General features: G+C 35.7%; 1 protein-coding gene across 5 annotated transcripts; it reads right to left on the bottom strand.

Annotated features, from left to right (window-relative positions):
* Nucleotides 1-13,238: 13,238 nt before the first annotated feature.
* LOC108364232 (carcinine transporter) lies at nt 13,239-60,620 on the bottom strand. 5 transcript variants are annotated; one of them, XM_017617844.1, is made up of 12 exons: nt 60,399-60,617; nt 60,150-60,340; nt 31,698-32,085; nt 31,191-31,303; nt 27,597-27,759; nt 27,155-27,331; nt 16,444-16,593; nt 15,490-15,717; nt 15,249-15,376; nt 15,094-15,180; nt 14,689-15,023; nt 13,240-13,671 (listed from the first exon to the last, which is right to left on the bottom strand). In XM_017617844.1, exons 3-12 carry the CDS (start codon nt 31,994-31,996, stop codon nt 13,579-13,581), a joined length of 1,773 nt encoding a protein of 590 aa, XP_017473333.1. In that variant the 5' UTR covers nt 31,997-32,085; nt 60,150-60,340; nt 60,399-60,617; the 3' UTR covers nt 13,240-13,578. The 5 variants fall into 5 exon arrangements, with proteins under 5 accessions (XP_017473336.1, XP_017473333.1, XP_017473323.1 ...); XM_017617847.1 differs by lacking the exons at nt 60,150-60,340; nt 60,399-60,617 and adding an exon at nt 35,172-35,246 and having other exon boundaries at nt 13,239-13,671; XM_017617834.1 differs by having other exon boundaries at nt 60,150-60,620.
* Between the last annotated feature and the right edge of the window lie 6,840 nt (nt 60,621-67,460).

Genomic DNA, 67,460 nt, shown 5'->3' with positions numbered 1-67,460 from the left:
GTAAATTTAAGAAATGCTTGAAACTTCAATATTTCGAAATTGAAGGACGCTAATTTACTCAAAATTGATACACCTCGGCTTACCATCTAGCGGAAGGTTTCGGAAGGGTGAAAAAACATATATTTAATACTTGCGCCGGGTATTTAATGTTCGGCTCCGCCAGAACTTAGAGAGAAAAATTAAATGTCATTACTTGGCACACTGTATACACTGTGCTCTAATGTAGACAAATATTGTGGTGCCGACACAGCTACGCTGCGACTGTGGTCTATTCCTATTTTTTGAGTGATATATAGGGTACTCCTCTTCTATTAAGTCGAAACTCAAACAAATTCAAGATATCGCTGTCGCGTTCAAATTCATGTCGCCATGGACCAAGCGTTTGGATAACGAAGATAAAAATTTACAGTTGAGGCTCGTGGTCCATCTTTTTCAACGTGTTTGAAGCAATGCTATTTGGTTAGTGCACGTTTTTTTAGATCTCTAAAAACCGAAATTTGGCTACATCTCAATAATCTTACATACGGAATGATGATTAAATGCCACGGGTCGGTGTAAGTCTGATACTCAGAGTTTTGGAGAGATTTTCTCCTGAATCGATTTTCAATGGTACGAACGCTGTTTCGAAGAGTGAATGTCAACGTTTGCTTTTATTTTTTAGACGCCAATATTCTGCGATGTTATAATAAACTTAAGAATATTTACTTACCACATCAAATTGGCAATAAATATAGAGAGAATATCGTATCATAATAACGAAAACGTAAAGTTTCCTTAACTCTTACCTGTGTTTATACAAATGACTATCAGAGCACGCAAGAGAATCCTTCAAAATGAGTTCATCAACGCACACGTCAAAAAGTAACAAATTGATTTTGTTAGGCCGGCATAACACCTTTTGTAGCACAAGTTTCTCAAACAATAAAAAAAACTTGAACCGAAAATGTGAGTCACGAGCATAAACATCACAAGCCACATTCCTGCCAGTTTACCAGCATGTAGGTGCACATAAGCATTTTTGGGGTTAATTTTACGACGCGAAATTTAATAAATTACCTTAGCAGAACCACACTTACAGACATACAGATACCCACATTTGGTTCTCCGCGACTTTAGCTACTCAAATACATATAAACGAGACTTATTATAAATACGCGTGGCGCGTAAGATATATTTGGGTATTGAAGCGGGGATACTGTAGGTAGTGGCGGAAGTAATCATACGTGCCGGGAAGAGAATTTGCTTCCCACATGTGAACGCGAGCAGTTCTTTGGCTTGGTTATGGGTTACATATTGTATGTATACATATGTGCTTGTACATATATGTATGTGTTGACAGAAGTATAGTTGTGTTCAAAGTAATAGCAATGCTCCTAATGATGTGCTATTATCAGGGCTAACAAAAATATGTCATAAAAGACTGAAAATAAGCGCTAAGAAAAGCTCGAAAAATTACCTCTTAAATTATTAAATAATGCTCTTAAATATGCTAAATCAATGAAATTTTGTATTCAATAATCTCGAAATTGCAGTATAAAATAATATACTTTTTTAAATAATAAATCGAAAAATGATCGTCCCTGGCGTTTAAAATGTTTGAATAATTCGAAAAACTCCTTTCCACATCCGAAGGTGTAGTTGGAGAAAATTTAAATAAACCAAATGCTGCATGGTGTATGACTTCGATATATCTTCACTCTTAGTCTTGGACATAATATATAATAGGCGTGTTTTATTTTTACACGCATACGTATCTGCACATAAAATTTACTCATTTAGCTGTAAGCGACAAATTTTATGTGCGCTTATGAATTAGTTGCCCATAAAATCAAAATTACTTGGTTTTGAATAGAAATTGGCGAAGCTTGTTTTTTTTACATGTTCAGCATAGATGTATGTATGTATATGTGTACATTATTGTGTTCAACATCTGGTATTGCACTTTCACAGTTTTCATAATCTCCAAACATTCTTTCAGCGCCAAACCTTTTGTTTGGAGCTTTGTTATACCAACTATCGCACAATCGAAATTTGTGTTAATAAACGCCAAATCTGTTCGGATTTCTTCAAGCTCTAGCCGTATGCACGTATGACTGCATTTTATCAAGGCGAATTCATAAAAGGTGGTAATAGGAGTATAAAAACATACAAATATATGTATGTATGAATTCGCCTGGTTTCAGGTATTTCAATCGTATCTTTTTCTCCGAAAATTGAAATGTTGTCAAATATACAAATATGAAATAGGAGGTTTTTGAATCGGCAACTGAGTGGGGCGTTCTTCAACCAAATTCTGAAATACGGTGTTTTTAATAAAATTCTGAAATAGGGCGCTTTTCAATCAAATTCTGAGATAGGGCGTTTTCGTACTGACTGCCGAGATAAGTCGATCTTCCACTCAGGTGTTGGTATGCAATACATATAATTGCATAATATGTATATCTATATATAATGTTTATTCTATGATTTTATTTTTTTTCGATCAAATATATCTATATATGTAGTCGTAATTATTGATTTTTATTTTGACGATTAAATAATGATTTTTATTTCCAAAATTATATCCGTTTCGGTCCACTCCGTAAAGAATTTTGCTATTTAAATGTGAAGAATAACTAGCCGTTTTTGAGCTAAGTAAAGGCGAATATTACTCGCATTCGGTAAAAAGCTCCGACTGCTTTTAATTGCACCGCAACTGTGTTTACAGTAATGCATTTATGTACAATGTGTATATGTATATTTATTTATGTAAATATGTATTGGTGTGGAAGTGCAAGTGTAAGGATGTATATGATGATGATAAATCCTAACAAAAGTTTTTACTTTCTCATGATTTATTTAAGTTATGAATCAATTTTATCGCAGCGACAACACAAATAAGAAATATAGTAAACGCAGTCAGCAAAAGGCATTGGGAGGTGGTGCCCGTACCTGCGCAGGAAATAGTTACAAAAAATGTTCGTTTTGGCGGGGTAAAAAGACGTGAGAGTGGTATACAAGGATAATTTTGTAAACCTAATGGGTAATACCTATCTACACTGACGTAGATATAAAAACAGAACTTGAAGAAGAAGCACACTGAGAAAAACTGTCTACTTTCTTCTCTTAAAATTAAGTACGTACAAATATATGACATTAGTAGCGTATTTTTTTAAGCCACTAGAAGGGTGAAAAATAATGTTTGAAAAAAAATATACATATCTGTATCACAATAACATCGTTGATGCTTGTTTAGCAGAAAGAAATGTTTATCCGCATACTGATAATCAAGTCTTTACAAAAAGTTGAAAAATGCACTCAAATGCATTCGTGCATATTAAATTTCACATCTGAATTGGTTTGAAAATATACGTATTCTTCGGTTTCAGATGTTTTTTTTTCGTAATAAATCTGAAAAATGGTACTTATCAATACAAAAAGTACTCAAGCCCACATAGGAATACACATTGTCGATGTTTTTGCAAAACTGCCCATCGCTGAATTGCAAAACCGCCTATCTTACGGCACTCAAACTTTGCAGGAGAGCGAAGAAACGGTTTATTCTGTAAAGGCATTGTGTTGTCTTTTTTACATACTTCTTTTTTTTTATAAGTAAGAAAACTGACATACGTAAAAAAGTGAAACATCGTAATTCATTTCATAGAGGAAATCGCTAATAAAAATAATAAAATGTTACGGATCTTGTTGGTAAGATATATAGGCTGGCTTCCATAACGTCAATTGCTTTGCATTCGTACTAAGTATAATGTTCCATAACGCCGAACTATAAATTGTTGAAACGTTGGCAACGTTTTTTTTTTTTCCAATACGCACACGAAAAGTTATCGAAACGCATCGCTTGAGTAATCAGCGCATCAACAAAAACTTGATGCTTCGCTTTTCTCTTTGGTACGTTTTGGAAGTCCGCCTTATACTTGATGCTTATAAAAAAGCCTGTCTCTACTTTTTAGTTTTTTTTTTTGTTGTTTTACATTGCCTTCGAAAGAGTCCCTTGAGTATAACACACATACACTCATCATCTTATAGATCCCCTTAGCCATAACCTTCCCATCAAATCAACTTTCTACCTTCTTTGACGCCAAATACCAAATACACTTAGGTATTTTTTTTTATTCGGTACATGCGTTCCTCAGCAAGCCGCATAAAAAAAAATCCGCATAAAACGTTCTTTACTCTCATACAAAAACCGGTAATGCATTCCAGCATTTTCAAAAACAGAATAAATTCTGATACTCCATGTAAAAATTCTAAAAAAACCGCATAAAAACAGCCAGAGAGGCAATATTAAGCAAAAAAAAAATTTTTTTCTTCTCTTCATCATTTGTCCTTCAATTTGAAACTGAGCATTAATGAAATAAATAAAATTGTATCTGTATTTTAAACACAAAACAAAAAAATACCATAGAAAATAAGGAATTATGTAAGAATACAAAGACAAATTGTTTATCAGAAGCAAACACATTGAAAAAAAGTAATAAAAACTCTCAAAAAAGCAAAATCGCTACAGCGAAAAAAGGGTTTGAAAAACCGCATAAATTCAAATCTTCATAAAAAAGATCTGCATAAAAATAGACCTAAGTGTAGTTAAATATTATTTGTAAAATCGTCTAACTGAGGGCAATTAACTATTTCTGCATGAAAAGTCATCTGTCAAAGAAACATACTGACTTTGCATTCAAATGCAGAGGCGAATAATTGACTGATACCTAGGACTTCGCCATGTTAAAGTCAACAGGTCGTTCCAAGGAAGAAAGGTAGATCTTCAACAGCTGTGATGGGTAAAAAACTAGTTGAACATCGATATTTAAACTAGTTTCTTTCCGTACCGAGGCCTTTTTTCGAAATAAAAAAATTATGCCATACAATTTCTCAAAAAGTAATTATTGGACGATTTAGTAAGGTCTTTCGACTACTACAGTATAGAAAAAAGTACACCGCTTTTTTAATTTTAAGTTTTTTTGTAAACCCGAAGTATATATATTCGTCTAGTTTGCGTGAGACGAAAACACGTTTTAAACTTATCACCTGATCTTTATTACACCAAGTTTTATTTTTATTTCTTATATCCAATCAAAAAACCTAAAAATAAGCAAAAATGTTATTCAATTCGGGCCACTCCTCTATTTTTGTCCATCATTTCTATGGAAACGGAACACTATGCACCTGTATAACCTACAATTTGTTTTTCAGTCACTAAGTTACACGATTGAGTAGCCCAACTATGTAAATGATAATGCGCGGGCAAGTTTTGGTCCGGCGGTGTCATTGGTCCGTATTTCTTTGAATACGACGATGGTGAGGTCGTCAGTAGGATGGCGCTACGTGCACGTTCTGCATGAACCATTTGAGGGTGGATTTTACTTTCTCAGAGTTGGCGTGAATTGGCCGCAAAGATAGTGCTTTGACCCCGCGGCAATTTTTCTTGCAGGGTCAGTGTTACCGTTGTGCGACTAAAGCGTCAAATTGACACTTTTTGGAGATCGATGCCCCTTGACACCGACCTATTAAAAATAGGCTTATTTTGACACTTTTCCAAAAAATCATGCGCCTTTGACCTTTTCTTTGATTTTAAATTCTATCTGCACATTTTGACAATTCCTACGTAAATTATATTTTTCTTACGTTTTTAAAATGCTTTTAGTATTTACTTTTCAAAGGCATTTAAAAATTACACCTCTGGCCAGATTTCGACTGATTTCAATCTCTTTGTTATGTCAAATGTTTTTCGAATGTATGTCAATAAATAGCATGAATTAATGCACCGTTTTTGTAGCTTAGCATTTCCCTTAATTTATTTGCGTTAAATTTATTATTTATTTAATGATGTAAGTATTTTTTTAACTGCAATTTTGTTTTTTAAATGCCAAATATGCATATTGCGTCTTTTTAATATATCCTTCATCAATAGGTTATTATTTTAAGAGAAACAACTATTTTTGACAATTTATTAAAAATTTTGGGGAATAGTCATAGATGAAATAAAGTTTAATCTAAGCAGTTTTTTGGCAGATTTTCCGTTGAAAAAAGCTAAAACTAATGTTAGAGTCGATTTTATTTCGACCTACTGAGTTTCGAAAAAATAACACTGTGGAACAAATTCAGGTTAACAAAAGTTAGGTCGATTCTGAGAGCGATGGGTGAAAATAGAGGCTAAATTAGAAGGCCCGTATCGCGGGGTTTGTTTATGTTAGTTCGAATTTTTTTTTAATCTACCGTCGAACTTTGTAGTAAAATGCCGATTTTCCGCATATTGTTTATATGGTTTTTTGGCTATAACTCGTCGACTAATTGATATTTTTTCTATCTGTTAAAGCCAAATAATTGCTAGAGACCTGTGCAACAATTAAAATTAAAAAAAAAATTGATTTAGAAAATTTTTGTAGTGCTTATGAAGCAAAATGTTGGAATTTTTTTTCATGCTTTTTGAACATATTTTCCACAAAACTAAGTCTTTTTTGCTTTCTGTTTGATCTATAATATGCTTCTCAGTTTCTTCAATAAATTTCATTTGAAAAGAAACCAATCATAATACCAAACTTGCGTTTTCCAGCTTAATATTAATTTGCTTCTCATTTCTTATGTACATTGAAAACGAAACTATAAAAATATGGAAAAAAATATAATTTTGAAATGTTAGTTATGAAAATTTTTAAGTAAAAAAATTAAATAAATTAAATTAATGATTTGGCCAGTTGCCGTTTAGCAGGCGGCTGTGGATCAACATCACTGCTCTCTCTAATATCTTGGTCATCGTTAACATCATCAGAAAAGTCGATAATTTCGTCCAACAGATATTCTGGAATTTCATCTTTGTCTTCCCCTTCTTCCTCTTTTTCCTCTTTTGACCAAGTTCTGACAGACCGAGAATTAAATGCATGGCTCGCATTGAAAGCAGTCATTAAAGGACTTTTGGGTAAAGAACGCAAAGACAACTACAGGCAATCTGTTGCAAACATGTTGGCAGCTCTCGATGAAATTGGGGTTAATATGTCGTACAAAATTCATCTCTGGCATCAGCATCTTGATCAACTCGCTCAACAGTTGCCAACTGAATCTGATGAGCAAGGCGAACGCTATCACCAAACTGCGCTTCCATTTGAAATAAGGTAAGTAGAGTGTGCATATTTTGAATTCCTAGATTTTTCTAATATCTTTGTCAGAGTGCACAATTTAAACATGTTAACGATTGAAAACTATTTTCGTTTCAGGTACAGAGGAAAGAAATCTCCAGATGCAATACTCACTGAAATTTGTTAATGGTATAAAAACACCTTTGAAGAAGAGGAAGACGAGGAAAAAGAGGAAGAAGGGGAAGACAAAGATGAAATTCCAGAATATCTGTTTAACGAAATTATCGACCTTTCTGATGACGATGACGATGACCAAGATATTAGAGAGAACAGTGATGTTGATCCACAGCCGCCTGCTAAACGGCAACTGACCAAATCATTAATTTAATTAATTTAATTTTTTTGCTTAAAACTTTTCATAACTAACATTTCAAGATTATATTTCTTTCCATATTTTTATAATTTCTTTTTTNTCTTCAAAACCAACACTGAAAAAATTGGTACATAAGAAATGAGAAGTAAATTAATATTAAGCTGGAAAACGCAAGTTTTGTATTATGATTGTTTTCTTTTCAAATGAAATTTATTGAAGAAACTGAGAAGCATATTATAGATCAAACAGAAAGCAAAAAAGGCTTAGTTTTGTGGAAAATATGTTCAAAAAGCATGAACAAAAAAAATCCAACATTTTGCTTTATAAGCACTACAAAAATTTTCTAAATCAATTTTATTTTAAATTTTAATTGTTGCACAGATCTCAAGCAATAATTTGGCTTTAACAGTTAGAAAAAATATCAATTAGTCGACGAGTTATAGCCAAAAAACCATATAAACAATATGCTGAAAATCGGCATTTGACTGCAAAGTTCGAAGGTCGATTAAAAAAAAAAACGAACTAACATAAACAAACGCCGCGATAAGGGTCTTCTAATTTAGCCTCTATTTTCACCCCTCACTCTCAGAATCGACCTAACTTTTGCTAACCTGAATTTGTTCCACAGTGTAATGATAGTCTTTACATACATGGTATAAACGATTTGAATGACTTGAAGACACTTTTTTCAGCTGTGACACTTTTTTTGCGACTTTCAAAAAATTTTCCGCGGTAACACTGTGCAGTGTTTCCTAAATTACCAATAAGCCGCTATCGACGAGTACCCTTAAAGCCAGTAAACAGTTTTCAAAATTGTATACTTACATACATATACAGATATTAATTTCTTTTTGCATATCCATCCGTTTAACTTGTTGGTGTACTAATTTTTTGTTGCAACTTTGAATTTGGTACCTTTAAATATTCAATCGTTAGCTAGTCCAATTTTATCATTATTATTTTTTCAAAATGGAAATAAGGCAAAAAATGCCGTAGTTGGCCATAAAGGCAAATTCAAAATGTTCATAAAGTCAGTTGACATTGTGACTATTGCAAACGGACATAAGGCCCCTTGATGTGGTCATAATGTAAATTTCAAATATGACCGTGGGCCTTATATCACCCGACCAAAATTTTATCAAATATGTATGGGTGACCATGTGTACTTTTGTCCTTTTTTACCTACTTAATTGTAAAATTTAAAATTGTACCTTATCGCTCAAACAGAAATGAAATCTATCTATAATTGTCTCATGGTATATAGTTTTATTTAAAATTAAGTACATTTTTTTTTTGGAGTGCAGCTTGATAGTTTTATGATTTCTTCTTTTACCCCCTAAATCATCTCTTTCACTAACTAAGCGCAGCAAAATTCGTCGATGGTGGAGAAACTGCAAAGCTTGAAATGCAACACAGGCGGCAGTAGCAACATAAGCATCAACAACAGCGACAGCGATAAAAATTACTTTCAAACTTGTTGCCAACACCGGCGTAAACGTGCAACTTTCATGTTGAGGTGTTTCTAAGTTATTTATTATGATTTATATTTGCAATGCTATGCTATGCATGCATGCGAAAAGCGACGACGTCTATGGCTGTATATTAGAATTCCCAGCCTGCCTTTTAAATCATAAGTAACACGAATTCAAGTATCCTTAACGCCCAACCAATCGCGATTTTTTTTCGCGTGTCTTATGTGACGCACCCGGGAAAGACCCAGGGATCACACGGCGAGCACATCCTTACGACTGGAAATCGAACAACAGTAGTGATCAGAAACGAATTTATCGTAAATATATTGAAAACGAGACAAATTCAATACCACGTATGTATAACATTTAGTAAAAAATCTCATTCACAAAAAAACGTATTTTATTAAAAATTTTGGCATACAATTATTATTCGCTATTAATTCTACAGATTAGGCTACCCTTAAGTTACGGTAACTTAATTACATTTTTTTCTGTGTCACCTCATACATTGTACACTTTTTTGCATAGTGCATTTACGTCTCTGCAATCGCGTGAAAGAGTGAGAAAAGGTTCGCGTTTTCATCGTGGACAACAATTTTCCTCAAACATTCTTCCATGTGATTTTTTTCATTCGAATGCTGGCTGGGTTGAAACGCATACACACATACATATGTACATAAATATATATATAGGTGTAATGGCACCTACATATGTGCAAAAGTTGGTGCGCGGTTCAAATGCGTATACAGTTGCTTTGTGTGGTTGGGGCGGCTCCTTTTGTGGCGTTGTATATTATTTAAGGAAATTACCCTCTCAGGCGGCTTTTCTCATCCTGTTAATAATTTAACTTTATTTTTTGCACCTTAAAGCGATAAGAAAATCGCTGGTTGTTCTATATGTATGCATGTCCATATAAATTGTATAAATAATACATATCGTCACTACACAGGAATAAAGGCACGCTAGAGTTTTGACGGCGAAAAAAAAACGCATAAAAAATCGTACGTATATGCATGGACGTACTTGAAAATTTGATTAAATATTAACGATTTCGTAAATAACTCACTCAGTTTTGAAGTTATTTTTTTACTAAAATTTTGCACATAACTGTTTTTAATATCTATATATAAATACGCCACAAGAAAATTTTGCAATCCCTTTTTTGAATTCCAATGAAACATACACCGATTTAAAGGATATATATAAATAACTCACTCAGTTTTGAAGTTATTTTTTTACTAAAATTTTGCACATAACTGTTTTTAATATCTATATATAAATACGCCACAAGAAAATTTTGCAATCCCTTTTTTGAATTCCAATGAAACATACACCGATTTAAAGGATATAACTTCCTATAATTCAGAAATGATAATCCCGATACATAGGGGGTGTGGCATCTGACATATAGACTAAAATGTGAAAACCACTATATCTCCAGAACCAATTATGCTGGGGACCTGAAACTTCGCACAGATGCATAGATTGTAAATACCCTACATACGGTGAAATATGGTAGGTTCTGGAAAAGTGGGCGTGGCACTTATGGAAAAGGGAGAATGGCACCGCCCCATAAAAACTGAAATTCTAATATCGCTTATCTATGGAACCGCTTATGCTAACGTCCTAAAATTTGACACAGCTGCATATGGTATCGAACCCGGAAAGTGTTCTCTGCAAAATATGTTTGGCAACACAGAAAGGAGATTTCGAATTAGTTAGGGTTATAATCCCTAAGCGGGGCCGAACTTATAGCGAAAAGTCATGTGTATTCGAAAGGGGGATGAGGAACCTCGCACACAAACTGCAATTCCCATATCGCTTATATCTGGAACCACTTATGATAAGATAAGATACGCCTACATCTATATACATATAAAAATGGCAAGAATCATTTAATTGGTAATCATTTTCTACCAGAATTCTAAATCGCATTGATTGATTGTTATTTTATGTAATGATTTTTTAAGGACCCAGTGTGTTTTCTTCCGTTATTTGGCGCAGGGATTGAGAGTAGTGATGGGCATGGGACTAAATATTAAGTTCCAATCCCGCCCATCCCGCAGTTTTTCGGTATAGATCTGCGGGCCCGGGGTCCCAAAATCAATCTCTAAAAAATTCGCATGTCTTTCCAATTAATTTTGAATAAAAAATTTTATGAAAGATCTGGCATCCCCCGATTATTTTGTTTTGCTTTGCTGTTCGTTTTCGTCTCAAGAAAACATAAAAAGTGCATGTTTCATACACAATTTTTAAGGAAGGTTTTCTGAATTTCCGGAGGATGTGGTTTTACTGGGAGTGTCGGGAAAGAGTTTGGTTCCGTCCCGCCCGCAAGGTTTTCACAGAACTTACCGATACCGCCCATCCCGGCCATTTCGAAATCAGTACCGCCGACCCCGATAACCCGCGCCCATCTCTAACCCATTCCCTGCATTTGTACAATATAATGTACATTTATTTTTTTGTAACTTGGAAGCGTGCTACTACAAACCTTATTAATATTTTTGAAAACAAATGAAACTTTATGAAGTTTTGGAATGTCCCGAATAGTTTACGTATATTTCAAAATCGAGAATGTTTCAAAAATATTTTTAGAATTTAATTTAAAAATATACCATTTTATTAAATTCCAGTGACACGCAAGTTGTGGTCATTTACTGTACAAAAAAAAAAGTGAAAGTCAAGTAAAATCGCTAATAAAAGCACATAGTATGAAAATATATAAAGCATTTCATCATATAAAAATGCTAGAATTAAACTATCATGATTTATGATTTATTTATGCACAATATATTGTACATTTACACTGAGAGGTTGTAAGTGTCTGTACAATATATTGTACAAACGTCCGCAAAGTTTGCAGTTGAACAGGCGATTAGGGTGGGGTTTGCCGTGGTTTTTAAAGAGCTCGTGCGCTATTGTTGCAGTAAAGGGTAGGTTTTTGATTTCTTGATCTACTGAAGGCAGAAAACCGGGAAGGTAATTGTATCCGAAATTTTTCAAAATGTCTTTGTATAATTCTCTTCTCATGTAGAAAATTTAAAGATTTTTAATGCAAATCTTAACTAAATATACTTAACAAGATATAAAATATTCATCCCAACATATCTGCAGTAAAATTAATTATTTTGTGCATACATAAGTTAATTTTCAATGAAATAAAAGTTTTGTTCCGTCAAACTTAGTGAAATATTTATTAAGTTTTCTTGAGTGCTTTTAATCCTTTGCCGGCTTTTGTACAATATATTGCACAAATTTGAGGTAGCCCTAATAGCTACCCAAAACAACTTTTGATTTTTTTTTTACTTTTGATATTATGAGGCTCTATAAACCTTGTAATTAAGAGGAAAAAATTTTATATGTATCAGGGACGGATTTGACGGGAAAAGGGCTAATTGAGAGCTATCCGTAAAAGCTCACATTTGCTTCATCTTTCGCAACACAAAATTCCATGCAACTTGGTAGCCCAATCGTGTGATGCAAACATATAATTAATATATAATTTTGAAAAAAAGCCGTGTAAAAATGCGGTTAGGAAAATAAATATTAAATTTTGTTTTACACCTTCGAGGTACTTAAACTTCACCGACTCTGATGAAAAGAAAGGGGTCATAAATGTTGGCAATTTAGTTTTAGTCCGAAGAGCTCTCAGACCAATATAATCGCAAAACGTATTTACAGCCTGAATGGGTATTTTATAACATAATAGTCAGTAAGGAGCTGTTAGGAATCTGATCTATACATAAAAACACATACGCATATTTGTCATAAAAAAATCTGAGGTTCCTTGCTCGGTCTAATTTCGACAGCTACGGAAGAAATTTGGTTTTAAATTAGGTACAAATTTTGGTGGTGGACTTCAAAATCGTCATTCGCATAAAGGAGTCTATACTGGTGATAAGCAAAATTTAAAAGTGTATGAAAAGAAGTCGAATTTCGACAACTGGGCGATACTAGTTACCTTAATTATTCCTTAAAATTATCGAAATAGGTTCACTTTATCATATAGCTCCAATACAACTGATTACTCAGATATGTGTTTCTGCGCTATAACTCTAAATTCATATCTGAATAATAAATTGTTTGCATGCTATATGTTAAAGGGAACCCATACTAAATTTACCTGCTTAATTGGAGGAGTTATAACGCAAAAACCGTCTCTGAACAATCAGTTGTATGGGTGCTAGATGTTGCAGTGAACCGATTTCGATGATTTTAAGAGATAGTGAAACGTGTGCACAATTTTAGTAAAATACCTTCAATACTGAGGGAGTTTTTTTTTAATTTTTCAAATTTAAGCAAAGTTTCAAGTACTGCTATCTCGAAAAGTGAAGCCAATCGGGCTAAACTGGGGACGCCATTGAATTTATAAGGTTCCAATTAAGTAGGAGCAACTATGAGAACCCTTGTCACTTTTTCTAACAATTTATTTACCTAAACATAAATAAGTAAGCACTTCTTTATTAAGCGTTTTTAAAAAATGAAGTCCCGGGAGCTTTTTTACTTAAGTACTTAGTATTTACTAAATGCAATTAAATTTTTTCATCCGCTAGTATATTTATAATATAGTTAAATAATAATTTGTTTGCAAAAAACCAACAATAACACAGATAATTAGTGTGAAATACTAATATTTAACAGTCTAATAACCGCTTAATGAGATTTAAGGAGCAAACTTTGTTTGATTGAGATGCACATCTTCGCCAGGCTGGGGCTTTTCTACTTTTGGAGGCGCCTTAGGTAAGCTAAAGAATTTCTGCGAATAAAATAAAAAATTTACGAAAAAGTATTAGTGGAATATATATTTTTTTTCGTAATTTTCAAGCTCAATAAAATTAAAAAGTATGATACTGAAAATATGTTTCTATTCTATTTCTAAAAACCTAAACTTCATTAGGTCAACAAATTCTCTTTTTGATGCTAACCTTTCTACTTTCCGTGAATTTGTGGATCTTGGAGTGATGTTTGACTCGGGGTTTGCCTATGTCAATAACATTAACTAAATATATTATCATTAAAACCTACTCTAATCTAGCCTTCCTTTGCCGCAATGGAAGGAACTCTATTGATCCGTATACCCGAATAATTTTATTTAATTCTTTAGTACGATCTAAATTGGAATATGCTCCTTTAAGCTGGAATCTGATCTATTCAACTTATTCCTATAGAATTGAAAAAGAGCAGCAGATTTTTATTCGTTTTGCTCTCAAACCACTTAATTTTCCTGTTCCTTTGTCACCCTATAGTGCCCGCTGTACATATGTTAATAGGGATGATGTCACTTCAATCGAGAAGAACCATTCATTTGCTGATGTTTATTTATGACACTGATGGGCACTGCCTTGCCTGCGGGCAAAGCTCTTTTAAGCTTTCTATACATTTTGTATAGGCGTGAGCAGAGTAAAAGCTCTCTCTGCCCAACGCCGATTTATGATATTATTGCTGGTCTCTTCGATTACCCGGAGCTACTTGAGCTGATAAGCTTAAACGTTCCGCGATGAACTATACGCTTTCAGTATCCATTTTATATCAAGCTAATTAAAGCTAGTTACCATTATTTTGACCCCATTTGATTCAATTCAACCGAATATTTAGTAGCCTTGTTCCAGATATTGCACTCCTGAGATCTTGTTTTGGCTCATTGGTTGAATCGTTATATTCTTAGTCATACGTTTTTAGTTAGTTCAAACCCTGTTAATCTAGTCTGTAGGTTAATATAATCATTGACTCAATAAATGAAATGAAGTAAAAGAGGTTGAAATAGCTAACTTACATCTTGTTTTCCGAAATGTCTCGCCTCTTCCAATGTGTCGGGCAATTTTTTATGTAGCGTCTCAGGCAGGAATAATGCTGCCATTCCTCCGACAAGGAACAATGTAGCAAGAATATAGTATGGCGCACGAATGTTGATAGTAGTGCCCAAATAAACGAGGTAGGGTGCAATAATACCGACAGCATTCGCTAGAATCGCCCCCAGCGCGATGCCCGTCTGCCGCATGCAGGTGGGGTAGATTTCCATACTTTGCAGATTGACTGTGAAGAAGGTGAGTGCGTTTAGAAACTTGATGAAGGTAGCCAGATACACAATGACCTTCTCATATTTGATATCTGAAAATTAAAACAGTACCTGTAGCGAAATTTCAACGCAAAAGAAGAGAGGGCGTTATGATATTCATACCTGCGGCCAATAAAATTAACGGTACAGAAGCGCAAAACGACACAAGGAAAGACATGCTGTTTGTAAAACGCCTACCATATGTATCACCTAAACCAAAGAAGGGAAAATTAATTTGAGAAGTAAGACATTTTTTTTTGGTGGAGGTTGGTACTTGCCCAAATATCTGCCCACTATGTAGGCGGGTATTTCGACCACGCTTTGTAGAAGAAAATTCAGGAACGGATTGCCGCCCATACGTGTACTGAACAAAAGGAGAGTAAAGTAAGAAACCGCCACTACACACCTTAAAGAAAATAATTATGAAAATATATTTAAAGCGTTCTTCAGCATAAATATCCTGTGACCCATTTCGCGTGGGAAATATGCAATTGTGCGAAAAAAGTACAGATGACCTACCAACTGAAGCCCATTATGGCGGTATTCCGTGTCAGATGCCAACCGCTGAAAAGAGACGCCATACCGTATGTTACCTCTTCCTCTTCTCTATTGGCATATATCTGTACCAGCTCCTTCTCGGTCAGGTCGAATTGGCGGCCATTAATTTTTGCAATTTTCTTAAATTGCGTGATCGCTTCACCGTAACGTTGTTTGCTAATCAACCAACGTGGCGACTCAATGATGTATCTGCGGAGAATTAATTTGCAAAAACAACTATTACTATCAAATCGAAGATTTAAAAAAATACAAAAGAAAAAATAAAACTGAGCAAAACCATGCACAATCTATCGAAGAAAAGCACAGTGCCGGTATAGCCATAGAACTCATATCAGTTCTATCAGTCTAGTGGGTAGACAAGTGCATTTAGAAACGGACGGAGACGGGTAGCGTGCCAAGAAATCGTGCATAGTCGAAATGGCGCCACGTAACAGCGGCAGCACGTGAAATTGAAACAATTGAATGAGTTTGATTGGATCCTGGATGGTGTTCGTCGGTTATGTGATGTGATGTGATACGCTCGAATGAAATTCACGGACGAAATCGATTTGAAAATGTACAAATGGACAGTTGTACTGACAAACTGTTGCAGAAATGGACCGTCTGCTACAAATAGAATAGTTGAATAGACTGAATGCGCGAGTAGATGCTGGTGCTACGTCTCCTGCAGCGGCCAGTTTTTCTTTATTGCCTCTACATGCACATGCACTTATGTATATGTAGATATACGTATACATATACATATGTATAAGAACCCAATCAATACGAAGGTTTTGATGCTGTGCGTCACGTCGTATGAGCAACTTCCCTTTATCTGCAGATAAACTCCGCACAATGTGGCACTGTGCTAGTGGCGCTCAAATTCCTTGTTTCTGCACTCATCGTACATCTATCGGATTTAATGTGTATACGTACTTGTAGAAAATTAAAACTAGTGCCGTCGGTATCGTTGTGATCCACATAAAGGCAGCCCAATCACGTAGCCACCAAAAAAGCAACGGCATAAATGTTGTTCCAATTGACCACCCAATGCTCTGGTAAATCGCAATAGCGCTACGGTCCTGCCTGTGAAATAAAAGAGTAAGAAAGTATGCACAACAATATGTTCATATATGATGCATATACATATGTAGTATATCAAAGTATGTACATATTAGAGGGCTGCATGAATGCATTCAAAACGGCTTTTGAATTATTCATATACAAAACGAATGAATGATTTTGGCTTAAAATTTTTTTGAATTTGAGTGAATAGCTGTTCTGATATTTGTGTCGACATTACAATATTCAAACAAAGGGAAGATAAATTGAATTGAAATAAATGACAATTTTTTGTATGAATATCCAAAAATATTTTTTCTATGCACATATGTACAAACATACATATGTATATATGTATGTATTGCTGCTATATATATAATACTCCTATATTGGCAGTACGAGCTAGTACCGTCCGAAAACACTACAGTATATATCAATAAACACGTACGAAAGAAAAGGAACACATACGTTTATAAATAAACATGTACACAAAACATATACAAAAACGGCATCGAAGTACACAATACATTGACAAAAACGGTACTAGACTGTCTCGCTTTGATTTCGGAATGCTAACACATTTTTTAGCTTAGCATTAGCTTACTGCCAATATAGAAGTATTACATATATGATTGCTGCGCTTCTATTACATACGAAAAAAGCTTGTTTGTAGAAAAAAACTTTTACCGAAATGAGTTTGAATGATTTGAATGTTTTCCATTCATTCATTCACATTCTTCCATTTGAAGGTAGAAAATATAAAACAAAATGTATATTCATAACTTACAAAATTCCAAACGCTAAGTGTTTTGTATGTGAAGTAAAATATTCAAATCTACTGTACTCTGTTTGGCTAGAAGTTTGAATAAATTCATGCAGCCCTCTAGTACATATACATACATAAGTGAGCCGTGTTTTTTTTGAAGGTGGCAGGAGAACATTTTTAACCGACTTCCAAAAAAGGAGGAGGTTATCAGTTCGTCGGAATATTTTTTTTTATATTTTTTTTTTTTTTTTTATGTATGTTACCGCATAACTTTGGACCACGTCAACCGATTTCGATAATTCTTTTTGCATCGGATAGGTAGTGTCTCAGAGGTGGTCCCATACTACTTAAGATCCGATCAGCGGATCATGAGATATATATATATATATTTTTTTTTTATATGGGAGTTGAAGTCGGTTTTTTTTTTGCTAAAAATTACTAGTACATAAGTGAGCCGTGTTTTTTTGAAGGTGGCAGGAGAACATTTTTTCATATATCGAGATATTTAAGGGTTTGCATCTTTATGAATTTCAAAATGTTGGCAAATGCTACCCAGTGCGAGTGATGTTTTTAACTCTCTAAACCTGTTAAATTGTATTATGCAATAATTGTTACTAAAACTTGAAAAGAAAATAAACGACTTTTTAGCTCCAAATGGACTTACATATACCGGTTTCAAAAATTACATGCTATCAAAAATGAAGACAAGGTGGAAATTAAGTCCTCCGTTTTGTAGACATTGGTTTTACTGAAATGTATTTTTTAATAGTTTTAATGATGATATGTAAATTCACGAATATATAAATTTATTAAGAAATAATATCATAGTCTCGCACAAAATTATTGGCCCACACAACTTTTCAAAATATATGGACAATTTTTTATTTTAATTGTTAACCGCTATATTTTTACCATAAGTATAGTAAGGTAGAATCACTGAGAGGTACTTTTGAAATTCTTGACGTTTCAAAGCAATTTAATTTTAAAATTGACTCACACACACATTTTCATTTTCCATCTCAATCCACAACAATTTTGAATAATTTCATTTGTTTATTTTAAATTTTTCACAAAATTTTAAATATGATTTTAAAATGGTGGCAAACTTCACACAAAAATTATGACCGACGAATGGAGAGAACGGTTCTACCATACTATATTTTTTATCATGGTATACATATCCTACAGAAAAAGGCATATGTATAAATAAAATTAAAAAATGTATCGTACACTAAAGTCATAATAATCAGTAATAATTGCAACTAGAAATATGCTTTTATTATGTTGACTATGAGTGACCTTATTTCCCTTTCAAAAAAAAAACTAATTTTGGGATAAAATTTTATAGCTAAGTTTCTGTTGATGTCTTTATGAAGAAATCGGCCTTCTTTGAAATTATGATTACAGGTATAAAAATGCAGACTTACTAAAACTACCATTAAATAATTTTTTCCTAAAAGTAGACTTATACTACCTGTGCCTGAAAACCCCACTCAAAAAGGAGGTCTACAAAATATCAACTCGTGACGTACCTTTAGATATTCATGGTACAAATATTTGTAAAACCGCTCACTCAATTCGTCGGCCATCACTTATTTTTTGAAGTATGTCTATTTTATAAAATAAATTTTGTGAGCAACTCAAATGCCACATAAAAGTAAAACAAAAAACAAATAGATGAAAATATTCAAATTGTCTTTTATTTCCCTGGAGGAAATGTATCTAACTATAAGCTAACTTCAAGTTGATTAAGAAGGATCTAAAAGTCACTTATTTTCTGTATATTTTCTTTCTACTGATATTTACATTCAGTTATAACTGCTCTTTCGAAGCTCACCACACGACTCTTAGCAGACTTCTTTCTCTAGACCTCGGCAGGAATCATATCCGCATCATCGATGTCAAAAGTGAGCAACGCTAAGCACGGCCCGTAAACTCTGTAAATTATTTATTGTATGTATGTGCATTAAGGTACTTTTCTTTGAGACTCGTTTTTAGCTTTCGCACCTCCAAATTTGGTGGGAAATACTTAAAAAAGATTCCCTCAAAATTTGAGTCCTTAATATTAATATTAAGTGCTGGGCCAAGGCTTGCAGGATTTCCCGTTCAAAATACACATAAACTTTAATTTTTTTCAAAAGTCTACAGCTCAGAGGAGTTGTATGCTATAATCTTGATTAATGATGTAGTTTCTTCAGAATTGAATGCTCTACAAAAGTGTCCATTGCGGCGTAACCCTAAATCCCACCAACGAGGTAGTACGGGTCACTAAACTAATTTTTTTCATGTAATTCTCGTTTTTTGCCCCTGTTGCGTAAATAACAAGAAACATAATAAATGTAAATGGCAAACTTGTAGACCATTCAATTTCCTACAAAAATGGTCCAGAACAATAAGTGGCTAGCATTTATATTTCTTGAGATAATGGGCTTTGAAGCTTATCAACAATTTTTACAGTTTAACTCAATAATCCATGGAAATACCACACTACCTTAATTAAAAGCCCAATAGCTCAAGGAATATCGATGCTAGCGATTTATCGTACCAGAATTTTTTTGTAGGAAATTGAATGTTCTAAAAGTCTATCATTTACATATTTTCTGTAGTTCTCGTTGTTTACGAGGTTAGGGCAAAACGTGAATTTCATAAAAAAAATGGGTTTAGTGACCCGTACTACCTCGCAGCTGGGAGTTAGGATTACGCCGCCAAGGACAGTTTTGTAGAGAATTCAATTGTGAAGAAACCCCATCATTAACAAAAATTATACCACAAAATGCCTCTGATCTGTAGACTTTTGAAGAAAAAAACTCAAAGCTTTAATGTATTTTTAACGGAAAATCTTTGCGCGCCTTACTCGAGGACCTAATGTAAATATTAAGTACTCAAATTTTCAGGGATTTTTTAGGTCTTTTCCACCAAATTTCGAGGTGGGAGTGCAAAAAATATAGTCGCGGAAAAAAGCACCCTAATTTACATACATACTTATGTATTTACATATGTATTCAATAAATTTTATGAAAAGTTCAATAGAAGATGAGCTCGCAGTTTCTCGCAGCTAGAATTTTTTCAAATATGACACGCATTCTTAACTCAGCTCGTTCCTTGGACCTTTTTAAATATTCCTCTTTAAAGTGGGCACTCGAAAACTTTTTTACTCACAAAGTTCGAACACAGATATATCAAAACCTGGTCATCAGTCAGATTGATTTACTAAATATTCGCAGCGGCAGAAAAATGAATTTAAATTACCTGTGACAAAATTAAAATGTTTTCTTAGAAATTCTTTGTTTACATTTGAGGGATTCACAACGGTGTCGTAAGTATCGTATTGTTGTATGTCGTAAACTTTAAAAGCTTAAATAAATATAACTTGAAACCACAATCAACTATTTTTTAACACTGCGAAAATTCATAATATGACTTTGATGGTTCTTTGCGAACCGCCTTAACATATTTTTTAGGCGTTTAAAGTGTACGACATACAACAATACGACACTTACCACTCCGTTGTGAATAACACAATTGTATATACTTTCTGCTCGTCCCGTTACTGCAAAATGCATTTGTATTAAAAATTATTTTTGATTTGGGTTATTTGGATATTTTGCTATGCATCTTCGTATTTGCTTTTAGGTAGTCGACGTCTTTTTATATATGGAAGGAAATGACAAAAAAAATATAAATAAATAAATAATTTTTATTGAATCAGAAGAAGTCACGCAAACGTCAAGCTGTGAAGTTCTACTTATATTGTGCTCTGGTTTGTCTTTGTATTTTGCAAAGTTTATTGTGCTTATCCTGAGTAAAAGTTGCTATAAAAGTGCCTACGAGCATCTTAGTGTGATAATAATCGAAGCTAAGTGAAAGTTTTGTGATTTTTGTGGTTTATATTAAATTTAATTAAATTTCACTAGCATACATCTAATCTTGCCGAGTCATTTGTTGTTATCATTGTTGTTGTAATTCCTTTGTAGTTAACTGAGATCGTTTCTATTTTTGCACATTTATTTTTGCTCTTTTTGTTTACTTCTTTTAGTATTTCTTGTCACAGCTGTTTGCGTTGCGTTTATTAAGTGTCACAATACAGTGATACTCAAACTGTTCGCTACATATATTTTTAAGCTAAATACATCAGCTCCTAAATTGTTGTGTGTGTTGTGTTAAACTTATTTTGCTTGTCTTTTTATTAACATAAGTGTTATTAAATCTTTCAATATGAAGTGTGATCTTGATAACTGCCAAATTAAAAGCGAATCTGAACGCTACTTATCGTGCTGGCTCTGTGATGGTATTTGCCACCTAAAATGTGCTGGTTTGACAGGAAGAATTCTGGACGCTATTAATGATGGCAAAGGTCTTCGCTGGTCTTGCTTAAAGTGCAGGTCAACCGAAGTTGATCTCTTTAAGTTGTTTAGGCAAACCAGAAATGGGTTTTCTGAAGTATTTTGCAAGGGCAAATCAACTTCTACAAATTTACTTGAATTAACATCCTATATCTCAAAAGCATTTAGTGAGAGCAAAACTGTTGATGTTATATATACTGATTTCAGTAAAGCATTTGACAAAGTGTGCCACTCGTTGCTCATCTATAAACTTGATCTTCTTGGTCTTCCACCTAATTTTCTACGTTGGATCTCTTCATACCTCTATGATAGATCACAAAGGGTATTGTTTAAAAATACTATCTCTGACGTCATTGATGTTACTTCAGGAGTCCCTCAGGGTAGCCACCTAGGCCCGATTCTGTTCTTGCTTTTTATAAACGATATTTCTACAGATATAAAATTCTCCAAAATTTTAATGTATGCAGATGATGTAAAACTTTATAAATCGTACGTTTCAATTGAAGAAAGGTCTTTGCTACAATCAGACTTAAACAGCATGGCTTACTGGTGTAAAGTAAATCTTATGCCTCTAAATCTTAAGAAATGTAAAGTAATGTGCTTCTCGCGAAGAGCTGTTCTGCCAGTTTCTTATATAATAGGTAACCATAACCTGGAACAGGTATACAATTTTGTGGACCTTGGTATCACAATGGATCCTAAGCTTAATTTTAATCTTCACATTAATGTGACAGTCAACAAGGCTAAAGGTGTACTTGCATTTGTGAAACGATGGTCAAAAGAATTTAGTGACCCTTATATCACTAAAACCCTGTTTACAACATTAGTTAGGCCGATTCTGGAATACGGCTCGGTGGTTTGGAATCCAAGGTATCAAATTTACTCAGACAAGATAGAATCAATTCAAAAACAATTCCTACTTTTTGCTTTAAGAAATTTCCGATGGGATTCTCAATATAGTCTTCCACCTTATACGAGTCGCTTAAAACTTATTAACCTTCCTACACTTGCCAGTCGCAGGGAAATGCTTGGTATAATTTTTATGGTTAAATTACTGACATTTTCAAGTCAGCGTCCGTCTCTTCTGGCTGATGTAAGCTTTAATGTTCCGTCACGCGTATCAAGACACTTTTGTCCCATATTTCTGAAAGCTTGTAAAACCAATTTTGAATTGCACGACCCACTCCGTTGCTTATGCCAGGATTTTAACTCTCATTCCAGCACGTTTGATATATCAGATCCGCTTTTCAGCATTAAGAAAGCGATACTCTCCTCTCTCAATAAGTGAATTATTGACATAAATACATAAAATCAGCTGATGAATTTAGTTCTGTAGCTGAACAGTTTTAGATCTCGACACTTAACAAACTCCTGCCTATCGTGACTCGGCACAAAAATTTAAAATATTGGTTCCGTACGTCATGCGGACTGCGCCCCTCGTGCGGATGGGCGGGAATGGAGGGTAAAAACCGTTGGGATTATTATTATTATTATTAATGAAAACTTATTGTAGAAAAGCAACAATAATTTGAAAAAAGGGTAGAAGTGAACTTAAGGACGAGCACACCTAAAAGTTAATCATTTTAATAATAGAAATATTAACAAAAACCAACAAAACCAACAACCAAATGATCAAGCGAATTTCAGCGGAATAGCTGCGCTTGATTGTAGTTGTCATAACAAGTGAAATAGTGGAAATAAGCAACAAGAACTAACAAGCCGAACTTAGCACAGTGCGTAGGCAACTGGCTGAGTCAGTGGGATCGTCGGTTCGAATCCTACTGAGAGAAGTCTGATGAGGAAATGTGGTGATTTCCGAAATAGCTATGACTTCTACCATTTTTTCAAATTATTGTTGCTTTCCACAATAAGTTTTCATTAAAAAACGGCCTCAAGCTCAATAAAAGTTGCTGAATATAAATGTTGTAAGGCCATAAAATAACAAAAATATATAAAAATAAATGGTATATTCTAGCTATTTCCGTCCTACTCTTTACTACGCTAGAGTTGAATGGGGTATAAAACAGCATACTCAAAATCTTTCTAAAAGATTGAAGGAAAATCCTCGAAATATTTACGAATGTTTATACTTTTTTTAATATTGCACAAAGTTGAAACTTGGATTTATACGGTTTTTTGTTTAAAAGTAAACTACAAAGAGTCACTAGACAAGACACAAATAAAGGCGCGCTAGTAGCCCAAGAAAAACTTTGGCGAACATGACGCGATTTTCTGAGGCTTTCAGCGGCCATTTTAATATATTCCAAAAGGTCACAATGGCCCCTAAAGGGCGACCAATAACAAACATTTTAAGCCCACTATCATTACAATCCATCAAAATGGGCCTTGTTCCGTTTGACGTGGAACGTCATACCTATTGTACACGTCCCATTTACCTACCTGTTATACATACGGTATCGGTCGTATCTATAGCACCCATTTTAAAGTTATATTCTTTGCAACTTATATTTATTTGTTTACTGTTAAAAATTTTCAATTAAAATACAGTTCATACTCTAACAAAACCCATGTAGACCCAAGTTTAAAACTTTATAGAATACTACAAAAAGTTCAACAAATTTTCACCCTTATTTCAAACATATGGCTGAGTGGAAGATCGACCTATCTCGGCAACCAGTTCGAAAACGCTCTATCTCAAAAAACTTTTCAAGAACGCCCTATTTCAGAATTCGTTTCAAAAACGCCTTATCTCAGCTGCCGATTCAAAAACGCCTTATATCAGCATATTTTCAATACATTTTGAAGTGAGATAGGGCGTTTTTGAACCGAATTTTGAGATAGGGTGTTTTTCAATTAAATTCTGAAATAGGGCGTTCTTGAAAAGTTTTTTTAGATAGAGCGTCTTCGAACTGGCTGCCGAGATAGGTCGATCTTCCACTCAGCTATCGATATATATATGCATGTATGTATGTATATTTTAAGAAATATTAAATATTAATATTTTAAAACAGGGACCGAGAACAAAATGTATGATCGAAACTAACTGTCGTTCTCGTAGTTTTGTTCCCAATAACGCGTCAAAACTAAAACCAAAATGGGAACAAAACTGATGAGAACGTTATTATTGGGAATTATATAAGAACAGAGCCCTGCGGAATGTTCCCAGAGAGAACAAAATGCGAACAATATTTTCGGGAACATTTCTAAGAAAACAAAATGCTAACAAATTTCGCCTGAACGTTTTGGCAAAGAAAAAACAAGGGAACAAATGCTAAGGAACTTTCTCACGAAGAACAAGTTGTCCGCTAAAGTCCCAGGAACTTTCTTACAGAGAACGAAAAAGGAACAAATCTTCTCTGAACTATCTCATAGTGTTCCATGACTTTGAAATGTTTGAATATTAATGTTAATCAAAAAAGAACTGAAAGATAGTTATGCAAATAAAGTTAACGAAAAACTTAAGACACGAACTTTTCTCTCACAGAAAATGTAAAATTGTTCCATAATGATAAACGATCTGGAAGTTGGAATGGCCCTTTTTCCTATGGCTTAGAATAAACATCCGTGGTTCTCAATGAAAAATCTTTTCCATCGTACAAGCAGAAGCCTCTCCCATTTTTAACGTTAAGTTTTCAAAACTTTTGTTCTCCTTGTTCTCTGGCAGGACGTTCCCCACACTTTCGCTCTTTTTTTCTTTTGTGTTTTATTTTTCGCTTTGTGTATTTCGGCTCACGCTGGTGTTGATTTTTGTCAAGTTGTTACTTACTATCATTAATAGTACATACATTATATATGAGCAGGGAACTGATTTTATGGAAATTGCCTCTTTTTCTGCTAACGAGATAGAGCATATTCGATTAAGAATGTTCACGATTTAGCTTTCCCTGATTCCATATATACACATTTGATGTTGCCTTTTTTTGATATTTGCCTTTTTTTGCCTTTTCTACCTTTAAAAAAGTGATTATAGCATTTACAATTTTTTTTTTTTAAGATTAAAAAATATACACATTGGCCATGCGGCTTATAGAAGCGCAGAGACCTCTTGCCAAATTGGTGTTGGAAATTTTCAAAGCCGTTTTCTCAGCTAACGAAGGCTTGGAGACAATAAGGGGTGTGGATAAAATTGTAAAGGGCGAGGTAAACGCCCTTATTCCTGATAATATGGACGTTTCAAACGTTCCATGTTTAAATTGGGCGCCGCTTGTATCAACTTACGTCGAGCACACATTTAGTACATTCAAGGCTTTTCTTCGCGAAAATCGAATGAAAATGCTGCCAGAAAACTTCAAAATGCATCTTGTGGTTCAATGTTACTAGAACTATACAGATTAAAGTTTTATGAGTTAGAAACTCGAAAGGATAAAATAGTCAAAGATTCAAAGTACAAATTTTTCATATAATGAAATTAGTTCATAGTTTTTCTCTTTTTACTTGTAATATAAACATTTCTAATATAAATGTATTTTTTGATTGTTCTTCGTATTTTCTGTCTTTTTTTAGTGCCTTTTCCTGCCTTTTTCGCTATTTTGTTTTGCCTTTTTTGCAACACCTAGTGCCTTTTCCTGCCTTTTTCACTATTTTATTTTGCCTTTTCTAGCCTATTTCGTTATTTTATTTTGCCTTTTTTATAGGTTTTTAGGTCCTAAAAATCCGTTCCCTGTATATGGGTAACATTCCCACGTTGTCATCTATACATAGTATAAAGGAAAGTCGAAATTTTTCGTACGGGGTAATCTCGATAACTACTGAATGGATTTTGACAAGATTTTCTCTAATATCCTCTGTATCAATAGTAGAGTGACCATTTTTATTTACAATTTTAATAGAGTTGCCACCTGTCTAAAAACTATAAGATCCGCACCGTTCGTTGGTCTCTAGAAAATCACTAATATATAATTTTTTAATAGGGTTGCCACGTATTAAGAAAATTACTATATTCAATCCTAGTAAGCGTAGGCGTCAGTTCTGCACCGGCACTGTCAAATGAAAAGACTTAAGGCTCCGTTATGCACACTTGGCATTGCTTAAAAGTTGTCACATCAGGAATCTGTTAAATGAACTTCGCGCGTAAGCGGTTAGCCAACACACAGTATTACATACGTAAAAGTCTGTTGGTTTTTGATTTCTACGTAAAAATGGTATAGCAGTGCATGCAATGCCAAGTATGCATAACAGAGCCTTTAGCCTCTAGATGTGTAATAATGTATTATTTTTCTGAGTAGGGTTGCTACCTGTTTAAAACTATAAGATCTTCACCACTCGTTGGATAAAACATATATATGTATATATTTTTAAGCTATAATAATGGAAAAACATGTTAAGTAATATACGATCTCTTTCTCCAAATATGTAAATGTACATACATATGCATATATTCCGCCCGTGCCGAAGCCTTGGGTGAAATCATCAGCCCTAGTATGCATGTATGTATGTTTACACTCCATTAGCATGTTCATTATGAGTTCAATAAAGTTTGCTTGGTGATAATTGTTTTATATAGCATTCCACTTACTCTCTTGATATTTCCATGCCAATAATCTGTGGCGATTGAAACAAACTATTCACCGCGAATCCAGTTAATCCCGTGCAGAATAGGAACACCCAATATAAGTTGGTTGTTAATATGGAGAATGACCGTCCCAGCGCACAGAACGCAATGCTGATGTAGTAAACAAAGCGACGTCCATAACTAAAGCAAAGTAATAGAAAAAACATGGAAGCAGTGAAAATAATAGTCAACATTGTAAAGAAAATAGAAAACTTAAGTAGTTGAGGCTGCAGTTTAGCTGAGCTACATCAGCGGAAAACCCATTTTCAATTACTCGCTGGCTGATACGCTCGACTTTTTATTTCAGTTAAATCCAGTTGGAGCCATCAACTAACCGGTCATCCGCAGTCATTGACGGTGCCACATGAGCAGTGCTAGCAATGCTGCAATGCGTTACTGTACTTACACGTCACCCATTTGTCCCAGCACAAATGATCCGACACCTTCTGCCACGCGTCCCACAACAAATGCGTTCGTTACATACAAACTTCTGGAGCAAACCCAGTTCTCCTTGCTCGGGATGGTGTCATCGTACCACGTTCGATCATAACTCCAGCCATTCTGGCAAGCTGAAAAATATATAAGGAAGTATGAGAAGGATGCATAAATGGTGTAGCAGAAGCCAACAATCACCAGCAAATGTATGTGAATGCGAGTGGAAGGAGAAGTGGTAAATGTGGGTGAAGTAGTGAGATGAATATGGTGAAGGATGACGGCATGCAGTCAGAGGCGTTAGACTAGTTGTCTCCACGGTATGCGCCAAGCGTCTGGGTAGCTATGTATATCTCTAGGTTTAGCTGTATGCGAGCATCTTTGACTGTTTGTTAGTTGCATTTCTCAGATTACAGCAAAATTAAGGCAAACCAATTCGATCCAAGACACTGCGTCACAAAACTAAACTTAACCAAACCAAACTAAACTGAAGCCAAAATGAAATTAAATGAATTAGAAAACCGAAGAAAAGTTTTGTCGAAGGGAGTTGAAGCGAACGTAGAATTGGATGTGGAAGTGAAAGGAAATCGCATCGCTGTTGTAAGTGAAACGCATTAAAGTGCAAAGTTGTAAAAAGTTATGCCCAAGCAAATGGAAAAGTTACTTTACATCGTCACACTCAGGCTTTCTCGTTTCTTTATTCTGCAAGTGATGTAAGGGGGCTTTAAAATGCTTCTCTCCACCGTTACAATGCCAAGTTGTCTTTCCTGCTCATTGATTTATTTTGCTACTGCACTTCTGCACTCGGTTTGTTGATTCGCTTTTACGATATGTTGTGGCTCAGTTTCGGCAGTCAGTCCGAAAATGCTCTATTTAAGAAAACTTTTCAAGAACGCCCTACATAAGAATTTGATTTAAAATTCCCTATCTCAGAATTTGGTTCAAAAACGCTCTATCTCAAACGAAATTACATTGAAAATGTGCTGAGATGGGCATTTTTGAACCGAACTCTGAGATAGGACATTTTTCTACAAAATTGTAAAATAAGGCGTTCTTCGACCGAATTTATCCAACTGGCTGCTGAGATAGGTTGATCTTCCACTAAGCCTTTGATATGTATCCTATGCTCCTAATTGGAAGAAATTTTGACTAAGCAAAATGAAGAATTTTTCGCGACACCAGTTCCTTGAAAATTTTGTAATTTCAGCATTTTAAAGACTTTTCTTAAAAAAGCCTTTAACTAACCGACAACTTTTCATTTCAAATGGGATATTAGTCATGTTCGCACAAAAGAGCTATCTTCTCACTCATTTCTTTTCCTCAAATCTATGCCATAAATTCAGAAACATGTTGTAGTTCAGTTGGTTTTTTTTTCAGCTAGCCTTCCAGCTAGTTGTCCGCTCTACTGGTGAATATTTTATGGTTGGCTATTTTCGCACATCGCCAGAAGTCAAACGCTTTTTCTTTTTGCAATATGGAAATTGAAAAATTTCTTGCTTTTCTCGCGCACTATAAATCAATTTGCTGAAATTGTTAGACTGTTAGATTGCCAATGTGTGAATGACTCTCAAAACCTTACACATACTTCTATATGTAACTATATGGATATGAATTTACCCAGTTGGAAACCGAAACCAGAGAAATATCTTTCCAATTGCAGGCGTTTCAAGAAAGTGAAATTATTTTCTTTCTTTCTCTTCCAGCATAGCTGTCATCATGATATTCGTATGTTACTATCAGCTACTAGTATACGCAGACAGAATCGAGTTATTTCTCTTCTACTTAGGCAAAAAAAGCATATGACCTTACGATGTCTCTACAGCTGCTATATTAAGGAGCGCACATTCGGCGCTGGATTTATCCTGGGAGAAAAAATTATTCGCCGAGTACTGTCGGTCACACCTTTGATCGAGCATCTCGCCGAAATCTGTATCAAATCAAGATTATTCAACATATTGCAGATTTGAGTACACGTTCCGGGGAAAGAACCATAAGCGCTTGGAAGGGATTTTTGGTTCCATCGTCGGACAATTTATTTTAAACGACAAACATCCGATAACGTTCTGTGGCTTATCGAACTCTGCGGCACTTCCTTCGTTCGTAAAGCATGACACAAGCGACAAGCTGCATTTTATTTATTTCTTTATTTCTCTAGCAGTGTTACAACAAGCCATAGGCATGGGCCTTATGTCACCCCTCCTTGAGGAACACCATCAGATCCGTCAATCTTTGGAAGAACCTGTCCGAGACGTTCAATGCCAATTTATTGGACGGCTTCCTATCATCCAGCTTCTTTAATTTTATGCTAAATAATATTATTATGTATATCAACTTCAGCAACCTCACCGTTTGTTCTGCCTTTTCCAAGTTGGATATGGATGGAAATTGCAGGGCTTTGGAGGTGAATGGAGCCAAGACTAAATATTTTCTGTTATCGACACGTTTCCGTCCATCCAGCCTTGAAAGTATTGAACGTGGTATTCGCTGGTGAAATCAGAGGAAGAGGAAAGCTTCACATACAATGGAAAGACCAGGTGGAAAAGGACTTAGCTTCACTAGGCATTTCGAATTATGATCACTTGGTGTTCTTTATTGAACTCAATTAAATTCGCTTAAGCGGTTCAAGCGGAAAAAAATGCTCTTAAAACAAATCGTGTCCCATTTGAAGACCAGGATAATTAAATATGGTCTGTAACTTGTACTTAAATGGTATTATTTTTACTTTTAATTCAATAACACTGAGACGATTGAGTTATCTATATCTGCTCGTTTTGTGAACTACATGAAACATTCCTAAAGGGGTTTGGAATCCAAATGCAGTCTGTTATATTTGCTATATACTATAAATATATACATACATATGTATGTCTGTTGCTAGAAGCAAGTGAATTTCATAGAATAAACGCTCAGTTAGTGTAGCTTTAACTTCACTTACCGTAAGAAATAGCCAAATTACTCAACACGTCAACTTAAGCCAAATGCGAAAATATTTTGTTTTTGTATTCTCTTTATCAACTGCTTAATAATGAAGCATCAAAACCAAAACATGCGAAAAAATTTTTGCGCACATTTACTTTTAAAAACTTCAAAAACGAAAATCTGGCAAGAATCGCTTGGGTATAAAAATCTACAGGTCCGTACGTTTCATTCGAAAAGTTAAGTTTTGACTAACCGCTACCACTGTTTTTCATATAATTTACTTAGCTCAACTTAGTTTAAAGTCATATTTTGGTCAAACCGTTTGGCGGCGATTCAAGACTTAATTTACCGTAAGGAACCGTAAGAACATGTAGACTTTAGATTCTTAAATTGCGACCTTACGGAAATTGAGAGCGGTGGGAGAATCGGGCTTGCCAGATGTTCGTTTTGTATTTATAAAAATAAATGATGTGCCATTGTAGACGACGAACTGTCAATCAGCTGGAAAATGAAATACAAAAGCAAACTATTATTGAGCAATCTTTAAGGATTTCTTACGCTAAGTTACGTCTGGACTAACTAAGCTTTATATACGTAGCATAAATGTACATACGTATGAATGTAAATTAAGCTTGCAGGTATTACTCACCTGTTACATTTGACTTGGTTTTATTCCAATGCTGCCAATCGATGATTTCCGTAAAATTTGCATTATACATTTCACAGCTACTGTGTGTGCTGGTACCGCGATTATCCTTCTGCCTGTGTAAACACCATAGCAATTTATACACACATACATTTGCGTGTATGTTCATGAAATTATATAGATGTGTGGGTGTAATTGTTACCGGAAATGCAAATACAAATAAAAGGATTGAGTTTAAATTTTAATTCCTATCCTGGGAACGACTTATTAAAAATACTATAAAGGCGAACAACAAAGTAAACTTCGAACAGCTGCCAATTGTTGGAAAGCTAATACGCCTTGTTCTTCCTCAAATAATTCTGATGCGATGAGCAACTTAAATTTTTCCTTCGAAATGAAAATGTCTTAGTTCAAATAATTTCTTGTTCAAGTTATTTCTTGTTGTTTTAACTTTTTTTCATCGGTATGTTCATTTGCTCTTACCTTAATAGCATTAAAAAAATTACTTACGTTGGCAGTGTAAGACGTCGCCACTCATCCAGCGTGTAGTTGGTTAGTTCTTGGCCCGGCACGGTGCACCAGTGTTCCGGAATATCGAGCGCCAATATGATATTCATAAATACCATCGCTCCAGCGGAGGCAAAAGCCAACACGAATATCATGTTGTAAATCAATTGAAAGCGCCCATGGTTTCCGGCGCTTTCCATGATCTTCTGAAATGGATCATTCGCTTCGGACTCATCAATTTCGTCGCCATCAGCTGTTGGTAGGTTTTTGTTGACATCGCCATTTTTCTTTTCATCTGACATGGCTGGTGTGTGTGTATGTGCGTATGGGCAATTAGCTTAAATTTGCTGAAGTAGCTAACGATTATAGAGGCACAACTGCCAACTGTATTCTGAAAACATTGTTTTCATGTATTTAAGCGATAAGTCGTGCAATAAAATTTTAGTGTATTAGATTAGGTAATTGAAGTATATGATGGGAAGACTTTAATAAGTTTATTGCATTTGCATTAATTTAAGTGTTTTATTATTTGTTGTCACTTCAATCCTTACATTTTTATGTAAGCACACTGTGCAGTGATTTTATGAAGAAACTTTTATTGCTTATACATATGTATATGTTACCGGCCAAACCCGAACTTGGGACAAACAGGTCATTCCTAGGCTAAACTAGTTCTACTTAGAACCGATACATCCATTCAACACGGAAACAATATGAACGCTACAATATTGTGGAATGATTAGCTGGAGTTGGATTCGCGGCCGAAGACCGCCTATGCTGGAAGGTGTTCTGCGTAAAAATACTGTGGCGCCTGATCTAGTTTAGCTTAGGCAAAACTAGTTTGTCCTAAGATCGTGTTTGGCCGGTAACTTATGTTTTACATAAATTCTAAGGCAACGCCTTATTCCCACCGAAATAGTAATTGTACAGAGACAAATTAAAAATCAAATTAAAGTGCTCGATCTGAAACTTTGAATAAATATTTTAGATTTAAGATTCATGAATTTCATTGGTATATTTACGCGTTTAGATTGAATTTTACATTGATCAAGGAATTTCTGCTACGTTAAATTCTATAGGCAACAACAATAAATAAAATAAAATAAATTAAATTTAAAACTCACTCTCGCACACACATTCTCATTTTTAATTTCAAACAACAACGATTTTGACCAATTAAGCCAGTTTTTCAATGCTCGGTACTGGTTTAAATTTAGTTTAGTTTAAACGCTCGAGCTGGGTAGTTAAACCTTGCTTTATTGGGCACGAAAAAAATATGGACGCCATATTATACATACATATGCACCATATTAAAACACCCCCCGTGGGTCCGCCACTGACTGACACATAGTTTAACTCCCAAAACCCCCGATTTTTTTTCGTGCCCAAGGTAATAAAGCATCGTTTAACATCTTTTCACTGAAGATTTGTTGAGTTATTTTAACGCCCTGCTCAGTGCATTTTCTCACTAGACGACATTCGTTCAACATGCGAAGCGTTCCTGGACAGACTCGATGTTATTATTCGCGCTAAAGATGTCAAAACATCATAATATGGGTATCAAATGGAAGATATTTTACAGATCCCCAATTAAAAAATATTTTTAATAGGGTTGCCACAGTTCAAACTAAGATCGTAGCATTACTTAAACACATAAATACATAAACCAAAACTAATAAAAAAAACGATAAAACAAGGTTATGTAATTTTTACAAGATTTTAATTCCTTAAAGTCATTGATTATACATATTTATACACACATACATTGTTCGACATATCTATCATTGGACCAAATTCAAACTGATGTGGTTTGCCACTTATGCTTATTTATTAATTTTTAAGATATTTCCAAATAACACCACAGTTCATTCCCTACGAAATACCATACAAACCTAAGCTTAAAATGTTTTAGAACACTGAAAAAAAATCATCAAATTTTTATCAAAATATCAAACTTTCCGAAGTGTTTATAGCCCATTCAGTTTTAGTGTAATAATGTGCAGGTTTCAAGTGGCTAAAAGTTACCGTTGATTTTTAAGAATTTTTTCGGCCGGACATGATGCGGGAGCACATAAAAGGGGAAAATTATAAGTAAAATGGTAAATGGGGTACGAAAAATTTAGGTACTTAGGCGGGTTGGGTAAATAAGCGGGGAGGTACTTAAGAGAGGCATTTTCTTCAGATTACATTAAAATATTCACGGTGCCCAAAAATGTTGGTTACTTAAGCAGGTTAGCTACTTAAGCGGATTTCACTGTAATATTTTTCTCTTGTGACACTACTTGATCAATATGCTTACTGTACTGCAACGCATGATTCAATTAATAAAGGTTTTGTAAGTAGCTTTTTTATAAAATTTGGCACTCCCACCCACAGGGATGGTTTATGGAAGCAGGAGAAAAAGGGGAAGAATTCAATCACACTTCCTAAAATGGGAGCTAAATTCCATAAAAAGGTGTGGATAATAGTAAATGGTGGTATTTTAAAACAAAAACGAATTTGATTTAATTATTTAATTTAAACAAGCTTATTTACATCGAATATAACCCCCGATTGTTATTAAAAATAAATATTTCTATGTATATACTCAGGAAGAATAAAAAGAACACGCAGCTACTGAACGTCTGATATAGGGAACGTGATCTACATCGTCAAAGGAGAAGTGGCGTAATGGGGCTTTCGCACGAGGCGATTTTTCAGGCAACTTTTGCGTTCAAAAATATCAAAATATAAAAAAATATCAAAATATTCGCCATAAAAAGGCGTTTGCATTGTTCAACTTTGCATTCTACTTTTGGTTGAACGGCCTTTCAACTAATCGCTTTCAACAAAGTTGGTCGCCAGCCAACATTCGCCTCGTGCGTACACCTTCTAAGTGTGCAATTACATCGCGCCATTGACTAAACCGAGCTGTCGTGTGACGATTGGGCCTATGGATGCGGTTTGGCAATGTTATATTGCGTCAAAGTCTGATTCCGAGATACCAGGATTGTGTTGCGCAGGACAATAGCTAAATACTTTCGTTGGCTCATTTACCAAAACCATTGCACGCTTTACTTTACAGCGACTTGGCAGAATCAAAAGGTCTCCACGAATATCGACAAATACATTTCGGCATTTACGGGAATTTCGTCTCTTTAGCCTACATTGAATTTCTGTAGTCCAACGATTCTCACCCATTTTGTCTTGTTGGCGCCAGCGAATTTAGAACAAAAATTTCTTCAAATTTAAAAAGTAAAAATTTCACTACTAACAATTTAAAAATTTTCTTAAAACTTGCAAAGAAATTTGGAAAAGAAATATCACTGTTTTTGTTTTTAGGAGTAGGGTGGGAGTGTCATTGATAAAATTAGAGCGAGAGAAAGTTTTTCTTACAAAACCTTTCATTATTGAATCATGCTGCAACGAATCTTCCAAACCCTTTCAAATGTTTCGGAAACTCAATCGGATATTAATATTTCTAAGCATTATTATTACTTTGGAAACTTTAAAGATTATTCCAAAAGCACCATTGATTTAATCAGTTATACTTCATCATTTTCGCACGATTATGGTTATTTACAGGCTTATAACTAACTACATATACCGTGAATTATTTAGTGCCGTATCACTATTCCAAACATAAAAGTTGGATAATGATGCGCGTTCAACGATCGATGCACGTATAAACATTCACTGAATTATGTCGATCTAAATTGTCGTTTTATTTTAGGTTGGATTACATTTCATCTAATGAAGATTCTACCGATATTTGATGTTGGTTTGTTAAATGCTGAAGTTAATCTGACATGAAAATATAAGACTGCCAAGAATTAAAATCAAGTTATCACGACATGGTAATGTAATTATGGTGATAAAATAAAATCATTTGCTTGATAGGCTACATATGTCTGTACAAATGTTGATTACTTTACTATCGCAGCATGATAACAGTAACATGTTTACCTATCAGTTTGGCCACATGCATATACATATATGTACTGTATACCTATATGGCGATACATAGACAATGCTTACTGGTTCCACTGCCCGCTACAATTGTATTTATAATCAGAAGTAATTAAAAATAGGTATCAAAACAAAGCGATTCACGTGCTTGGTGTCAGAAGAGAGCGTAGGAGAGAGCGGAGTACACATTATGGAAGCATTCAGTATGCGGTTTACAATGTGGATTAACTTGAGGAGACGGCTACCATAAACGGAGATAACTAATCAACAGGAATAAACAAATCCCATTTGAACAAGGAAATATGTATAAGTTCGGGCGAAACCGCACAAGCACATCAGATTATTTTTACCTTCCTATTATTAGCTCGGGATGTAACTATGTAATATTGATGCGCCTAAAAGATGCAGCGATTTCTATTCTCAAGTTACATACCTGATTACAGTACGAATGGCAATTATAATCGGGAGGTTTTAGGTTTTTAAGCTATAATTTTATTATGTTGCAAAAAAGAGACTGCTAGGCAAACGAAGTTTTTATATCCTTCTGCCCGAGTGCGATCGTGTATAACAAATAGAAAATGTTGTAGAGGTAGCGTAGGGTTGCATATACACGTGTGTGAATAGGGCTTAGGGTTTATACGCGTAGGGCGTGAGTCGGCCTTAGGCGTTACACATGTCGTATGCTAAGTACCTAGACCTTAAGATTATTTATAATCCTAGCGAGTAAGAGGAATAGCTGTAACCCTAGCGAGTAAGTACCGCTTGTTATCTTTGAATAAAAGAATAAAGATTCATTCGACGTTAACTGTGAAACCACACGGCTGGTCATTTGTGAGTGCGGTCGTCAATTCAGAGGTAAACGTGGCGTTTTTCATCAGAAGTGGTCTTGAACCCATCCAATCTAGAAAGTAAATTTTAAAACCCGAAAATGAATCCGGAAAGCATAAGTGCCGAGAAGTATACGCTTCTCCAGTTGAAAGCGTGGTGTACGGCGGTTGGCCTTAACGCGAGCGGGGCCAAAGCTTCCCTCGCTGCACGGCTTAATGACCTCTCGGCTGAGGCACGCGGACTATGCCCAGGGGATACCGAGACTGGAGATGAAATCATTGAAGTACTGGAGATTGGAAGTGGCGAAGTTTCGGAAAGTCTTGACGACAACGGTGCGGTGAAAAAAGGTGCGACTAGCAAAGGCGCGAATAACCGTAGAGGTGCAAGTATCGGGGATGAAGCCAACGACAGCGGTACGAGTAATAGAAAAGTAGCGGATAACAAAGGTGCGGAAAACAAGGGTGCGGACAAGGACAATGGCGCGAAAACGGGTAAATACCCAGATAACGGCAACGGGGCGAACAACGTTAATACGGGGAATTAATATTGCGATTAATACTGGTGGCAAAAGTGGTAACGGTGAGCAGCATGAGCAAGAAAATAACGGGTCGATGCGCCTACGTAGCGGAAGACTTGACCACCAGATATTAGGCCGGGAAATCGTGTGTAACCCCAGCAACACAGTCAGTGCGCCAAACTTGTCCAACGATGCAGACAAAATAAAGTTGCTAGAAAGTCAGATTAAGCTACTCGAATTGAAATTGGAGTTAGAGAGAGAGAAAAGTAAGACGGTCGTTACGGCAAGCAACACGAAACCCGAAGCTCCGTTTGAAACCCTGAAAGAATTGGTTGCAGATTATGACGGTGTCGACGATTTTGGTACATGGTGGTCCCAATTGCTGTATTTTCAACAAATGATGAAAGTTAGTGACGAAGCATTGGGAATAATCGTCCGCCTAAAGTTGTCGTGGTACAACGCAAACTTGATGTTTACGCGGAGCGTTGGTAAAGTACTCGCTGAGTTAGCAGCAATATTTGCGTAAAAAGACAACATACTAAGTGTACGCAGAAAATTTGAAAGGCGCTTTGGAAATTCGGTGAATTCTTCGGGAATTATTCCAACGACAAACGACTCCTAAGCAGCGGCCTTAACCTCAGCAAAGAAGAGTTCGTCGAGTATTTGGGAGACGGAATTCCAGATAGGCAGTTGCAAATCCAGACAAAAATGCAGAACTTTAAAACTGCCAACGAGGTCGTTAGAGCATTTCGCACAATCGAGTTGCCAAAACGGGTACATACAACTAAGAACCAATGCACAAAAAGATCGAGAGCGATTGCGGTGCTACAACTGTAACTCAACAGGTCACTTGTCAAGGGAGTGCAGCAAACCTAAACGCGATTTCGGAACGTGCTTTGCATGCGGTGAAAAGGGCCACTTCGCAGCGGCTTGCAAGCAGTATAAGAAGCCGGCGGCTAGCAGTAATTTTGTAAGTTATTTTAGTATTAATATTGCCTAATGTTGATATGATTGTAGATCGTAATCGATTCGGGGAGTCCAATAAGATTCGTTAAGAAACATCTAGTACCAGGAAGAGTTCAGCTACAAGAAGTACATAAAATTTACTTTGGTTTAAATAAATCTAAGTTAACAACTTTTGGCAAAATAGAATGTTACGTTAAAGTTTTGAATAAATATGTTTTGATCGAACTTATAGTAGTGCCTGACGAATCGATGAGCTACCAAGTTATACTGGGAAGAAATTTAATAACAGAAAGCGAAGCCAAACTTAAAATTGGTAATATAGAAATTGTAGATGCGACCTCAAATACAAATTTTGAAAACTATCTCCCCTACTAGTAGTATATTGATAACAGAAAAGGTGTTAGCGAAAACAGTGCGTGCGATAAAATTAGTGAAGCCATAAGCGAAATACTAGGAATGGAAATAAATTATACAGACAAAGTTGAGTATGTGGTCGGAGATAAAATTAGTAGTAAAGATAAAGAACATTTTCAGGAGTTGTTTCGCAAAGAATACCTATGTGCGGAACGGCCAACTATACCCAGTGTTAAAAAAGAAATGCGTTTGGTTTTGGAAGACAATAAGCCGTTCAGCTGTGCTCCTAGGAGGTTGTTATACAATGAAAATTTGGAACTGCAAAAAATATTAGATGATTATTTAGCAAAAGAGAATATACGCCCATGGGCGTCGCTACGTAGGGGCAGGGGGGAAGCTCGAGCCCCCCTCTAGACTTTGAAGTTTACCTTATATGTAGGTATAAAATCTTCGATTATTACCGCAGCGACCACAAAATTGTAGTTGCCAATATAGCAACTCAGTTGCCAGCATGCAGTTGCCATCTGTAAACCCATTTCAGCCAGTGGCCACTCAACTGAAGTTCGGTTGCCATATGCCTAAGTCGGCTCAGCTCGATGTTCTGGTCACATATGTACATAAGTACACATTTTCATGAGTCTATCTCTTCTTATTCTGGTACTTACAAATATCGGACCAAAGTTATAATACCATTTCATGCTCATGAAAGGTATAGTTTTCAGATTTCAAATCGGTGAAGTAGGTAACAAAATAAAAATTCAAACATTTTCTTAACTTCTTGCCAGCGTATCTATTAAATTGTAATTTTCAAAAATTTCATGCATTGCTATGCCATGTCATTCCATCTCAAACATATTATTATAGCATGTCATTGCTTCTTAGCTCAGCTGTTGTTTGCTGTTGTGTTTCTGCAGCATATTTTTAATACTGTTTAATCCTGCCTTGTATCTAAATGTATATCGATTTTTAATTAGATAATTGTTTAATAAATTTTACTATAGTAGGAGCTTGCAAAATTCGGAAAATCTCTTCCCGTATATTCAATGTAAATAATAATGCTGAATATGTCACATGTGTTTCTTTTGTTGACATGCATGATTTGATTTGAATTTATTCGGCAATGTCTTCATATATCACTTTTAAACATNGGGGCAGGGGGGAAGCTCGAGCCCCCCTCTAGACTTTGAAGTTTACCTTATATGTAGGTATAAAATCTTCGATTATTACCGCAGCGACCACAAAATTGTAGTTGCCAATATAGCAACTCAGTTGCCAGCATGCAGTTGCCATCTGTAAACCCATTTCAGCCAGTGGCCACTCAACTGAAGTTCGGTTGCCATATGCCTAAGTCGGCTCAGCTCGATGTTCTGGTCACATATGTACATAAGTACACATTTTCATGAGTCTATCTCTTCTTATTCTGGTACTTACAAATATCGGACCAAAGTTATAATACCATTTCATGCTCATGAAAGGTATAGTTTTCAGATTTCAAATCGGTGAAGTAGGTAACAAAATAAAAATTCAAACATTTTCTTAACTTCTTGCCAGCGTATCTATTAAATTGTAATTTTCAAAAATTTCATGCATTGCTATGCCATGTCATTCCATCTCAAACATATTATTATAGCATGTCATTGCTTCTTAGCTCAGCTGTTGTTTGCTGTTGTGTTTCTGCAGCATATTTTTAATACTGTTTAATCCTGCCTTGTATCTAAATGTATATCGATTTTTAATTAGATAATTGTTTAATAAATTTTACTATAGTAGGAGCTTGCAAAATTCGGAAAATCTCTTCCCGTATATTCAATGTAAATAATAATGCTGAATATGTCACATGTGTTTCTTTTGTTGACATGCATGATTTGATTTGAATTTATTCGGCAATGTCTTCATATATCACTTTTAAACATGTATGTATAAGCGACATGATATAAACTGGCACTTGCATGATGTGTTACATGTCGCTATGTTTTGTAGTTCAGGCCTTTAGTATCTATATATAATCGCTCAGTCATACGACTTAGTTAGGCCGATCTGTAGCAGCGACAGAATTGAGCTATATATCAAACTAAAGTGCAAGCTGCAGTTGCAGTTGACCGTGTTTGTCAAAAAAGTAAAAAGCGGCAGAAAAGTCGATAGTGAGAAATATAACCTATTGAAAAATATTAGCCATATTTTCATGGAATTGAGATTCGGAAAAGTTATTAGGTATTATTCATAGTTTTGAAATATCTTTCACGAAAGCAAAAAATAAAAATAGCTGTGATCCCTTTATTTTTTAAACACCTTGGATACACTGACCATTAAAAAGGACCCTGAATGACCGCAAACCTCAAAGCTTTACACATTTTTGTATGTGATTTTTAAAATGAACGATCCAAAGCTTTAGTTTGAAAGTGTGATATTAAATGCTTTTCGCCATAAACGGCGAAAATTTTCAATGATTATTGCATTTCAGATTAAGACTAATACCAGATATTGGGAAAGGTTGGACTATACCTTAAAGATGACGGTTTTCTCATGGCCCACTGCACGAAGCTTAGAGTAGAGTAATGTCTTTTAAGAACTTAAAACTTATCCTGGGTTATCAGGTGTCTAGCAATACATAGTGTTGTTCCGATATGACCTTGTACTCGATACCTGTACTCTTTAAAAATATTGAAGAAAATTATCGATTCCACAAATGTATCGGGGAGAAGTACTCGATACTTACTCATATCGAACTCATTGTAAATACTTATGTCATGTGAAGAAAAACAGAATCGGTTCGAGTACTCTCCGACCAAAACTTACCGAAAAAGTAGCCACACGTTTGTATCTTGCAAAATTTTAATAATTGACTAGTACGGGAGAGCAGGAATTGACACTTTCTTTATTAGCCAACTTAACGTGGTGCAAAAACCACAACAGCATGATTCATATATTGTCAGAACCGAAATTCAGAATATTTGGAAAAGCAAGTAATACTTTAATCGCGTACTCGATACCCACCTAAGTACTTGCGGGAAGGATTCGAGTACAAAAAGTACTCAGTACTTGAAGAAAGTATCGAGTAATTACTTGTAGTTACTCGTATCGGAACAACACTAGCAATACAAGATTAATTATTGTCTTTCACGAAGTTCTTTAAATAAATTTGGAGCTTATTACACACCCGTATTTTGGGGGTTACTACTAGTTTTAATAAATTATTACTTTAATTTCCTACAAAATTTACCTTTAGGTTTATGCATTTTAAGAATACATACATAGAAAATTTGTGTTAGCGAATCAATGTGAAATAATTGTAGAAACGATTACCCAGTTTGCCGAGCAACCGATACGTCTGCTTTTTATATAATTTTTGTAAATCAAATCGGCATGTACATATCGTCCCCCGCATGCCAGAAACATGAATGTGTAAAGATGAAAATTTTGGGATTTTTTTTATATGTCGGTCGCCCCGCAATTTGAAAATTTTGCTGTATCAACAAAAGTGCAGGAAGTGCAGAGCTTCTTTGAACTCTGCTCATATTTTCGCAGGTTTATACAAAGCTTCTCATCCTTAGCCAAACCACTTTATGATCTTTTAAAAAGGGAGGAAAAATTTCGATTCGGTCAATTAGAAGTAGAAACGTTCGATGCATTAAAAAGAAAATTGATGGCGTCCCCTGTTTTAGCGATATATGATCCCAAGACACCACAGAACTCCACTGTGATGCAAGTGCGTTAGGTTTCGGAGCTATATTACTTCAGAAAAAAAGGATAATAAACTACATCCGGTTTTTTTATTTTTCCAAACGTACAACTGACGTCGAGTCTCGATATCACAGTTTCGAGTTAGAAACGTTAGCAATAATTTACGCGCTAAAAAGTTTCAGGATGTACTTGCAGGGCGTTGAATTCAAAATTGTCACCGATTGTAACTACTTACCACTGACCCTTAACAAAAAAGACATAAACCCAAGGATAGCTAGGTGGGCACTCGAGTTCCAAAACTTTGATTTTGAGCTAGAACACAGGGAAGGCAAACGAATGCAACACGTGGATGCACTAATCAGACCAATGTACTGATAGCCCAAACAAACACATTTGAAGAAAATCTAATAATATGTCACAATAGAGACGAAAAGCAGGGATAAAAAAGGGACTAGAAGCTACAGAAAGTAGTCAGTACGAAATGCGAAATGTAATCGTTTACAAAAACAGGTGAGGATTTGCTATTTTACGTACCGGAGTCCATGGAACAGCATGTCCTGTATAGATACCATGATGAGATGGGGCATTTAGGCATAGACAAAGTGGTGGAGACAATAGGGAAAAGCAATTGGTTCCCGAAGGTAAGAAAAAAGGCTGTCTTACATGTGAGCAACTGTTTGAAATGTATCTTTTTCAAACAAGAAAAAAAAACAGTAAAAAAGAAAACAGTAGGCCGAAAATTATAGTTTCAGATCGGGGCACCTGCTTCACTTCTAAAGAATTTAGCGATTTTCTAGAAGACAACAATGTTCAACATGTAAAAGTAGCGACAGGCTCACCCCAAGCAAATGGTCATATCGAGATCATAAATAGAAGTTTAGGACCGATGATAGGAAGATGGTTGACTCAGAGAAAAATATGGGGTGAGAAAAAGTCTTAGAATCAGTTGAACATTCCACAAATAACACCGTCCATAAAGCAATTAGAGAACAGCCTAGTATAATGTTGTTTGGCGTACAGCAACGGGTTAAAGTAATAGATAGCGTCAGAGAAAACATTCTAGACTGGATTCAAGCATCCAGTAACAAAACAATAGAGATCATAAGGGAAAAGGCAGAAGTCACACAACTGAATGCGCAAAGTTACAATGAAGCATACACAGACGTCAAGCGTCGAGAGTCTCGTAAGTTTGATATAGGAGACTATGTGGTAATTTCTAATATAAGTTCACAGGAAGGGCAATCAAGCAAGTTGATCCCAAAGTTCAAGGGACCGTATAATATATTCAAGGTCTTAGAAAACGATCGCACCGTGGTAGAGAAAGGCTTCCAACAAACCCAAATACCCTACAAAGGGGTCTGGTCAGTTACAAATCTTAAACCTTGGTACGAGTGCAGAAAGTCAAATGTTAGTAAAACAGCAGAGGGAATCGAAAAAAAGTTGGTAATGCAGTGTACTAGCATGCAACGGCATAGAATCGGGTGATTCTATTTCATCAGGACGGCCAAGTTGTAGTAGTAGCGTAGGGTGTGTGAATAGGGCTTAGGCTTTATACGCGTAGGGCGTGAATAGGCCTTAGGTGGAATACATGTCGTATGCTAAGTAACTAGACCTTAAGATTAGTTATAATCCTAGCGAGTAAGAGAAATAGCTTTAACCCTAGCGAGTAAGTACCGCTTGCTATTTTTTAAGAAAAGAATAAAGATTCATTCGACGTTAACTGTGAAACCACACGGCTGGCCATTTTTGAGTGCGGTCGTCAATTCAGAAGTAAACGTAGCGTTTTCCAATGTATTAATTGTAAAATAAACTTTTCAACGTTTTAAGTCAGGTAATTCCAGTGTTTTAGACGTACGCACACTCCGAGGCCCAAACATCGACTCGGACCACTATCTTGTTGCAGCCAAGATAAGCACCCGCCTCTGTGCAGCAAAAAATATGCGCCCAAATATGCAAGCAAAGCTTAACGTCGAAAAGCTACAATCACAACAGACAGCCAGTGCTTTCGCTACTCGACTGTCACACCTGCTGTCAGAGAGAACTCCTCAACAAACCGACATATACGAGCAGTGGAACCACATTTCCCGCTCATTAAGTACCGCCGCCGAAGAAGTAGTCGGATTTCAGCGAGCCCGAATGAACAACTGGTACGATGAGGAGTGTCAGGAAGCTGCAGAGAAAAAAGATGCCGCCTACAGGGCCACGCTGCGATCGGGCGCAACGCGCGCTATGTGGGACCGCTATAGGGATCTGAAGAGGGAAGCGAGACATATTTGCCGCAACAAGAAGAGAGAGGCAGAAATACGTGAGTGCGAAGAGCTTGAAATGCTGGCCGACAGGAGGAATGCCCGAAAATTTTACCAGAGAGTTAGGCGACTTACGGAAGGTTTAAAGACCGGGGCGCACTCCTGTAAGAACAATAATGGCGACCTAGTAACTGATGTCCAGAGCGTACTTAACTTATGGAGGGAACACTTTTCCGCCCTACTAAATGGTAGCAGCACGGAAAGTTTTTGAGAAGAAGAACCCGAGCCCGCAGTCTGTAATGACGGGGTACGTATAGCAATAATGCGACTGGAAAACAACAAAGCTGCTGGAGCTGACAGCCTGCCATATGAGCTATTCAAGTACGGCGGCGAGGAGTTGATAAGGTGCATGCATCAACTCTTGTGCAGAATATGGTCAGATGAACGCATGCCCGACGACTGGAATTTAAGTGTGCTCTGCCCAATCCACAAGAAAGGCGACCCCGCCATTCGCGCCAACTACCGCGGGATCAGCCTTCTAAGCATAGGTTACAAGGTCTTATCGAGCGTATTGTGTGAAAGACTGAAGCCCACCGTCAATGAACTGATTGGGCCTTATCAGTGTGGCTTTAGACCTGGCAAATCCACCATAGACCAGGTATTCACAATACGCCAAATCTTGGAAAATACCCACGAGAAAAGGAGCAACACTCACCACCTATTTGTCGACTTTAAAGCCGCTTTTGAGAGCACTAAAAGGAGTTGCCTATACGCTGCTATGTCTGAATCCCCTCCCCTCAAAACTCATACGGCGACTCCCTTTCATGTGACTTCTTTAATCTGATGTTCGAGAAGATAACACGAGCTGCAGAACTGAACCGCTCAGGAACAATTTACTACAAGAGCGTGCAATTGCTGGCTTATGCCGATGACATCGACATCATCGTTAACAAAAACCGCGAAGCCTGTTCTGACTTTTCCAAGTTGGATATGGAAGCAAAGCGAATGGGTCTGGTGGTAAACGAGGACAAGACGAAGTATCTCCTTTCATCAAACAAACAGTCAGCACATTTGCGCCTTGGCACCTACGTCACTGTTGACAGTTAAAATTTCGAGAAAGTAGAGAATTTCGTTTACTTGGGAACCAGCATTAACACCGATAATAACGTCAGCATGGAAATCCAACGCAGAATCGCTCTAGCCAGCTACTTTGGCCTGAGTAGGCGATTCAGGAGTAAACGTCGACGTACGAAAACCACGCTCTTTAAGGCACTCATCATGCCGCGTCCGATGAGGTGGCTCTAGGAGTATTCGAAAGAAGATTTACGGGCCTTTACGCTTTGGCGTCGGCGGGTACCGTAGACTTGGAACGATAAGCTGGAAGCTTTACAACGACATAGACATGGAGCATCGAACTAAAATACAGCGTCTCTGCTGGCCCGATCATGTCGTTGGACTACGACACTCTAGTTCTGAAAGTATTCAACTCAGAACCCGCTGGTGGATGAAGAGGAAGAGGGAGGCTCCCACAGCGATGGAAAGACCAAGTGAAGAAGGAATTGGCTTCACCGATGCCGCGGGTTCGATCCCTGCTGAAAGTCTAGAAAAAATAAGTCTGATGAGGAGATGTGGTGATCTCCGAAATAGCTGCTATAACTTCTACCGCTTAAGCACTGTAGTTTTTGAATTTTTCCTAACAAACAAATCGTGTTACAAAGCTCAATAACACTATTGAAGATCTGTGTTCTATTTGACGTAGTCAAAAATCCTTCCAACATATTGATTGGTTATATAGCTTGAGAAATAATATGTTTAAAGAGAATATCAAAGTTGATAAATCTGAATTTTTACCGGTTTTATTATACAAATACTCCTACATGCACCGTGAAGTGCTTGGTAACTGTGACGAATATTTGTGGGATTCACAACGGTGCCGTAAGTATGGTATTGTTGTATGTTGTAAACTTTAAAAGCTTAAATAAATGTTTAGAGAACTTGAAACCACAACCAACTACATATTTTTAGCACTGCGAAAATTCATAATATGACTTAGATGGTACTTTGCTTAATATATTTTTTAGGCGTTTAAAGTTTACGACATACAACAATTCGATACTTACGACACCGTTGTGAATACCCCAATTATTTTCCATTGATTTACAAACCCAGAATGCAGGGCCACACTTCAAGCTAATAACGCTACTTAAGAAATAAATTTCTCAGCCCTTCGCCGGTTAAAAACATGACTGCGTATTACCAGGCTGACTGAGAACTTTTGGGTATGAAGTTTTATAGCTCATCTAATTGCAGTACATAAAGTCAACGTTTGACGTTTCGCATTTTCATCCACACAAAACACTTACGTTCTAAAATACTCGTATTTTTAGATCGAAGAAAATCCACAACTTGACTATAAAAATGCATGTACAAAACATTTCTAAAAATTCTGATTAAGAAGTTTGAAATTATGATAGCAAATTTTTGAAACTAGTTGTGCTGTTGCTAATTTCGCATTTATTGACAAATTTTACGTGGCAAAATTATTTGATTTGTTTATGAACTACGAATGCGCCGTGAACTATATATGATAGTGTGAAAATGCTTTTTAAAATACTTTTTCTTTTAAAAATTTTCAAATCGTTAACATGAAAACCCCGAAAATTACGGTGTTTGGAAAAGGTCAAGTTACTTTTTTCTTTGTGTAGTCCATTTAACCTTATTTCATAAGTGGACCCATAGTGAATACTTTGACGATCCGTTTTCCCACTAAAGTGTGCGGCAGAAACGTACATATGTACAGACAAGTACCGAAAATTGTTTGTGAAACGGATATTAAGGATGCGCCTGACGAAATTCGAATCCGGCACCTTCTGGAAGTTAACAAATAGCGGCAAGCTCCTCTCCACGCTCAGCCACATCATCTTTTCGAACGTTTTCCGGATAAAAAAAAGAATGATACCTGTAGTCGTTTTCTATTCGTTTGCGGATACGGAAAATTGTGCTAGACCGCACTTCGGCAAAATTTACGTTTCTCTGCTGGCTGAGTAGATATGTATGTAGATACTCTGCAAAAAATGCGACTAATACCACTTTTGGTCTCTTTATATGGAATTAATTGATCGCTTTTGTTGAATCATTCCTTATGAAGAGACTAATTGTTCCTCTTTATACCTGAAGGGGTACAAAAATGCGATTAGTCGCTTTTAAAAAGTAAAAACTTGCGCGAGCTATGATTCGAACCAAGGTGCTTAGGTCTTCGAAGCGAGTATTCTCTCTACATTAGGACTGCCAGAAATGCTGGTTTTCCAGGTTTTGTCCCTACTTAAACAATTTGTCCTGGTGTCCTGGTCCACATGTAAATTTTCCTGGTTTTTAATGAAGATCAATGCAGATACCCATCTAATTTTCAGCAGATTTTTGCTTTGTAAAATCGATAATGAAACATTTTTTTCTAACATGTTGAAGAATATCTGGTGAGTTTACCTCATTTCTGTTTAGTTCATTATCTAACTTTGTATCTTCAGGCAAATGCCAAAAACGTGCAAGTTCCTGAACAAGTACATGGCTGACGTATTATGCAGTAGATAATTTCATGAGTTAGAATCTCTTCCGAAATACCTTCATTCTTTTCTCCTTCCTTTTTCGTACGGAGTGGCACAAATTGAAGGGCTTCTGCTTTTGCTACTCAAAGAAGAGCTTCCTGATAAAATTTTTTAGGTAGATACAGATCAATTAGTTTTTATTGAGACTTAAAATGCTTATTGAATCCTATTTATAGATTGAATCCTACTTATTTGTAATGCTAAATAATATAAACATATACTTTAGTACAATCGCGTACATTGTAAAAAGGAAACCCCTTTCTAGAAAGCGTGCAGGGAAGTTCTTTTTTCAGTCCTTATAGGGTAAATCTTTTAGAATGACTTCACTTCAGACAGTCTACTTAAATTATTAGGTTATGCATATACAAAATAGCAAAAATGATCATAAAGCGCATAGTAGGATATGTGGAAATTTCTTAATGATGGTAAGGCAAGCGCCAAACATTTTTCCACTCTACGTCACAGTCAAGAGAAATTTGTTCTTTTATAACTACAAAAAATTCAGAACTTGAGCATTTCACATTATCAATTATTCAGCTCTACGGATTGTGGCACAAGACTACTTCAAAATAGTGCAACGCCAGAACCAAAGAAACTGTATTTATAGTGTCCTGGTCGATGGGTTAAAGATTATGGCAGCCCTACTCTACGTGGCACCGTCGCCCATGAAATTTCGTTGACTAAGTGCCTACATATCATAAAATCGTTAATAGTACCCGTTAGAGATGGGTCGGGTACTAATTAATCACCACATATACCCATACGGCATGCGTCGTATGTACATACATACATATATATATCGTAGGAAAGATTTGTGGGAGACAATTCTTTGGAAATGTAAAACATTTATCTTTATGTAGATTTGTTTGTGCTATAATTTTATTTACAAGCAAAATTATTAAAAACGTAAACAAAATATCACAAAGACAGTGGTTTAAATCTAATTACTATTTATTATACATATGTATACATGTATGAATGTAGTTCTAAATAAGAAGATAAGAAACCAGTGAATTGTGTACACTCAGTCGCAGAGCTAGAGGTAGTATTTTCTTATCTCCTTCAGTCAATTATACATATGTACATATGTATGTACCCAGTGGGAATTAGGAGCACGTAATAATACCTTATTAGCAACTTACTCTTCACCTGGCAGTCATTACCATTTCCCTGCCGAACGTCCCTTACTTTTACAAAGGCATGGCCGCCTTATGTAAGTAGGAATTTAGAATGTACATTTGGTATCAGACATACTTCTGAGCCGCTTTACAAAGTAAGTTACGTGTAATGCAGAGCAGTCGCTCGGAGTAGTTCGGTGCTTGGAAATAACTTCGGCTGCACGTTATTTTGCAACTGACAACGTAATGTGTCTTCGGAGGTGTTCATTTTGCCCTTTACTAGTAGATGACATTGGCCATGATGACAATTTTGGTACTAAAAACTGAAAGAAAACATGGCTTACCTCGCAAGGTGCTTACCTATTTTCCCAGTGGGTAGTTGCGAGGGAAATTATCATTGTATCTCTCGTCGGTGAGAGCGCACATGCGTCAAAATAATTATTTAATTAAAAGTTCTTAAAGCGCATCCTTATGTATGCATTTGTAGATTTATGCACAACTAAATAAACAATGTTACTATTAATGAGACTATTAAATGGCAATGTTGTACTTCCTGATTAAACGCTGAGTTGTGGACCCAGTGCTTACCCTGTGGAGAAAATCTCTAGTTCCGAACTGGTGCGCTTCTAGTTCATTTAGACCCACTACTAGTGCGCAATAAATCTCTTTTGCATGCAAACAACTGGCGAATTTAACACGATGATGTCATAGGAAATGGAAATTATTCCCCGCTGCATTATCTTTTCTATAGTTCAAAACTAGTTCTAAATTCGACAGAAGGGATCTAGTTCGCTTTGAATCCCGTTTTCTATCGTTCCGAACCAGTTATAAAATCGATAGACATTGGGCATTTGAAAAAACGTTTACATACCTTTGGCTGTAGCTGAATTTGCAGAGGCGCTTGCTTTTATTTGTTAGATTTAAGAAAGTCCCAAAATGCTAAAATTTTAACACAAATTTTAGTTTTGTATTACCAAACTATGAAAAAGCGTCTACGAAGTGCAGACTGAAAGCGTATTTGACCGAAAAACCCGACAAGCAAAAATCTATTTAAAGTATACAAGCCCTCCGCTGCATCCCTTTTTCGCTACTTCCGAACTAATTCAATATTCGCCAGATGCGATCTAGTTCGTTTTGAATCCGGTTTTCTATAGTTTCGATACAGTTCTAAATTCGTAATTTTAGGTATGGGTTTAAAAAAATAAAATTGTTTTTAATAATACCACGTCTCGCTGCTTTTGAACTGGTAGCGATCTAGTTACTATCGGTCTGGTTCGTTTTTGGCGATAAAGAACTCTTACGGAACTACAAATTTCGGTCACCAGCTCGGGGTTTCCCTACAGGGTATGATAAAGATAGATTACGGGATATACATTTTTTAAACGTCATTAAGATGACGTTCCGGATGGATTACTTTGTAAATAAGATAACGTTTTGTTCAAATGAACGGTTCATAGAAAAGTAGTTCAAAGTGATAAGAAGAGAAATATACTTATGTAATGTTTCATTGCTCTGATAATAAGAAATGTAAAGCGATAATTGGCAAAATTAAAAATAGCTACGTAAACTCGATCACCTTAGTTGATAGCTTAGGGTGGTATTATCTCTCTCGAAGCGAATGAATTTGGCGAAGAGTGTTCGCGATGCATAGAACTTGCACAAGCTGGTACAAGCAAACATTCTTAATGCATATTTTCGTTGACTTCACCAAACCGTTTGCTTCGCCAAACCGTTTGCTTCGCCAAATTCATTCGCTTCGCAAGTGATAATACCACCCTTAGAGATGCAAGCTACCAATCGAAGTACTCCGGGTTCTACATATTCATGTATTTCCGTCATATGCTATATCAAATGATAGATTCTGGTTCTAAAAATAAGGTTATACCCATATGTATGAACGTTCTTGGTAAATACTAGGGTGTTAGATGATTCGCATGTTTAGAAAACCGGTTTTTGGAGTTATTGCAAAAACGACCGTTTGTAAAAACCGGTTCCTCCTTTTCAAATTAAGAAAGTACCGAATAAACCGATTATATTTTTAATATTATATGTAATTATTATATATACTCTAACATTTAATGTTAGTCCAATATCTTCTTTAAAATTAATTTAGAAATCAATAAGACAAAATAAATTGAAATATTTTGAATTACAAGTAAAATAGTGAAAAATCCACACAAATGGGGTTCACCGATCTTAACAAGATTATACGCTAAAACAAAAGTACTTTGTCGAGGAAGCCTCGAGCATGTAAAGATGATTCTCTATTATAGATAGGCCAATCTTCGTGAATCGATTACCGCCTTCCTCAAATCCTACACGCTGAATTCTATCATCAGATACCAATGCCACAGAGCTGCCCTTTTCTTAAGCCTGCCGTTAAAGCTTAAACAGACGGAGGCGTTGATCCGGATTAACTCGGACTTAATCCGAATCAATTGCAGTTAATTCCCGAGTTGATCCGGATCAACGCTGCCGTCTGTTTATGATTTTAGATAAAAATGAAGACAACATGTAGCAGATTTACTGCTTCAGACAGAAGCCGCGTTCGATAGCTCAAACATTTGTAATATTTATTACATAAATATGTTTGAAAGTAGGCGTTCGATTATGCCAAAAAATTATCCATCACTCAATAATTGAGAGAGAAAACATTCTTTCGGAGCAACAGAAATGTTCATTTTGTGCTGAAAAAACTTTAGCCAGCAAAAATTATCCATTACCATATGATTGCAATTTATGTAGATAAAGAAATTAAATTTTCTCGAACTTTGGTATATTATATGCTTTTTGATTGCCTGCTATGTGATTTCATGATAGAGCTAACCAAGTTTTAGCTTCTGAAATGTTCCTAGCGAACAATGAACGTTTGTTTGTTTACAAACAAAGCATAAACAAAGTCAGCTGGTTTGTCTTCTTCAACCTGTTACGTATTTTCTGTTCGTTATTTTCTTGACTGTCATCTGACTTTGAAGCCCAGTAAAATTAGATAAATTTGGTAGAAAATTAAAAAAAAAATTGTATGCGATCTTTTGATGTATTTTACTTCTATTTGACACCAGCGGCGAAAAATACTTTTAATGGACATATCGGGATAAAATGTTTACACTAAGGTCTGTTAAGAGTAAAAACTGTAATATGTAAAAGTGGGCAGGATTGGACACGACCACATACCGTCATGTGAAAAATAATAGGGACACGCCATTGTGACCAAATTCGGCTATTTTTTTTTGTTTTTTTAATGTTTATTTTTTTTTTTTATAAAAATACAACTTACTATCTAACAAAAACCATATATGTCCAAATTTCACACTTTGTAAAAAATAGGATAATTCAACAAAATCTTAAAACAACACCAAACTTTTTAATAACAACTTTTAGAAAATATGTATTTCTAGGAAATCTGATTAAAGAGCTTTACGAAAGTTTGTTGGTTTGTTTAATGTTGCGCAAAGATTAAACTTTGGATTTTTACGGGTTTTGTTAAAGTGTAAACTGCATTTTTATAAACAAATAATTAAAATTATATAATTTTAAGATAAATGGCCAATCTAGTTGACATGTATAAAGTTTTGATAAGCACTTGAAATGTCAAGTTGTAGTACTGAATTCAAAAAATCATGCATGCATGCATATGAGCAAATTAAAAAGTCGATACAATTTACAGTCGAAAAGTACAGTTTTTGTATAGATTTCGTACTGAAAGAACAATTTTATTTCCCAACACTGTGGGAAACTAAGCAAGATAGCCTAGTGTATTTCGCAAATATTCAAATACATAATCCACCAACCGATAATTTTTTATATTCATTAAAAGATAATTTGTCAGCAGTCTGAAATAAAAACAATTATAAATCGGAAGGGTAAAGTAGTATTGTGTTATTAATTCAAAAATAAAAACTTTCATTTCACTGACGAAGGGCAGGGGATCTATCCCCCAATCCGAAAAGGTTTTATAAATTGTTCTGGAAAAATGCCTCCCGTTATATTTTCGAATGGCTCGTAAAATCTTGTTTCTTTGTGAAAAATGTGTTCGTATTATGACGAAAGTTTCGTACGTTGAACAAAAACCAAGACTATGAAAGTTTTTCGTAGCATTTTTACGAAATTTAATTTTCAGTGTGTCCTGGTAGATGGGTTCAGGATTATGGCAGCCCTACCTTAGGGTAAAAATTTTATTCCGATATGTTCGCCGACGCTCAAGTAAATCTATTTTCGGACGCCCACGATTTGAAGTGGTGGAAACTGTTGGATGACATTTTAATGAAATGATTTCTTTGTTTTCGAGCCAATTGGAATGATTTTTCAAAACTGCTGATTTTTGGGGTTTGGATCTTTGTCAATACAATGGAAATTTTTTACATTTTAATTAATACATTGTAATTAATTAATTTTTGCGACTCATACCGATCTGGCCAAATCCCAAAAACATGCAGTCGAGAAAATTCGCAGTGGTAACTTGTGACTAGAAACATTTTGAATTAGGAAAGTAGATAAATCAAAAAATAAACATGAAAAAAACTGTAGAAAATAAATATTACGTTATGGAATACTACGCGAGCCTCTGCACGTCGATGCATCTACACTGAACACTTTTATGATCTTAAAATATTAACAAACAATAACAAATATATGCAAACAATGGGAAATATACTTAAAACATTACCTAAATACGTGAAAGACACACAAAATCCTGCTTTTCTAAAACAACGATTTGCATAACACAACACGGATTATCTAATAGTTTAATTGTAGAAACAAAGTCAATACCTTTATGTACAACTAGCAGACCCGGCGAACTTCGTCACGCCCAAAATTTTTATATACTTTATTGAAACTTTTTGGTCCAACATTTTCACCAACAATTCACGTTTACGATTTTCATTGGCACATTCGTCTGCTAAGATTATGGTTTGGTGGTCATTTGCCGCTTTAAATAACCTAATAAATATCCGTGAAGAAGTTCTTGAAATTCTCCAGTTGTGCGGCATTTCATAGCACGGTGGCAACGATGACCCGGTTGNCGATACAATTTACAGTCGAAAAGTACAGTTTTTGTATAGATTTCGTACTGAAAGAACAATTTTATTTCCCAACACTGTGGGAAACTAAGCAAGATAGCCTAGTGTATTTCGCAAATATTCAAATACATAATCCACCAACCGATAATTTTTTATATTCATTAAAAGATAATTTGTCAGCAGTCTGAAATNCACTTGGCAGCACGTTTTTGCAATAGTATTGCATACATATTTAAAACATTATCCAAATAGGATCATAAATAAGATTTTTAGTAATAACTCAACTACAGCGCCAACTGTCGGATTAAATTGGGAAACTAAACCATCCAGAGACCCAGTCAAACACACAAAAGTTTCGTTAAAATCCGAACAACCATTTAGGAGGATTTCACTCACCAACACACCTACAAATGAATTAAAAAATATATTCAAAGATAGCTAAAGGTCGGTACGTTTGTAGGCCTCACACCCCCTTTTCAAATAGCCCAAATTTTCTCCATGAGTATGGGCTTGATTTCAACTACATACATATCTGAATACTTTCAGAGATATGCAGTATAAAAATTCGATTTATTGCGATTGATTTCGTATATCTCCATACCAAGTTCCAGAACTCTACCATGCACACTTTCAGAGATATGTAGCATGAGAAATTCGGTTTGTATGGGAAGTGCCACACCCCCTTTACATATAGATGTTTGTTTAGCCTAAAACTATCCTTGGGACACGTCCGGCAGGTGGCAGTTTCAAAAAAATCGGTTCAGCCGCTCTCGTCCTTGCGAAAACTAAAAAACGGCTTTCAAAATATATATTAGCTGAGATATATTATATATTATAATTATATTTTGACAGTATCCGTTGTTTCTGATTGGCGCAAAAAAATCTTGCCAAGTCACGAATTCGCCACTTGATATGGTCGTTGCTCAAAGCTATTTATATTCGAAATTGCATTAAAATTGGAAAACAGGAATCTATAAGCTTATCCAGGTAAAAATCTACCTAAGTACCGAATTTTAAGCAAATCGGACCATAAATATGATTTCTTCGAATAGATCGGTCCCTGGTCCACTTCTCGGAAAAAATGGATCATATATGCTAAAAAGCTACCTACGTACCGAATTTTAAGCAAATCGGACCGCAAATACAATTTTTTAAAATAGATCGGTCCCTGGTCCACTTCTCGGAAAAAATGGATCATATATGCTAAAAAGCTACTTACGTACCAAATTTTAAGCAATTCGGACCATAATAAGATTGTTTCGAATAGATCGGTCCCTGGTCCACTTCTCGGAAAAAATGGATAACATATGCTAATATATGCTAAAAAGCTACTTACGTACCAAAGTTTAAGCAAATCGGACCATAATAAGATTTTTTCGAATAGAACGGTCCCTGGTCCACCTACACGAAAACATGGTGGTTACCGAAAGCTATTTATATAAAAAATTTCATGAAAATCGGACCAGCCGTTCACGAGATTACCTGTTACAAAAAAAGGGGGCTTCTCTTTATATAATTAGTATAGAAGTATAGATATCGATTGCATACAATTTTAATTCACTCGACCTTTCACAATTTTTTAATTACGTTAAATCCAATTAAATTTTCAGCGTGCTGACGCTGTACAAATAAAATGAAAAATTGATGACACTTTTGTTGCTTTTTTCAGAAACAACCGTTAGAATGAAAATAAAAATATATGACAACATGAAGTTTGGACAAAAAACTGATTTCTAAGCCTATTTTGGTTCACAAATTTTTACATAAATTTTTTTTATTTTGGCCTGTGGCAGTAACTACTGTGCGGTGGTATGGAAATTAGTTTTACGGTGCATCCCGTATATCGCTATGTTTATCGCGTTCCCGGCCGTGATATACATATGTAAGTGTCGTAGGTTCAAAAGTTGTGGTAGAAATTGTTAAAAAATGGCAAAAACCGTGACAATGTAAAACTTTTTCGCAGTTTTTGCAAATTTTTTACAATAAAAAGTGATTTATTTTAAAAAACCTTCGTTATAACAAATATGGGAAATTATATTCTCTACATATTTCTATTTAACCATTTTTTTACGAAAAATTTAAAATAAGCCAAAAAAGCAAAAAAAAAAAATTATCCAAGATTGCGGAATGTTCCCAAATGAAATTTAGGGGCGAAACTGTAGATCCCAGATTTACGTGTCAAATAGAAGTAAACTACATGAAAAAATCGCTGTTAGAAACATTTTATTTTTTGTTCCTTCCAAATTTATGTAATTTTATTGGGCTATGTTTGGCACGTTCTCGGCCGTGATCTAAGCGCCATACAAAAATAAAATGTTGGTTTAACCCTAGAACACACACCCAGAAAATACCATGTAAACACACACCCGGGATACGTTTGTACCCGGGACCTTATTTTGCGGTTTTTTTAATACTTATTCAACCGATTTCTATGATTTTTTTTTTTAAATGTATATTTTAATATATAACAAGTATTTTGTCTTTTGTTTCATTCGAATATTCCTACTGGTTCCAGCGATATGGGCAAATAAAGTCAGGACATGCAACAGTGGATTTTTGTTTTTGTTGTTGTCCTGATAAATGCAAAACAAAATAATATAATTTATAATAATATACTTGTAGAGTAACAACGAATACACATTTTGGTTTTTATTTCATTGAAATATTCTACCTGGTTCAAAAGATATGTGCAAAAAGGTCGCGCAAGGTATGGGTACGTAGGTAGCAAATACACTGGTATAACTGGTTTTTGTATTTTATATGCAGCTGCAAGGGTTGTTTTCACACGAGGTGTTGTTATAAATGCTGCCTGTTGATATTTTCATTATTGTTTTGGTGCTCAAAAGTGTAAGAAGTGAAAATATAAGTGAAAATAAATATAACTGAAACTATAAATAACTGGATACGAAATGACTTCAAGAAGAAACGAATATTTATCAAGTGCAGCATATAGAAGGTAAAAAATGTAAAATAAGCAACAATGTAAACATATACTAATTTTTTTTATTATGCAGGCTAACTGAGGAACAGCGAGAATCATATATACAATCTTTATTTGATGAAATTTGTGACGATGACGCTCCCTATGACTTTGACTCAGAAGATGAAGAAGAAATTCAAATCAATGACATTGAAATTGCTGATGACGATGCTGAAGTTTCGCAAAGTGCCGCAGAAGTATTACCTGATTATGCGGACTATGAGGATGATGAAGAAGACGATGAAGAAGAAGAAGTAGAAGAAAATAATGAATTACCTGCTAGTGCCGAAAAATTTGTTGCACGTGATGGTACTGAGTGGATGAAAGAACCAAATGTAAGTCGTCAGGTACTCAGACAAAATATTATAAGAGAACGTTCTGGACCAGCTAGATGCACTGAAATGTTGTCAATAGAGCAAACATTCAAATGTTTCATGAACGTTGAAATGGCTGATATAATTATGCGCCACACAAATAAGTTAGCAAAAGAAACTTATAATGCTTACAACAATGCGCATCCAAACACAACTCCTAAGTCATGGACGCCTGTGTCAATAACAGAGCTGTATGCATTTTTTGGCATACTTATTATGACTGGTGCGAACCATAGCAATGGAGAACATGTTCGAGATTTATGGAGCGTCAAAAACTATCCTTTATATCGCGCCACAATGGGAGTCAACCGTTTCTGTTCGATATTGCGGTTCCTAAGATTTGACGATAAAAACACTCGTGCAACACGCTTACTAACTGATAAAGCAGCACCGATCAGTGAGTTGTGGACGATGATGAACAATAATCTTGCTGCACATTACAAGCCCAGCTCATGCTTGACGATTGATGAACAATTATTTCCTTACCGTGGACGCACACGGTTTACGCAGTACATACCGTCAAAACCTGCTAAATATGGTATCAAGGTTTGGTGGATTTGCGATGCCACAAATGCATATCCACTGCATGGACAAATATATACTGGCCAAGCAGAAACTGGTAGGGAAACGAACCAAGGCGAACGAGTGGTGAAGGATTTGTCTGCCAAATACCAAGGAAGTGGCCGAAACATTACAATGGACAATTTGTTTACGACCTTGCCAGTTGCAGAACTGCTTCTCACCTGGAAACTCACGATCGTTGGAACTTTGCGCAAAAACAAATCATATATTCCTCAAGAAATGAAGCAGAACAAAAACAGGACAATTGGTTCAACGACATTTGGCTTCAAAAATAATGTGACAATGTGCTCTTATGTTCCCAAAAAAAATAAAGCAGTAATTTTGCTTTCGACCATGCATAATGATGCTGAAATAGCTGACAGTGGGAAACCTGAAATAATTGAATATTATAATCGTACCAAAGGTGGTGTTGATCGAATGGACCAAATGTTTGCGGAATATCCAACACAAAGACAAACAAAACGATGGCCACTAGCGATGTTCTTCAACATGTTGGACATTACAGCTCTTGCAGCCTACATTGTCTACGATTTGAATAACCCTATGTTGCCTTGGAGAACAAACAACAAGCGTAAGCAGATCCTGCGCAGCTTGGCTGAAGCATTGTGTATGCCCATTATTGAAGCCAGAGCCATAAATCGTCAAGTGACGCGAAATTTTTCGACTAAAATTGCTATTGAAGCATATTTCAACCGACCGGTGGAATCAATGGTGTCAACAGCAGCATCAACATCTGCCGCAGCGCGCACGCCAAAACCTGTGTCCGGATCTTGCTATTTATGTTACGCACAAGAGGAAAAACGCCGTAGAAAAACCAGAAAGCTGTGCGACAAATGTAAGAAGCCAATGTGTCTTGAACATTCGGTCACATCAACAAATTGCTCTATTTTCCATGATTTTAATTAGATATAAGATGCATTTTTATAATTTTTATAATAAAAGTCAATAATATAATGTGTGAAATGAATATTTTTAATTTTTCAAATAAAAAAATAATATAAAAAATTTTTTTTTTTATTATTATGAGGATTTTTACTATTGGGGTACAAACGTATCCCGGGTGTGTGTTTACGTATATAATGTGTTTGGAAGGCTGTAGCTCCTGAACCAATGGTCCGATCTGGTTCAAATTGAATTTGAACTCAAAACTAAATAATCTTCCTAGATCCGAAGTTAGCGGTATAGAGGTATAGCGGTTCAAAAGTTACAACACTTCAAAGTTGAAAGTGGATACATTTGTACCCGGGTGTGTGTTCTAGGGTTAAAAGTTGCGAGAAATGAAATTCTCTACAACTTTGAAATATCAATATGCTATGTAATTTCAACAGAAATTGTCAAAAAATGGCAAAAACCGTGAAAAAGTAAAATTGTTTCGCAGTTTTTGCTAATTTTTTATAATAAAAAATTCTATTTTTAAAAAACCTTCTATATAAAAAATGTGCGTAATTAAATTCTATTGTATTTAACCATTTTTTACGAAAAATGTAAAATATGCTTGCAAATCGCAAAAAAAACCAAAAAAAACTTTAAATCCAAGATGGCGGAATGTTGCCGAATGAAATTTAGGGGCATGATCTACTTGTCAAATAGAAGTAAACTGCATCAAAAAATTGCCGTTACAAATTTTTTATTAAAGAAAAAGCCTAATTTTACTGGGCTATTTGAAGAGCATTTTCGCTAACGCTTGTGATTTGGATTGACGGCTGGTGATGGCAAATTTTGTTCTCGACCGCAACTAGAGTTTACTACGCTGCTAGAGCAAAAAAAAAAACCGTGAACGATTTTCGTTCAGTTTTTCTTGAAGTTTTATGTACTTTTATTGAAAATTTTCGAGTATTCAGATTTTAAAATGACTACAAATTTTTTTAATCTTAATCCTAATCTTAATTTTATTCGTGGCCAGCCATTCCCGTCATCCCCTACCTCTTCTGTCGCTCTTTCGTTTGGAATTAGAATTGCATCGACATTTTTACTTATTCCCAACCGAACGCAAAAAGTTTCGCTTAAAAAAAAAGAAAAAAAACACAACTGTTGCTGTTTCACAATGGTTTGGGACGTACAAGCATATCTTGTGAGAAGAGACTTTGTTTTTCGTGAGATTTATAAAATACTTGAGTGATTAACTTTACCTACATACATACACATGTTTGCTTATAAGCGTTCGATATATACATATGATTACAAATGTGCATACATTAGAATGTGTATTTAGCGCATACATTGGCAATCAGATCTTACCTCAACTGTGGGAAGACAAACTTCGGTCACACCCTGTCTTTGATTTGGGGACTAACGGATTTCAGAATGGCGTAATCTGCGGTGGAATTTTTTTGTTCCTCAGAACGATGAGACAACATCAAAATCGAGTTGTCTTCAAACTAATTTCGGCAAGGGATGACGAAAATTCCTTCACTTATACACGTTGAAGGCTTTTAAAATATTCACTTTGATAATAAGACTGTAAAACTTCGATAAACACAGATTTACACTTTATCTTTTCGCTGAAGCACCAATGATACATATATATGTAGCTAACGGTATGAGAATAGGAACTCTGCACAGCTTCGTTTGTTATCACAGAAAAGTTTCAATGCGTACTCGTTTTCGAGGATATTTTTTAAAGTTCTTTCAAATAATAACATACGAATATTTGCAATCGCATACGTTTAGCGCGAGACTAAACAACTTAATGGAAAGGCTATGCTCAGGAAAATGAATTGTGAAAAAAGACAATTGCATGTAGAATAAGATAATAAGCACGAGCAATTTAATAATTGAAACACAAGCCTAAGTGTCGTATTCACATATGTATGCAGTATATATGTACATATGTTGATAGATCTATCCGCACTTTAAGCATTATATAAATATAAACATACATAAGTATACGAGTAAAAATACATAAACAAGAGGCGGCGTCAGTGATAGAAGTTTAAGTGTGCATACAAATACATATGTATGTGTAAGTGTTGTCTCGATTTCAAGTAACTACTTAAGCTACTTAAATTCATTCCCCTCCTTTATTGCGATTTGTACACAAGTACATATGTAGAGTATATCATACGCGGAGCTTCCATTCTCAAAGGTACCAACTTGACAGTTAGCGGTGTTTTGCATCTGCAGTTCAATTCAATCAACATATGTATTAGAGATTAGGTAAACTAATTTAATCACATTTACATTTCTTTATATTTATGTACATACATTTTTCATTCATAGTTATAAACGTCCAGTTCTAGCGATTACAGACCCTAAAAAATTCTGACAGCGGTACGCAGTGTGGAAAATGAAATTTATTGTCCAATATCTAATATGTATGTCGAGAACTAAAATAAATATAAGGTGACCAGAATTTTTTAGCACACCAGGAGGACAAATTCTCCACATTGAAAACACAAAAAATTTGTTTTATATTAATTTTCACACATAAATAACGAATAAGTTAACATTTTTAAAAAAAGCAAAAACAATTCAAAGTTGCTCTAAACACAAGTTAAACAAGTTGATAATACACTGAGTTGCATAATTACAAGACCGATACACATTACCGTTGATTTTTGGCATTTTTTTTTTTGTTGACAGTGTTGTTCATTTTCTTCCATATAAAAACAAAAATCGAATACATATACCTTGTAAGGAAGAAAATGGGTGACACCGTAAAAAAACGCCAAAAATCAACGCATATATAGATAGTTATGTATGTATATAAACTTTTATTCTTATTTTTTATTTCTGCTGAACTTCGGTCCCAGCTGCGTTATTCGGTTTACAGGATAAATGTTCTGTAGATGCCACTATTTAATTCCTATGTAGAATTGCTCGGTGATTCCGAAAATGTAGTTAATTTTTTTCCATGGATACGTTTTCGAGATATTTTTAATTTACCGTTATTCAGCTTAAAGCGAAAAACTTGGTTCTTTTAATCACGTATATCTTACGAACCAATTTAAAAATCTTAATATAAAATACGGCTAATGAAAGCTAATAAAATTTTCCATAAATCGTATATATGTAATCACTTTCCGATGGGACTTATAGTTTCTGACAAATTAATTAGTCATTCCATTTTTTTTATTGAAAAAAAAAAATATCAAGCTATAACAGAAGAAAAATTTTAAAAATAACAGGTTCTGTGTCAAATTTTTGCATTTGTGCCTAACAAGCCTGACCTGTTATTTTTTAAGTATAGTATAACTCTGACTAAATATGAGTAATTTTTTAAATCTCAAACCTCTAACCGCCAAAATAACGTAAGCGACATTTTTTTCAAAATTTTCTTTTTGAGGCAGAAATATTCCTAGGGCATCTATGTAGATGCATTTCTTCATCAAAAAGAAAACTTTGAAAAAAAAATTTGGCTTACGTTTTTGGCAGCTAGGGCTCGATATGTATGTATATACATGTATAGCCTGCGTGAATTTCGTAGTCGTCTACTACAATAGCTCAAAAAAAAATAAACATAAACAGTTATTACTTCTTTTATTAGTTAGATTTTTTCCTTTAATAATATAAACATGTATTATCGTCCGGGGCCGGTACTAAATATAAACGAATTACCAACGCTATCATCCTTATTCAGTGCTTTTGAAAAATACCAGGTATTTTCGTAGTATGTGGAGAATGTCCTTTTTTTTATAGAAAAACTGTCTTTAGACGAAGTTGTTTTGCTATACAGTTGTAAGGATCAAGTGAATGCGTAAAATAGTTTTTATTGTTTTTATCCGACTTCCAAAAAAGGAGGCGGTTATCGGTTCGTCGGAATAATTGTTTTTTTTTGTATGTTACGGCATAACTTTGGACCACGTCAGCCGATTTCGATAATTCTTTTTGCATCGGAAATGTAGCGTCTCAGAGGTGGTCCCATACTAATCTGGTTTAGATCCGATCATTGGATCATGAAAAATATATATATACATTTTTTTTTAAGTCGGTTTTTTTTGCTAAAAATTACTTGTAGTAATAAATGTATGTAACATACGCATTAGGGCGGGTAAAATTTTTTGCATCAAAACCACATCGCGGTTGTGGTTATTTGGATCATTTCAAGCATTTTTGCCCAAGAAACCATATATCTAATATGAATTTCGAGCCAGCGATTTTTTCTCTCTACATAGTTTTGTTTTTCAAACAGTGGCTCATCTGTTGAAACAGCTGTATTAAAAACTAGCCAAAATGTCTATCTGGGGGTTTTTGGGGTCGACGAATCCATTTTTGACAGTAATTTTTTCTTTTGAGACACCAGGTTTTGTTTCGGGTGTATTTCATGACCTTTTTTTAGCACCGTGTAATTAACCTCTACTCGCGAATTTATCACAGGGCGCCTGTCACACGTTCAATATTTATTGTGATATCTGGATTGTGATCAATATTGATAGATAGACTGACAAACAGTGGTTTTGTTAAACAAAACTAAGTTGTTTTTTAGATACTAATATCTAGCCTCATATAAAACTCATACTTAGTTTTATTCAATCACCCTCAGTTTTCCTTAAAAATTTACTGAAGTGATAAGGCGTATTTTGCTTACCAAAGTGTGCTTCTGATAAATTTCCGTTAAATTATTATTGTCATTACAATAGTATTTTTTGTGATTGTCGTGTCTACAAATCGTAAGAAGATGCCCAGAGCGTATGTATGTGTAACTTTGATAACTTTTGTTATATTTGCGGTCAACTAACAATTAAAAGACAATGTCCTAGTAAAAAAAAACAGATATCCCCAAAAATAAGCGATGCCAAAATAAAAAAGGAAAATTTGTAGGGCAACAAATTAGAGACCTATTGGCTGAAGAACAGCATAGAGAAAAACTTAATCCGATCGAAAAATCCGCATGGATATGTTTTCGAAATGTTGTTCGAAATTTTCTTGGATCCGAAAATTTTCTTCTTCCGAATACTATGAAGAGTTGGTCAGCAACTTTTTAACAGCCTATAAGAACATGGGATGCAATATGTCTCTCAAGATAAACTTCTTACACGCATATTTCAATTTTTTCTTAAAAATTTTAGTGCCGTTAGCGGCGAACACGGCGAGGGGTTCCATCAGGATATATCTAACATAGAAACATGGAACCAGGGTAAATGGAGTGAAATATGTTAGCTGACTACTGTTGGACACTAAACAGAGATGTATCTGATGCTAAATACTCCCGAAAATTAAAATAATATATATTTTTCTTCAATTAATACAGTTTTCAAGTGTATGTCTTTAAATTTTACTTAAATAATGTGGAAGAAAATTGCTCATGGATTCCATTATCATCTTAGAAGGAAAATTGTCCATCCATTCCATGGTCATCTTAGAAGAAAGTGTGCCCATGCCTTTCATTGTCATCTTAAAAGAAAATTTGTGCATGTCTCCATGATCATCTTAGAAGAAAGTGTGCCCATGCCTTAAATTGTCATCTTAGAAGAAAATTTGCCCATGCATCCATGGTCATCTTAGAAGAAATTGTGCCGATGCTTGCCATTGTCATCTTAGAAGAAAGTGTGCCCATGACTTCCATGGTCATCTTAGAAGAAAGTTTGCCCATTCCTTCCATGGTAATCTTATAAGTAAGTGTGCCTATGCCTTCCACTGTCAAAAATTTTTATGTATACCGACAGTCTCAGTCAAATAGTTTCAGCGCTAAAAGGTTGTTAGTGATCTCGGAACGCAGATTTTGCACCTGTACGGTTGTCGATTCAATTGTATTACCTCCAAATAGTACCTAGTCTTATGATTTATTACTTTTCTAAGAACTTGTAAATATTAAAGGTATTCTTTATAACATTTCCTTTAAAAAAGTTCCTTTTAAATTTTTCTGTTATACTTAGAATTCTTTGCTCTGGCTGTGTTTTTCATCTATACCATATGAAGTCCCGGTAGTAATAATCTGCATTAAAGCAAGTTTCCTCATACGTGCTACACTATTTTATGTAGGTTTTTCGAAATCTAGGTAGGTAGGCAATACTGAACCATTAAGGAGCAATATTTTTCCAGCAGCGTAAAATTGCTACCGAAAGCCGAAGACATCGACATTATCGGCAAAGACAAGGCCTACGACTGTGCGCCTCATGGGAATCCAAATATAAAAACGCGTAGGTCTGGTGGTGAATGAGAATAAAACGAAGAATCTGCTGTCAACAGACATATCAGTAACAATATAAGCCTTGAAATCCAAGTGGCCCCACTTTAGACTCAGTACGAAATTGAGAAGTCAAGTCCCCTCTGGTCGCACAAAAATCACTGGCCATAATAAATTCATTACACCCGTGCAGGTGTATGCTGTTGGAGAAAGATTCTGCTGAAGATTTACGGGCCTCTACGCGTTGGCGGTGGTGAATCGGAGGACAATAGAACGATGAGCTGTATGAGCTTTGCAACGATATAGACACAGTGCGGTAGATTAATATATGGCGGCTTCCCTGACCGGGGCATAACGTACGAGTGGAAAATAACGCTGCTACTCTGAAAGTATACAACGCATGTCGCGAAGCTAGTAACAAAGGAAGAGGAAAGCCTCCTCTGCGATGGTGCACAACGGACGATGAGCGCCCTTTATCGAACCCAACCAGAATCGCTTAGGCGGTTACAGCGACAACAAAGTGAGACAGAAAATTCTTTAAACAGACATACACATGTACATTTCCGCGCCGTTCAATTAAAAAAGCTTCAGGGCCAGTTTTTTAGTGGGAGTTTAAACTTAGATCACGTAAACTGTGTTTAAAATAAACAGCCGGATAATCTCAGTTCGAGCCTTTAAACAGAGGTTAAGCCACAGCCGTGTACCGACAAACTGGCCCTAAGCGAAGGTTCGACTTTGAATTAAAAAATAATCAGTTTCGCTTGAAATGTTTTTATATTTTTATTAAGCTTCTATTAAAAGAGCATCTTGAACTACACCTATGGATAGTTAAACGTTAAAATATAAGGTTAAAGGGAAAAGGGCCTATCCCGACATAGGCTACTTTAATTGAACAGCACAGACATGCCCATAAACCAATAAAATGAATATTTGAATTCATTTTAAATACAGTGGTATCTGGCTGGAGTGAACACCCGATGCTACGAACACCTCGAAAGAGTCAACATGAAAATTTTTCTATTGAGTACTCTATAGAGTTAACAATTTTGAGTCTTTGTAGAGTGAACAAAATTTAAAACCAATTCATTCCAAATTCAAAAGGATAATCCCTTCGCCAGGCCGATACCGTAAATCCCCGTATAAGGGGTTCTCAACTCGGAGATTCAGCAACTAGTGAAGTGGGAAGACCATCTGAAGACTTGTAACTTCGCCTCTGGTGTGAGCAAGCTTTGGTCAACCGTGAGGTCATTGTCCAATCCGACGAAGCATGACGACAGAGTTGAAATATCTTCTGGCGACCACGCTTCGCCCGACCCGGAGCGATGCGCGAGCTATTTAAGCCGACAGTTCACACTGCATCCTCCGGCGGACAAAGCCAAACGTAGAGTTACCAGAAGGCTGCACAAACTACCAGCACCAAGTGCGCCTCTTTTTTTCAGCAGCGACGAGGAAAGGATAGCCATCGGGAAGGCGAAAGTCTCCAAAGCAATTGGGACCGACGGAGTTTGCATGCTGGTGCTCAAAAATATGGGTCCTGCGGGAGTGGACTATCTAACCAAGGTCCTCAACCTGTCTATTGCCACTCTCATCGTACCAGACATCTGGAAAACGGGGAGAGTGGTTCCACTGCTTAAACCGGGGAAACCGTCCAACAAAGAAGAGTCTTCGCGCCCGATAGCTCTCCTTTCCCCGGTTGCGAAGACACTAGAGACCCTTCTTCTACCGCACTACACAAATTACTCAACCCAAGCGAAGCATCAACATGGGTTCCGTAAAGTGCACAGCACAACAACAGCGCCATAAACAGCCAGATAACTCGTGGCCTTAACCGAAACCCCCCCTGTGAGAGAACTATTCAAGTAACGCTATTAGAAGACAAACGGTGGGCGACGAATTACCTGAGTGGTCCAAACTCGTCAGTGATCTTTAGAGACAAATGGAGCAAACCTTGGAAAATAAAACAGGGGATTCAACAGAGTGGTATCCTTTCCCACTACTGTTCATCTTTTACATTTCTAAGCTCCCTCAACCACCAGAGGTAGTCTCGATTGTCTCTTATGCTGACGATTGCTCAATAATGGTTATCTCGCCGAGCTTTCTCGCTTCGTCACTGCACGGAGCCTAACCATCTCCCCTACAAAATCCTCAGCAACGCTTTTCACCACTTGGATGAAGGAGGTCAGACTGCAACTGGGTATTCTCGTCGATGGCGAACCAATTCCGACGTTGAATAACNGCCAACACCAAGTGCGCCTCTTTTTTTCAGCAGCGACGAGGAAAGGATAGCCATCGGGAAGGCGAAAGTGACCAAAGCAATTGGGACCGACGGAGTTTGCATGCTGGTGCTCAAAAATATGGGTCCTGCGGGAGTGGACTATCTAACCAAGGTCCTCAACCTGTCTATTGCCACTCTCATCGTACCAGACATCTGGAAAACGGGGAGAGTGGTTCCACTGCTTAAACCGGGGAAACCGTCCAACAAA

Source organism: Rhagoletis zephyria, unplaced genomic scaffold (genome assembly GCF_001687245.7).
Source record: "Rhagoletis zephyria isolate East Lansing unplaced genomic scaffold, Rhagoletis_zephyria_1.1 Rzeph_scaffold_00031, whole genome shotgun sequence".
Lineage (NCBI taxonomy): Eukaryota > Metazoa > Arthropoda > Insecta > Diptera > Tephritidae > Rhagoletis > Rhagoletis zephyria.
The sequence above is the reverse complement of the archived record's forward strand: the minus strand, read 5'-3'. Positions and strand labels throughout refer to the sequence as shown.

What these genes read in the sequence shown, in the direction of transcription:
- LOC108364232 (XM_017617834.1), bottom strand. Translation starts at nt 31,996, where the DNA reads ATGTCAGATGAAAAGAAAAATGGCGATGTCAACAAAAACCTACCAACA. An exon ending in CTAGTTTTAATTTTCTACAA is followed by an intron (nt 15,718 to 16,443) that starts GTACGTATACAC and finishes AATTCTCCGCAG; the next exon opens with ATACATCATTGAGTCGCCAC. An exon ending in GCCATAATGGGCTTCAGTTG is followed by an intron (nt 15,377 to 15,489) that starts GTAGGTCATCTG and finishes ATTTTCTTTAAG; the next exon opens with GTGTGTAGTGGCGGTTTCTT.